This window comes from Triticum urartu, chromosome 7 (genome assembly GCF_003073215.2).
Source record: "Triticum urartu cultivar G1812 chromosome 7, Tu2.1, whole genome shotgun sequence".
In the NCBI taxonomy this organism is placed as follows: domain Eukaryota; kingdom Viridiplantae; phylum Streptophyta; class Magnoliopsida; order Poales; family Poaceae; genus Triticum; species Triticum urartu.
In genome coordinates, this window is record NC_053028.1 from 243,823,560 (window position 1) to 243,895,648 (window position 72,089).

Sequence of the window (72,089 nt, forward strand, 5' to 3'; positions counted from 1 at the left end):
AATTTTAAAAAGTTCGTGGAGCCGAAAAATGGCCCAGACTTTAATAATGTTCACGATTTTGAAAAAATGTTCATGATTTTAAAAAATGCTCGTGAATTTGGATATTGATTAACATTTTTGATCTGATGATTTTTTTTGAATTGATGAAAATTTATTTGAGCTTGATGAACAAATTCTCAATTCAAGAACATTTTCTGAAAAAATTGGAAGAAATTTCTTAAAATGGATGAACATTTTTAAAAATTTCGGTGAACACATTTTGAATACGTCGAACATTGTTTCAATAATATGAACATTTTTTGAATTAGGTGAACATTTTTTATTTTTCGAACTTGATGAACGAATTCTCAATTCAAGAACACTTTTTTGGAAATTGGATGAACTTTTTCAAAAACTGGATGAATTATTTTTGTATTTGATGAATGTTTTGAAAATTATGGTGAATCTTTTTTTAATATGATGAATACATTTTGAATTTCATGAACTATTATCAAATTAGATGAATATTTTTTGAATCCAGTGAACAAAAAATGTTCAAGATTTAAAAAAACCGAAAAAGTGTGAAAAGGAAAATCCTAGAAGAAAAAATAGAGACGAATAAGAAACTAAAAATCAAAAATGAAAAACAAAAGAAAACATTAAAAAGAAAGAAACTGGGGGACCTCGTGCCTCACATGGGCCAGCCTAGAAGGCGCGCAGGGGAGCTGGGGTTGCGCGCTACGGTGCTGGGGGGGGGGGGCTACGCGTCATATAGGACTAGCACATATGCCCGTGCGTTGAAAACCGGAAGAAAAAATATCGTGTTCCCCTAGCCGAATAAGTATCCATTTTTCCTATCATGAAAAAGAATTGTGCTTTCAGCCAAATAATTTTTGTAAAACTGCTAAGGAATGTATGGAATGTTTTGTTTGCAACTTTTCTATTTTATTTCAACTTCCACTATTTCATGTGCTATCCACTGACAAAGGTGTACTAATTATACACGGTTAATGTAAGACATATTAGTGTGAGAGATAGTAGGACATGTGATATTGGGTTAACTGTTATGACTGGTTCATTAACCAAAAACCGGAAACATGAATATTATATTTTCTAAACCCGAGACAATTTTCTCATGAGGAATCTTCTTGAAAAACCGGAAACATTAATATTATTAATTGTCGTATTGCATTCTGAGTTATCCCATGTGCATACATGATATACTTATACATGAGAAAAAAAGGCTTGTTATGAGACATGAACACCGGAAAAAATATGTATATAAAGGCACTTATATATGATGTGTGATCACGTGGTCCATATATACAACGAATGAGAGTGCATACTTGTGTATAAATAATTCTTGTCTAAAGAGTAGGGAGTGCCTTGCTAATACAATTTCTTTTGGATATACAAAAAAAAAAATTAGGAGCCGCTTGATGCAATACCAACACTTGTCATCATGCGTTAACATGTGCTTCTTGGTACCATACCACCGGCCATGGGAACAGGGGCGGGAGCTCCTGTGGGTGCATTGGTCGTCCGTGCACGGCCGAGCCGGTAACCGGTCCGGCTCTCTCCCATTATTGATCCATGCATACAATAAACCAATTTTTTTCACTCTATAAATTCCTTTCCTTTTTAAGGGCACAACAAATTTCAATCCTTTCCTTTCCTGATTAATTTCTTTCCTTCTAAAGGCAAGGTGAGTTTTATTCGCTCAAGCCCATCCTGATTAGTTCCTTTCTTTCTTTAGGCAAGAGAGTTCTGTTGCTTCCAGCTAACCGTGTATGCATCTCCCTTTCTATCCTCCAGCCAACAACAAGCGTGCTGCGTGCGTGCATCTTCTTCTTTATTGTGTCTTTCTTTTGTTGTTTCTTCAGACCACTCCTAGATGTATTTACATCAGCCCTTTGCCTTCCCACACAATATCTTTATTAGGTGGACTGGCTCGTCTTTGTGGGCTCAAAGCAAGCGGGCATGGTTCGAGTGTTGGGGAACGTATTAATTTCAAAAAAAAATTCTACGCACACGCAAGATCATGGTGATGCATAGCAACGAGAGGGGAGAGTGTTGTCTACGTACTCTCGTAGATCGAAAACGGAAGCGTTAGTACAACATGGTTGATGTAGTCGTACGTCTTCACGATCCGACAGATCAAGTACCGAACGTACGACACCTCCGAGTTTAGCACACGTTCAGCCCGATGACGTCCCTCGAATTCCGATCCAGCCGAGTGTTGAGGGAGAGTTTCGTCAGCACGACGGTGTGATGACGATGTTGATGTTCTACCGACGCAGGGCTTCGCCTAAGCACCGCTACAGTATTATCGAGGTGGACTATGGTGGAGGGGGGCACCACACACGGCTAAAAGATCAAACAGATCAATTGTTGTGTCTATGGGGTGCCCCCTGGTGCGGCCGGCCAGGGAGAGGGCGCGCCAGGAGGAGTCCTACTCCACCCCCCTTTCCTAGTTGGAATAGGATTCGGGAGAAGGAAAGAGAGAGGAGAAGAAGGAAAGAGGGGGCCGGCCCCCTTTGCCCTAAACCAATTCGGTTTGGGCCTTGGGAGGGGCGCACCCCACACTCCCCTTGCTTCCCTCTATCTCCACTAAGGCCCATATAGGCCCATTAAGCCCCGGAGGGGGGGGGGGTTCCGGTAACCTCCCGGTACTCCGGTAAAATCCCGATTTCACCCGGAACACTTCCGACATCCAAACATAGGCTTTTAATATATCAATCTTCATGTCTCGACCATTTCGAGACTCCTCGTCATGTCCTTGATCACATCCAGGACTCCGAACAACCTTCGGTACATCAAAACATACAAAGTCATAATATAACCGTCATCGTAACGTTAAGCGTGCGGACCCTACGGGTTTGAGAACTATGTAGACATGACCGAGACACGTCTCCGGTCAATAACCAATAGCGGAACCTGGATGCTCATATTGGCTCCCACATATTCTACGAATATCTTTATCGGTCAAACCGCACAACAACATACGTTGTTCCCTTTGTCATCGGTATGTTACTTGCCAGAGATTCGATCGTCGGTATCTCAATACCTAGTTCAATCTCGTTACCGGAAAGTCTCTTTACTCGTTCCGTAATACATCATCCCGCAACTAACTCATTAGTTGCAATGCTTGCAAGGCTTAAGTGATGTGCATTACCGAGAGGGCCCAGAGATACCTCTCTGACAATCGGAGTGACAAATCCTAATCTCGAAATACGCCAACCCAACAAGTACCTTTGGAGACACCTGTAGAGCACCTTTATAATCACTAGTTACGTTGTGACGTTTGGTAGCACACAAAGTGTTCCTCCGGTAAACGGGAGTTGCATAATCTCATAGTCATAGGAACATGTATAAGTCATGAAGAAAGCAATAGCAAAATACTAAACGATCCTGTGCTAAGCTAACGAAATGGGTCATGTCAATCACATCATTCTACTAATGATGTGACCCCGTTAATCAAATGACAACTCATGTCTATGGTTAGGAAACATAACCATCTTTGATCAACGAGCTAGTCAAGTAGAGGCATACTAGTGACAATCTGTTTGTCTATGTATTCACACATGTATTATGTTTCCGGTTAATACAATTCTAGCATAAATAATAAACATTTATCATGATATAAGGAAATAAATAATAACTTTATTATTGCCTCTAGGGCATATTTCCTTCAGTCTCCCACTTGCACTAGAGTCAATAATCTAGATCACATAGTAATGATTCTAACACCCATGGAGCCTTGGTGCTGATCATGTTTTGCTCGTGGAAGAGGCTTAGTCAACGGGTCTGCAACATTCAGATCTGTATGTATCTTGCAAATTTCTATGTCTCCTACCTGGACTAAATCCCGGATGGAATTGAAGCGTCTCTTGATGTGTTTGGTTCTCTTGTGAAATCTGGATTCCTTCGCCAAGGCAATTGTACCAGTATTGTCACAAAAGATTTTCATTGGACCCCATGCACTAGGTATGACACCTAGATCGGATATGAACTCCTTCATCCAGACTCCTTCATTTGCTGCTTCCGAAGCACCTATGTACTCCGCTTCACCTGTAGATCCCGCCACAATGCTTGTTTAGAACCGCACCAACTGACAGCTCCACTGTTTAATGTAAACACGTATCTGGTTTGCGATTTAGAATCGTCCGGATCAGTGTCAAAGCTTGCATCAACGTAACCGTTTACGATGAGCTCTTTGTCACCTCCATAAACGAGAAACATATCCTTAGTCCTTTTCAGGTATTTCAGGATGTTCTTGACCGCTGTCCAGTGATCCACTCCTGGATTACTTTGGTACCTCCCTGCTAGACTTATAGCAAGGCATACATCAGGTCTGGTACACAACATTGCATACATGATAGAGCCTGTGGCTGAAGCATAGGGAACATCTTTCATTTTCTCTCTATCTTCTGCAGTGGTCGGGCATTGAGTCTTACTCAACTTCACACCTTGTAACACAGGCAAGAACCATTTCTTTGCTTGATCCATTTTGAACTTCTTCAAAGCTTTGTCAAGGTATGTGCTTTGTGAAAGTCCAATTAAGCGTCTTGATCTATCTCTATAGATCTTGATGCCCAATATGTAAGCAGCTTCACCGAGGTCTTTCATTGAAAAACTCTTATTCAAGTATCCCTTTATGCTATCTAGAAATTATATATCATTTCCAATTAGCAATATGTCATCCACATATAATATCAGAAATGCTACAGAGCTCCCACTCACTTTCTTGTAAATACAAGCTTCTCCAAAAGTCTGTATAATACCAAATGCTTTGATCACACTATCAAAGCATTTATTCCAACTCCGAGAGGCTTGCACCAGTTCATAAATGGATCGCTGGAGCTTGCACACTTTGTTAGCTCCCTTTGGATCGACAAAACCTTCTGGTTGCATCATATACAACTCTTCTTCCAGAAATCCATTCAGGAATGCAGTTTTTACATCCATTTGCCAAATTTCATAATCATAAAATGCTGCAATTGCTAACATGATTCAGATAGACTTAAGCATTGCTACGGGTGATAAGGTCTCATCATAGTCAATCCCTTGAACTTGTCGAAAACCTTTTGCAACAAGTCGAGCTTTATAGACAGTAACATTACCGTCAGCATCAGCCTTCTTCTTGAAGATCCATTTATTCTCAGTTGCTTGCCGATCATCGGGCAAGTCAACCAAAGTCCATATTTTGTTCTCATACATGGATCCCATCTCAGATTTCATGGCTTCAAGCCATTTTGCGGAATCTGGGCTCACCATCGCTTCTTCATAGTTCGTAGGTTCATCATGATCTAGTAGCATGACTTCAAGAACAAGATTACCGTACCACTCTGGTGTGGGTCTTACTCTGGTTGATCTACGAGGTTCAGTAGTAACTTGATATGAAGTTCCATGATCATCATCATTATCTTCCTCACTAATTGGTGTAGGTGTCACAGAAACCGGTTTCTGTGATGAACTACTTTCCAATAGAGGAGCAGGCATAGTCACCTCATCAAGTTCCACTTTTCTCCCACTCACTTCTTTCGAGAGAAACTCATTCTCTAGAAAGGATCCATTCTTAGCAACGAATGTCTTGCCTTCGGATCTGTGATAGAAGGTATACCCAACAGTCTCCTTTGGGTATCCTATGAAGACACATTTCTCCGATTTGGGTTCGAGCTTATCAGGTTGAAGCTTTTTCACATAAGCATTGCAGCCCCAAACTTTCAGAAACGACAACATTGGTTTCTTGCCAAACCATAGTTCATAAGGCGTCGTCTCAATGGATTTCGATGGTGCCCTATTTAACGTGAATGCGGCCGTCTCTAAAGCATAACCCCAAAATGATAGCGGTAAATCTGTAAGAGACATCATAGATCGCACCATATCTAGTAAAGTACAATTACGACGTTCGGACACACCATTACGCTGTGGTGTTCTGGGTGGCGTGAGTTGCGAAACTATTCCGCATTGTTTCAAATGTAGACCAAACTCGTAACTCAAATATTCTCCTCCACGATCAGATCGTAGAAACTTTATTTTCTTGTTACGATGATTTTCAACTTCACTCTGAAATTCTTTGAACTTTTCAAATGTTTCAGACTTATGCTTCATTAAGTAGATATACCCATATCTGCTTAAATCATCTGTGAAGATGAGAAAATAACGATATCCGCCACGAGCCTCAACATTCATCGGACCACATACATCTGTATGTATGATTTCCAACAAATCTGTTGCTCTCTCCATAGTACCGGAGAACGGTGTTTTAGTCATCTTCCCCATGAGGCACGGTTCGCAAGTACCAAGTGATTCATAATCAAGTGGTTCCAAAAGTCCATCAGTATGGAGTTTCTTCATGTGCTTTATACCGATATGACCTAAACGGCAGTGCCACAAATAAGTTGCACTATCATTATCAACTCTGCATCTTTTGGCTTCAACATTATGAATATGTGTATCACTACTATCGAGATTCATCAAAAATAGACCACTCTTCAAGGGTGCATGACCATAAAAGATATTACTCATATAAATAGAACAACCATTATTCTCTGATTTAAATGAATAACCGTCTCGCATCAAACAAGATCCAGATATAATGTTCATGCTCGACGCTGGCACCAAATAACAATTATTTAGGTCTAATACTAATCCCGAAGGTAGATGTAGAGGTAGCATGCCGACTGCGATCACATCGACTTTGGAACCATTTCCCACGCGCATCGTCACCTCGTCCTTTGCCAGTGTTCGCTTAATCCGTAGTCCCTGTTTCGAGTTGCAAATATTAGCAACAGAACTAGTATCAAATACCCAGGTGCTACTGCGAGCTCTAGTAAGGTACACATCAATAACATGTATATCACATATACCTTTGTTCACCTTTCCATCCTTCTTATCCGCCAAATAATTGGGGCAGTTCCGCTTCCAGTGACCAGTCTGCTTGCAGTAAAAGCACTCAGTCTCAGGCTTAGGTCCAGACTTGGGTTTCTTCTCCTGAGCAGCAACTTGCTTGCTGTTCTTCTTGAAGTTCCCCTTCTTCTTCCCTTTACCCTTTTTCTTGAAACTGGTGGTCTTATTGACCATCAACACTTGATGCTCCTTCTTGATTTCTACCTCTGCAGCTTTTAGCATTGCGAAGAGCTCGGGAATTGTCTTATTCATCCCTTGCATATTATAGTTCATCACGAAGCTTTTGTAGCTTGGTGGCAGTGATTGAAGAACTCTGTTAATGACACTATCAATCGGAAGATTAACTCCCAGCTGAGTCAAGTGATTATGGTACCCAGACATTCTGAGTATATGCTCACTGACAGAACTATTCTCCCCCATCTTGCAGCTGTAGAACTTATTGGAGACTTCATATCTCTCAATCCGGGCATTTGCTTGAAATATTAACTTCACCTCCTGGAACATCTCATATGCTCCATGACGTTCAAAACGTCGTTGAAGTCCCGGTTCTAAGCCGTAAATCATGGCACACTGAACTATCGAGTAGTCATCAACTTTGCTCTGCCAGGCGTTCTTAACGTCTGCAGTTGCATCAGCAGCAGGCCTGGCACTCAGCGGTGCTTCCATGATGTAATTCTTCTGAGCAGCAATGAGGATAATCCTCAAGTTACGGACCCAGTCCGTGTAATTGCTACCATCATCTTTCAACTTTGCTTTCTCAAGGAACGCATTAAAATTCAATGGAACAACAGCACGGGCCATCTATCTACAATCAAACATAGACAAGCAATATACTATCAGGTACTAAGTTCATGATAAATTTAAGTTCAATTAATCATATTACTTAAGAACTCCCACTTAGAAAGACATCCCTCTAATCTTCTAAGTGATCACGTGATCCAAATCAACTAAACCATAACCGATCATCACGTGAAATGGAGTAGTTTTCAATGGTGAACATCACTATGTTGATCATATCTACTATATGATTCACGCTCGACCTTTCGGTCTCAGTGTTCCGAGGCCATATCTGCATATGCTAGGCTCGTCAAGTTTAACCTGAGTATTCTGCGTGTGCAAAACTGGCTTGCACCCGTTGTAGATGGACGTAGAGCTTATCACACCCGATCATCACGTGGTATCTGGGCACGACGAACTTTGGCAACGGTGCATACTCAGGGAGAACACTTTTATCTTGAAATTTAGTGAGAGATCATCTTATAATGCTACCGTCAATCAAACCAAGATAAGATGCATAAAAGATAAACATCACATGCAATCTATATAAGTGATATGATATGGCCATCATCATCTTGTGCTTGTGATCTCCATCTCTGAAGCACCGTCATGATCACCATCATCACCGGCGCGACACCTTGATCTCCATCGTAGCATCATTGTCGTCTCGCCAATCTTATGCTTCCACGACTATCGCTACCGCTTAGTGATAAAGTAAAGCATTACAGGGCGATTGCATTGCATACAATAAAGCGACAACCATATGGCTCCTGCCAGTTGCCCATAACTCGGTTACAAAACATGATCATCTCATACAATAAAATTTAGCATCATGTCTTGACCATATCACATCACAACATGCCCTGCAAAAACAAGTTAGACGTCTTCTACTTTGTTGTTGCAAGTTTTACGTGGCTGCTACGGGCTTAGCAAGAACCGTTCTTACCTACGCATCAAAACCACAACAATAGTTTGTCAAGTTGGTGCTGTTTTAACCTTCGCAAGGACCGGGCGTAGCCACACTCAGTTCAACTAAAGTTGGAGAAACTGACACCCACCAGCCACCTGTGTGCAAAGCACATCGGTAGAACCAGTCTCGCGTAAGCGTATGCGTAATGTCGGTCCGGGCCGCTTCATCCAACAATACCGCCGAACCAAAGTATGACATGCTGGTAAGCAGTATGACTTATATCGCCCACAAGTCACTTGTGTTCTACTCGTGCATATGACATCTACGCATAAAACCTGGCTCTGATACCACTATTGGGGAACGTAGTAATTTCAAAAAAATTCCTATGCACACGCAAGATCATGGTGATGCATAGCAACGAGAGGGGAGAGTGTTGTCTACGTACCCTTGTAGATCGAAAGCGGAAGCGTTAGCACAACGCGGTTGATGTAGTCGTACGTCTTCACGATCCGACCGATCAAGTACCAAACGTACGTCACCTCCAAGTTTAGCACACGTTCAGCCCGATGACGTCCCTCGAACTCTGATCCAGCTGAGTGTTGAGGAAGAGTTTCGTTAGCACGACGGCGTGGTGATGATGTTGATGTTCTACCGACGCAGGGCTTCGCCTAAGCACCGCTACAGTATTATCGAGGTGGACTATGGTGGAGGGGGGCACCGCACACGGCTAAAAGATCAAACAAATCAATTGTTGTGTCTATGGGGTGACCCCTGCCCCCGTATATAAAGGAGCAAGGGGGAGGTGCGGCCGGCCAGGGAGAGGGCGCGCCAGGAGGAGTCCTACTCCCACCGGGAGTAGGACTCCCCCTTTCCTAGTTGGAATAGGATTCAGGAGAAGGAAAGAGAGAGGAGAAGAAGGAAAGAGGGGGCCGGCCCCCTTTGCCGTAAACCAATTCGGTTTGGGCCTTGGGGGGCGCGCCCCACACTCCCCTTGCTTCCCTCTATTTCCACTAAGGCCCATATAGGCCCATTAAGCTCCCGGGGGGTTCCGGTAACCTCCCGGTACTCCGGTAAAATCCCGATTTCATCCGGAACACTTCCGACATCCAAACATAGGCTTCCAATATATCAATCTTCATGTATCGACCATTTCGAGACTCCTCGTCATGTCCTTGATCACATCCGGGACTCCGAACAACCTTCGGTACATCAAAACATACAAACTCATAATATAACCGTCATCGTAACGTTAGGCATGTGGACCCTACGGGTTCGAGAACTATGTAGACATGACTAAGACACATCTCCGGTCAATAACCAATAGCGGAACCTGGATGCTCATATTGGCTCCCACATGTTCTACGAAGATCTTTATCAGTCAAACCGCACAACAACATACGTTGTTCCCTTTGTCATCGGTATGTTACTTGCCCGAGATTCGATCGCCGGTATCTCAATACCTAGTTCAATATCGTTACCGGCAAGTCTCTTTACTCGTTTTGTAATACATTATCCCGCAACTAACTCATTAGTTGCAATGCTTGCAAGGCTTAAGTGATGTGCATTACCGAGAGGGCCCAGAGATACCTCTCCGACAATCGGAGTGACAAATCCTAATCTCGAAATACGCCAACCCAACAAGTACCTTTGGAGACACCTGTAGAGCACCTTTATAATCACTAGTTACGTTGTGACGTTTGGTAGCACACAAAGTGTTCCTCCGGTAAACGGGAGTTGCATAATCTCATAGTCATAGGAACATGTATAAGTCATGAAGAAAGCAATAGCAAAATACTAAACGATCCTGTGCTAAGCTAACGAAATGGGTCATGTCAATCACATCATTCTACTAATGATGTGACCCCATTAATCAAATGAAAACTCATGTCTATGGTTAGGAAACATAACCATCTTTGATCAACAAGCTAGTCAAGTAGAGGCATACTAGTGACAATCTGTTTGTCTATGTATTCACACATGTATTATGTTTCCGGTTAATACAATTCTAGCATGAATAATAAACATTTATTATGATATAAGGAAATAAATAATAACTTTATTATTGCCTCTAGGGCATATTTCCTTCATCGAGTCCCTTGTAACACAATTTTTTTTCTTTTTTACGTACGTCACAAAAGGAGATGACGGACGAAAAAAAAGATGACGGATGAAAGGCGTCTGATGGACCAAAAAAAGTGGAGAAACACTCCGTCCTTTATTATTAGGTAGAGATAGAGATTCGCCTTAGGCGCAGTCGCCGCTTCGCACGTGGGAGAGCGTTCCGCAAAGAAATGGTCTGTCCTATTTTAGCGGTAGACACACAGTTTTCTTGTTCGGTTTGGAACCTTCTAGAAGATTCAGGCCGAATTTTCCTAGTTCCTCATAGTTTTTTTGATTTCCCATTTTTTCAGGATTTCTTTGAAAAATTTCAAGTTTAGTTATTTTTCATAAAGTGTTCAGACATTTTAAAAGATGTTATTCTTTTCAAAATTATAAAAAAAATGTATTTTCGAAAATGTTCATTTTTTTCAAAATTTCAAAAAAATATTCGTGTTTTCAAAAAGTGTTTTGAATAGTAGGATAATGTCTGCTTTTAAAAAATTGTTCAGAATTTTAGAAAATGATTTTGTTTTCAATATTTTTCACACAAATTAAAATGTTCGAGAATTTTAGAAAATGTTGGCATTTTCTGAAAATTATTTAGTATTTCAGGCAAATGGCGTCAGAGTAAAGTTTTGCCCTTTTCAATCTTTTTTAGTGTGGGAAGGAAAAAGAAAGAAAAAATGGATTGGATTGAACCTCGAAGTGATGAAAAAAATGGGCAAACCCCATTTTTAAAATAGAATTAATATAAAGTGGTGCCCTAGCTAAATCAGGCCTCAACCTAAACCGTGAAAACATGTTTTTGGGAGAGCAATATAGGCGTTGTGCCGCTAGGCAAAGTGGTTGAGTGCGACACCCTAGCTTACGCTCCGACCCGAGTAGAATGGGACACGTGCAATCGTGTGTGAATCACGAAGGACCAACTTGCAAGGCTAAATACTCCCATGTGATCGAAAGCGAATAGTGCTATGAGAAAAAGGTGGAAAGTACCCCTAGTGGGTGGTGAAATAGAACGCGAAACCATGCTGAGCTCCCAAGCTGTGGAGGGGAATGTGATCTTTGACAACATGTGTGTTGAAGAATAGATTGATACCCTTGTTAGGATTGTTGGGGCATAAGAGGATTTTATTTGTGTTACAAAACATCCAACTATTGCAAGCACTTGTATCTCCACGGATTGATACTTTAGTTTCTCACTTAGGTAAGATGTCTACTGTTTGCTACAAACTCCCATACGAGGGAGCCCACCTATTGCACCTTTAGCAGAGGTCACCTTCATACCGAGGAGGAGAGGTGAAGCCAATAAGTCCTGTCGTGATTTTGTCACAGCAGATGTCCTCGTGAAAGGACTTAGTCGTGAGGCCAGTGCAGTTAGGTAGTAGCTTAAACAGGGTTGATCAAAATCGAGAGATAAGGGTTTACTCAGGTTTGTCCCCTCACGGTGGAGGTAATAGCCTACTTCCTTCTTGATCGATTATTGATTGGGATCTCGATTACAAGGGTGCAACTTGGCTATCCTAGTACTCGAGAGCTTGTAACTTAATCTTTTCTACCTCGGGGGCTCCCCTTTATACAGGTCGAGGCACTGAGGTCACAACAGAATCTGGGTCGAATTACAAACCGTGCCTTATTCTACTTGTCCTCCAAGTAGTCCTTCGTTACTAGGCCCTATTGAGCTGGCCCATCCGTTAAGCCGACTCTTATCTTTATTCTTTTGGGACTTCAATACCAACCCGTCTGGATGAAGTGACCCCATGAACCAACAACCTCTGAGCCGCGTTAATTCTCCTGTCAGGTTAAGATGTCAGGGAAATATCCCTAACAAGCCCCGAGTGTTTGAACGCGACCGATACTTCCCAAAATCTCAGCCATATGACACTCGAGAAGAGGTAAACCTATATCAAAACTACAACCTATTCTCTCTTTCTCCTCCAAACCACCCAAAACCTTTGAATGATCTCATTCTTTGCTCGTTTTCAGTTTGAATCCTCCTGCGTGAAGGATCTACCATCATTCCCCCACCCATAATTCTCTGTTCCACCCAAAGTGCTATGTCCATGGCTCACACTCATGTATTGAGTGAAGTTCAAAATGCTGAAGCACGTGAAAAAGTATGATACAATTGTTTGGTTTGACACCGGAGTGCTCATGATTTATACTTTATGCTAGGAAGACTACACATGCTAAGCTATATGATTTTGTAGGGATAGCGTTCTTTAGCATTGTTTATTTTGAAGGGCATGATTGTTTGTTAGTATTCCTGAGTATTGATGTCTTTATATCAGATTGATAGACTATCGCCTTGAATCACTTGTATCCTAATATTCATGCAATAACTAGACTACATTATCAAGATTATGTTAGGTAGCATTTCACATAAAAAAATCTTTTTATCATTTACCTACTCGTGGACGAGCAGGAATTAAGCCTGAGGATGCTGACCGTTATGGCCGGCTTGTAGAAAACTTTCCACACTTGTTATTCTTGGCATGTTTCTCACCATGATATCTGATGACCCACAAGTGTAGGGGATCTATCGTAGCCTTTTCGATAAGTAAGAGTGTCGAACCCAACGAGGAGCAGAAGGAAATGATAAGCAGTTTTCAGTAAGGTATTCTCTGCAAGCACTGAAATTATCGGTAACAGATAGTTTTGTGATAAGGTAATTTGTAACGAGTAGCAAGTAATAAAAGTAAATAAGGTTCAGCAAGATGGCCCAATCCTTTTTGTAGCAAAGGACAAGCCTGGACAAACTCTTATATGAAGAAAAGCGCTCCTGAGGACACATGGGAATTATCGTCAAGCTAGTTTTCATCACGTTCATATGATTCACGTTCGGTACTTTGATAATTTGATATGTGGGTGGACTAGTGCTTGGGTACTGTCCTTACTTGGACAAGCATCCCACTTATGATTAACCCCCTTTGCAAGCATCCGCAACTACAACAGAAGTATTAAGGTAAACATTACCATAGCATGAAACATATGGATCCAAATCAGCCCCTTACGAAGCAACGCATAAACTAGGGTTTAAGCTTCTGTCACTCTAGCAACCCATCACCTACTTATTACTTCCCAATGCCTCCCTCTAGGCCCAAACAATGGTGAAGTGTGATACGTCTCCAACGTATCTATAATTTTTGATTGCTCCATGCTATATTATCTACTGTTTTGGACATTATTAGGCTTTATTATCCACTTTTATATTACTTTTGGGACTAACCAATTAACCGGAGGCCCAGCCCAGAATTGCTGTTTTTTTGCTTATTTTAGGGTTTCAAAGAAAAGGAATATCAAATGGAGTCCAAATGGAATGAAACCTTCGGGAACGTGATTTTCTCACCGAACATGATCCAGGAGACTTGGACCCTATGTCAAGAAACAAAGGAGGAGGCCACGAGGTAGGGGGGCGCGCCTACCCCCCAGGTGCGCCCTCCACCCTCGTGGGCCCCCTGTTGCTCCACCGACGTACTCCTTCCTCCTATATATACCTACGTACCCCCAAACGATCAGATACGAAGCCAAAACCCTAATTCCACCACCGCAACTTTCTGTATCCATGAGATCCCTTCTTGGGGCCTGTTCCGAAGCTCCGCCGGAGGGGGTATCCATCACGGAGGGCTTCTACATCAACATCATAGCCTCTCCGATGAAGTGTGAGTAGTTTACCTCAGACCTACGGGTCCATAGTTATTAGCTAGATGGCTTCTTCTCTTTTTTGATCTCAATATAATGTTCTCCCCCTCTCTTGTGGAGATCTATTCGATGTAATCTTCTTTTTGCGGTGTGTTTGTTGAGACCGATGAATTGTGGGTTTATGATCAAGATTATCTATGAACAATATTTGAATCTTCTCTGAATTCTTTTATGTATGATTGGTTATCTTTGCAAGTCTCTTCAAATTATCAGTTTGGTTTGGCCTACTAGATTGATCTTTCTTGCAATGGGAGAAGTGCTTAGTTTTGGGTTCAATCTTGCGGTGTACTTTCCCAGTGACAGTAGGGGCAGCAAGGCACGTATTGTATTGTTGCCATCGAGGATAACAAGGTGGGGTCTTCATCATATTGCATGAGTTTATCCCTCTACATCATGTCATCTTGCTTAAGGCGTTACTCTATTTTCATGAACTTAATACTCTAGATGCATGCTGGATAGCGGTCGATGAGTGGAGTAATAGTAGTAGATGCAGGGAGGAGTCGGTCTACTTGTCTTGGACGTGATGCCTATATACATGATCATACCTAGATATTCTCATAACTATGCTCAATTCTGTCAATTGCTCAACAGTAATTCGTTCACCCACCGTAAAATACCTATGCTCTTGAGAGAAGCCACTAGTGAAACCTATGGCCCCCGGGTCTATCTTCATCATATTAATCTTCCAATACTTAGTTATTTCCTTTGCTTTTTTACTTTGCTTTTATTTTACTTTGCATATTTATCACAAAAATACCAAAAATATTATCTTATCATATCTATCAGATCTCACTCTCGTAAGTGACCGTGAAGGGATTGACAACCCCTTATCGCGTTGGTTGCGAGGAGTTATTTGTTTTGTGTAGGTACGAGGGACTCGCGCGTAGCCTCCTACTGGATTGATACCTTGGTTCTCAAAAACTAAGGGAAATACTTACGCTACTTTGCAGTTTGCTGCAACATCCTTTCCTCTTCGGGGAAATCCAACGCAGTGCTCAAGAGGTAGCAAGAAGAATTTCTGGCGCCGTTGCCGGGGAGTCTACGCAAAAGTCAATATACCAAGTACCCATCACAATCCTTATCTCCCGCATTACATTATTTGCCATTTGCCTCTCGTTTTCCTCTCCCCCACTTCACCCTTGCCGTTTTATTCGCCCTCTCTCTCTATCCTCCCTCTCTTTCTCTATTTGCCTCTTTTTGCCCGCTTGCTTTTTGTTTGCTTGTGTGTTGGATTGCTTGCTTGTCACGATGGCTCAAGATAACACTAAATTGTGTGGCTTTACCAATACCAACAACAATGATTTTATTAGCACTCCGATTGCTCCTCTTACCGATGCTGAATCTTGTGAAATTAATGCTGCCTTGCTGAATCTTATTATGAAAGATCCGTTTTGCGACCTTCCTAGTGAAGATGCCGCTACCCATATAAATAGATTCGTTGATTTGTGTGATATGCACAAGAAGAAAGATGTGGATAATAATATTGTTAAATTGAAGCTATTTCCTTTTTCGCTTAGAGATCGTGCTAAAGCTTGGTTTTCATCTTTGCCTAAAAATAGTATTGATTCTTGGAATAAGTGCAAAGAAGCTTTTATCTCTAAGTATTTTCCTCCCGCTAAGATCATCTCCCTTAGAAACGATATTATGAATTTTAAGAAACTTGATCATGAACATGTTGCACAAGCTTGGGAGAGGATGAAATTATTGATACGTAATTGCCCTACTCATGGTTTGAATTTGTGGATGATTATACAAATTTTTTATGCCGGATTGAATTTTGCTTCTAGAAATCTTTTAGATTCGGCCGCGGGAGGCACTTTTATGGAAATCACTTTAGGAGAAGCTACTAAACTCCTAGATAATATTATGGTTAATTATTCTCAATGGCATACTGAAAGATCTACTAATAAAAAGGTGCATGCGATAGAAGAAATTAATGTTTTGAGTGGAAAGATGGATGAACTTATGAAATTATTTGCTAGTAAAAGTGTTTCTTCTGATCCTAATGATATGCCCCAGTCTACTTTGATTGAGAATAATAATGAATCTATGGATGTGAATTTTGTTGGTAGGAACAATTTTGGTAACAACGCGTATAGAGGAAATTTTAATCCTAGGCCTTATCCTAATAATCCCTCTAATAATTATGGTAATTCCTACAACAATTCTTATGGAAATTATAATAAGATGCCCTCCGATTTTGAATCTAATATTAAAGAATTTATTACTTTGCAAAAGAATTTCAATGCTTTGATTGAAGAAAAATTGCTTAAGATTGATGAGTTGGCTAGGAACGTTGATAGAATTTCTCTTGATGTTGATTCTTTGAAACTTAGATCTATTCCACCTAAGCATGATATCAATGAGTCTCTCAAAGCCATGAGAATTTCCATTGATGAGTGCAAAGAAAGAACCGCTAGGATGCATGCTAAGAAAGATGCCTTTATAAGAGCGTGTTCTTCTAGTTCCTATGAAAATAAAGATGAAGATCTAAAATTTATTGATGCGTCCCCTATTAAATCTTTGTTTTGCAATATGAATCTTAATAATGACGGGACTGAATATGATCCACCTTTACCTATAAGGCGTTCCAAAAATTCGGAGTTTTTAGATCTTGATGCTAAAATTGATGAAAGTGGGATTGAAGAAATTAAAACCCTAGATGTCGCTAAACCCACTATTTTGGATTTCAAGGAACTTAATTATGAAAATTGCTCTTTGATTGATTGTATTTCCTGTTGGAAATATGCCCTAGAGGCAATAATAAAATGGTTATTATTATATTTCTTTGTTCATGATAATTGTCTATTGTTCATGCTATAATTGTGTTATCCGGAAATCGTAATACATGTGTGAATACATAGACCACAACACGTCCCTAGTGAGCCTCTAGTTGACTAGCTCGTTGATCAAAAGATAGTCATGGTTTCCTGACTATGGACATTGGATGTCATTGATAACGGGATCACATCATTAGGAGAATGATGTGTTGGATAAGACCCAATCCTAAGCATAGCTCAAAGATCGTGTAGTTCGTTTGCTATAGCTTTTCTGAATGTCAAGTATCATTTCCTTAGACCATGAGATTGTGCAACTCCCGGATACAGTAGGAGTGCTTTGGGTGTGCCAAACGTCACAACGTAACTGGGTGACTATAAAGGCACATTACAGGTATCTCCGAAAGTGTCTGTTGGGTTGGCATGAATCGAGACTGGGATTTGTCACTCCGTATGATGGAGAGGTATCTCTGGGCCCACTCGGTAATGCATCATCATAATGAGCTCAATGTGATCAAGTGGTTGATCACATGATCATGCATTATGGTATGAGTAAAGTGACTTGCCGGTAACGAGAATGAACAAGGTATTGGGATACCGACGATTGAGTCTCGGGCAAGTAACGTACCGATTGACAAAGGGAATTGTATACGGATTGATTGAATCCTCGACATCGTGGTTCATCCGATGAGATCATCGTGGAGCTTGTGGGAGCCAACATGGGTATCCAGATCCCGCTGTTGGTTATTGACCGGAGAGGCTTCTCGGTCATGTCTGCATGTCTCCCGAACCCGTAGGGTCTACACACTTAAGGTTCGGTGACGCTAGGGTTGTAGAGATATTAGCACACGGTAACCCGAAAGTTGTTCGGAGTCCCGGATGAGATCCCGGACGTCACGAGGAGTTCCAGAATGGTTCGGAGGTAAAGATTCATATGTAGGAAGTCCAGTTTCGGCCATCGGGAAGGTTTCGGGGGTCACCGGTATTATACCGGGACCACCGGAAGGGTCCCGGGGGTCCACGGGGTGGGGCCACCTATCCTGGAGGGCCCCATGGGATGAAATGGGAGGGGAACCAGCCCCTAGTGGGCTGGTGCGCCGCCCTTGGGCCTCCCCCTGCGCCTAGGGTTGGAAACCCTAGGGGTGGGGGGCGCCACCCTTGCCTTGGGGGGCAAGGCACCCCTTTGGCTGCTGCCCCCCTAGGAGATTGGATCTCCTAGGGCCGGTGCCCCCCCTAGGCACCCTATATATAGTGGGGGGGAGGGAGGGCTGCGCACCCAAGCCCCTGGCCTCTCCCTCTCCCTCCCGTGACACTCCTCCGTCTTCCTGCACTTGGCGAAGCCCTGCCGAGATCACCGTTGCTTCCACCACCACGCCGTCGTGCTGCTGGATCTTCATCAACCTCTCCTTCCCCCTTGTTGGATCAAGTTGGAGGAGACGTCTTCCCAACCGTACGTGTGTTGAACGCGGAGGTGCTGTCCGTTCGGCACTTGGTCATCGGTGATTTGAATCACGTCGAGTTCGACTCCATCAACCCCGTTCTCTTGAACGCTTCCGCGCGCGATCTACAAGGGTATGTAGATGCACTCCTCTCTCCCTCGTTGCTAGATGACTCCATAGATTGATCTTGGTGATGCGTAGAAAATTTTAAAATTCTGCTACGTTCCCCAACAGTGGCATCATGAGCTAGGTCTATGCGTAGTTACTATGCATGAGTAGAACACAAAGTATTTGTGGGCGTCGATATTGTCAATTATCTTGCCGTTACTAGTCTTATCTTGATTCGGCGGTATTGTGGGATGAAGCGGCCCGGACCAACCTTACACGTACGCTTACGTGAGACCGGTTCCACCAACTGACATGCACTAGTTGCATAAGGTGGCTCGCGGGTGTCTGTCTCTCCCACTTTAGTCGGATCGGATTCGATGAACAGGGTCCTTATGAAGGGTAAATAAAAATTGGCAATTCACGTTGTGGTTTTGGCATAGGTAAGAAACGTTCTTGCTAGAAACCTATAGCAGCCACGTAAAAACTTGCAACAACAATTAGAGGACGTCTAACTTGTTTTTGCAGCAAGTGTTTTGTGATGTGATATGGCCAGAGGATGTGATGAATGATATATGTGATGTATGAGATGATCATGTTCTTGTAATAGGAATCACGACTTGCATGTCGATGAGTATGACAACCGGCAGGAGCCATAGGAGTTGTCTTTATTTATTTATGACCTACGTGTCAACATAAACGTCATGTAACTACTTTACTTTATTGCTAAAGCGTTAGCCATAGTAGTAGAAGTAATAGATGACGAGACAACTTCAAGAAGACACGATGATGGAGATCATGGTGTCATGCCGGTGACAACGATGATCATGGAGCCCCGAAGATGGAGATCAAAAGGAGCAAATGATATTGGCCATATCATGTCACTGTTTGATTGCATGTGATGTTTATCATGTTTTACATCTTATTTGCTTAGAACGACGGTAGCTTAAATAATATGATCCCTCGTAATAATTTCAAGAAAGTGTTCCCCCTAACTGTGCACCGTTGCGAAGGCTCGTTGTTCCGAAGCACCATGTGATGATCGGGTGTGATAGATTCTAACGTTCGAATACAACGGGTGTAAGCCAGATTTACACACGCAATACACTTAGGTCGACTTGACGAGCCTAGCATGTACAGACATGGCCTCGGAACACAGAAGACCGAAAGGTCGAGCATGAGTCGTATAGAAGATACGATCAACATGAAGATGTTCACCGATGTTGACTAGTCCGTCTCACGTGATGATCGGACACGGCCTAGTTAACTTAGATCATGTTATACTTAGATGACTGGAGGGATGTCTATCTGAGTGGGAGTTCATTGAATAATTTGATTAGATGAACTTAATTATCATGAACTTAGTCTAAAATCTTTACAATATGTCTTGTAGATCAAATGGCCAACGTTGTCCTCAATTTCAACGCGTTCCTAGAGAAAACCAAGCTGAAAGACGATGGCAGCAACTATACGGACTGGGTCCGGAACCTGAGGATCATCCTCATAGCTGCCAAGAAAGATTATGTCCTAAAAGCACCGCTAGGTGATGCACCCGTCCCATAGAACCAAGACGTTATGAACGCTTGGCAGACACGTGCTGATGATTACTCCCTCGTTCAGTGCGGCATGCTTTACAGCTTAGAACCGGGGCTCCAAAAGCGTTTTGAGAGACACGGAGCATATGAGATGTTCGAAGAGCTGAAAATGGGTTTTCAAGCTCATGCCCGGGTCGAGAGATATGAAGTCTCCGACAAGTTCTTCAGCTGTAAGATGGAGGAAAATAGTTCTGTCAGTGAGCACATACTCAAAATGTCTGGGTTGCATAACCGCTTGACTCAGCTGGGAGTTAATCTCCCGGATGACGTGGTCATTGACATAATCCTTCAGTCGCTTCGACCGAGCTACAAGAGCTTTGTGATGAACTTCAATATGCAGGGGATGGAAAAGACCATTCCTGAGGTATATTCAATGCTGAAATCAGCAGAGGTAGAAGTCAAAAAGGAACATCAAGTGTTGATGGTGAATAAAACCACTAAGTTCAAGAAAGGCAAGGGTAAGAAGAACTTCAAGAAGGACGACAAGGGATTTGCCGCGCCCGGTAAGCAAGCTGCTGGGAAGAAGCCAAAGAATGGACCCAAGCCCGAGACTAAGTGTTTTTATTGCAAGGGAAGTGGTCACTGGAAGCGGAACTGCCCCAAATACTTAGCGGACAAGAAGGCCGGCAACACTAAAGGTATATGTGATATACATGTAATTGATGTGTATCTTACCAGTACTCGTAGTAGCTCCTGGGTATTTGATACCGGTGCGGTTGCTCACATTTGTAACTCAAAGCAGGAGCTGCGGAATAAGCGGAGACTGGCGAAGGACGAGGTGACGATGCGCGTCGGGAATGGTTCCATGGTCGATGTGATCGCCGTCGGCATGTTGCCTCTACATTTACCTATGGGATTAGTTTTAAACCTCAGTAATTGTTATTTAGTGCCAGCTTTGAGCATGAACATTGTATCAGGATCTCGTTTAATTCGAGATGGCTACTCATTTAAATCCGAGAATAATGGTTGTTCTATTTATATGAGAGATATGTTTTATGGTCATGCTCCGATGGTGAATGGTTTATTCTTAATGAATCTCGAGCGTAATGCTACACATATTCATAGTGTGAATACCAAAAGATGTAAGGTTGATAATGATAGTCCCACATACTTGTGGCACTGCCGCCTTGGTCACATAGGTGTCAAACGCATGAAGAAGCTCCATGCAGATGGACTTTTAGAGTCTCTTGATTATGAATCATTTGACACGTGCGAACCATGCCTCATGGGTAAGATGACCAAGACTCCGTTCTCAGGAACAATGGAGCGAGCAACCAACTTATTGGAAATCATACATACTGATGTGTGCGGTCCAATGAGTGTTGAGGCTCGCGGTGGCTATCGTTATGTTCTCACCCTCACTGAAGACTTGAGTAGATATGGGTATGTCTACTTAATGAAACACAAGTCTGAGACCTTTGAAAAGTTCAAGGAATTTCAGAGTGAGGTTGAGAATCAACGTGACAGGAAAATCAAGTTCTTGCGATCAGATCGTGGGGGAGAATACTTGAGTCACGAATTTGGCACACACTTAAGAAAATGTGGAATAGTTTCACAACTCACGCCGTCTGGAACATCTCAGCGTAATGGTGTGTCCGAACGTCGTAATCGCACTCTATTGGATATGGTGCGATCTATGATGTCTCTTACCGATTTACCGCTGTCATTTTGGGGCTATGCTTTAGAGACTGCCGCATTCACTTTAAATAGGGCTCCATCGAAATCCATTGAGACGACACCGTATGAATTATGGTTTGGGAAGAAACCTAAGCTGTCGTTTCTAAAAGTTTGGGGATGCGATGCTTATGTCAAGAAACTTCAACCTGAAAAGCTCGAACCCAAGTCGGAAAAATGAGTCTTCATAGGATACCCTAAAGAAACTATTGGGTATACCTTCTACCTAAGATCTGAAGGCAAGATCTTTGTTGCCAAGAATGGGTCCTTTCTAGAGAAAGAGTTTCTCTCGAAAGAAATAAGTGGGAGGAAAGTAGAACTTGATGAAGTATTGCCTCTTGAACCGGTAAGTGGCGCAGCTCAAGAAAATGTTCCTGAGGTGCCTGCACCGACTAGAGAGGAAGTTGATGATGATGATCATGAAACTTCAGATCAAGTTGCTACTGAACTTCGTAGGTCCACAAGGACACGTTCCGCACCAGAGTGGTACGGCAACCCTGTCTTGGAAATCATGTTGTTAGACAATGGTGAACCTTCGAACTATGAAGAAGCGATGGCGGGCCCGGATTTTGACAAATGGCTGGAAGCCATGAAATCCGAGATAGGATCCATGTATGAAAACGAAGTATGGACTTTGACTGACTTGCCCGATGATCGGTGAGCCATAGAAAATAAATGGATCTTTAAGAAGAAGACAGACGCGGATGGTAATGTGACCATCTATAAAGCTCGGCTTGTCGCTAAGGGTTATCGACAAGTTCAAGGGGTTGACTACGATGAGACTTTGTCACCCGTAGCGAAGCTAAAGTCCGTCCGAATCATGTTAGCAATTGCCGCATTCTATGATTATGAGATATGGCAAATGGACGTCAAAACGGCATTCCTTAATGGTTTCCTTAAGGAAGAATTGTATATGATGCAGCCGGAAGGTTTTGTCGATCCTAAGAATGCTGACAAGGTGTGCAAGCTCCAACACTCAATTTATGGGCTGGTGCAAGCATCTCGGAGTTGGAACATTCGTTTTGATGAGATGATCAAAGCGTTTGGGTTTATGCAGACTTATGGAGAAGCCTGCATTTACAAGAAAGTGAGTGGGAGCTCTGTAGCATTTCTCATATTGTATGTGGATGACATACTGTTGATGGGAAATGATATAGAATTCTTGGAAAGCATAAAGGCCTACTTGAACAAGTGTTTTTCAATGAAGGACCTTGGAGAAGCTGCTTATATATTAGGCATCAAGATCTATAGAGATAGATCGAGACGCCTCATTGGTCTTTCACAGAGTACGTACCTTGACAAGATATTGAAGAAGTTCAAAATGGATCAGTCAAAGAAGGGGTTCTTGCCTGTATTGCAAGGTACGAGATTGAGCACGGCTCAATGCCCGACCACGGCAGAAGATAGAGAAAAGATGAGTGTCGTCCCCTATGCCTCGGCCATAGGGTCTATCATGTATGCTATGCTGTGTACCAGACCTGATGTAAACCTTGCCGTAAGTTTGGTAGGAAGGTACCAAAGTAATCCCGGCATGGAACACTGGACAGCGGTCAAGAATATCCTGAAGTACCTGAAAAGGACTAAGGAAATGTTTCTTGTTTATGGAGGTGACGAAGAGCTCATCGTAAAGGGTTACGTCGATGGTAGCTTCGACACAGATCTGGATGACTCTAAGTCACAAACCAGTTACGTGTATATTTTGAATGGTGGGGCAGTAAGCTGGTGCAGTTGCAAGCAAAGCGTTGTGGCGGGATCTACATGTGAAGCGGAGTATATGGCAGCCTCGGAGGCATCACAAGAAGCAGTCTGGGTGAAGGATTTCATTACCGACCTAGGAGTCATACCCAATGCGTCGGGCCCGATGACTCTCTTCTGTGACAACACTGGAGCTATTGCCCTTGCCAAGGAGCCCAGGTTTCACAGGAAGACCAGGCAAATCAAGCGTCGCTTCAACTCCATTCGTGAAAGTGTTCAAAATGGAGACATAGAGATTTGTAAAGTACATACGGACCTGAATGTGGCAGATCCGTTGACTAAACCTCTCCCTAGAGCAAAACATGATCAACACCAGAACTGCATGGGTGTTCGATTCATCACAATGTGACTAGAATATTGACTCTAGTGCAAGTGGGAGACTGTTGGAAATATGCCCTAGAGGCAATAATAAAATGGTTATTATTATATTTCTTTGTTCATGATAATTGTCTATTGTTCATGCTATAATTGTGTTATCCGGAAATCGTAATACATGTGTGAATACATAGACCACAACGCGTCCCTAGTGAGCCTCTAGTTGACTAGCTCGTTGATCAAAAGATAGTCATGGTTTCCTGACTATGGACATTGGATGTCATTGATAACAGGATCACATCATTAGGAGAATGATGTGTTGGACAAGACCCAATCCTAAGCATAGCTCAAAGATCGTGTAGTTCGTTTGCTGTAGCTTTTCTAAATGTCAAGTATCATTTCCTTAGACCATGAGATTGTGCAACTCCCGGATACCGTAGGAGTGCTTTGGGTGTGCCAAACGTCACAACGTAACTGGGTGACTATAAAGGTACATTACAGGTATCTCTGAAAGTGTCTCTTGGGTTGGCATGAATCGAGACTAGGATTTGTCACTCCGTATGACAGAGAGGTATCTCTGGGCCCACTCGGTAATGCATCATCATAATGAGCTCAATGTGATCAAGTGGTTGATCACAGGATCATGCATTATGGTACGAGTAAAGTGACTTGCCGGTAACGAGACTGAACAAGGTATTGGGATACCGACGATCGAGTCTCGGGCAAGTAACGTACCGATTGACAAAGGGAATTGTATACGGATTGATTGAATCCTCGACATCGTGGTTCATCCAATGAGATCATCGTGGAGCTTGTGGGAGCCAACATGGGTATCCAGATCCCGCTGTTGGTTATTGACCGGAGAGGCTTCTCGGTCAAGTCTGCATGTCTCCCGAACTCGTAGGGTCTACACACTTAAGGTTCGGTGACACTAGGGTTGTAGAGATATTAGCACACGGTAACCCGAAAGCTGTTCGGAGTCCCGGATGAGATCCCGGATGTCACGAGGAGTTCCGGAATGGTCCGGAGGTAAATATTCATATGTAGGAAGTCCAGTTTCGGCCATCGGGAAGGTTTCGGGGGTCACCGGTATTGTACCGGGACCACCAGAAGGGTCCCGGGGGTCCACCGGGTGGGGCCACCTATCCCGAAGGGCCCCATGGGCTGAAGTGGGAGGGGAACCAGCCCCTAGTGGGCTGGTGCGCCCCCCTTGGGCCTCCCCCTGCGCCTAGGGTTGGAAACCCTAGGGGTGGGGGGCGCCACCCTTGCCTTGGGGGGCAAGGCACCCCTTTGGCCGCCGCCCCCTAGGAGATTGGATCTCCTAGGGCCGGCGCCCCCCTGGGCACCCTATATATAGTGGGGGGGGGGGGAGGGAGAGCTGCGCACCCAAGCCCCTGGCCTCTCCCTCTCCCTCCCATGACACTCCTCCGTCTCCCTGCGCTTGACGAAGCCCTGTCGAGATCACCGTTGCTTCCACCACCACGCCATCGTGCTGCTGGATCTTCATCAACCTCTCCTCCCCCCTTGCTGGATCAAGTTGGAGGAGACGTCTTCCCAACCGTACATGTGTTGAACGCGGAGGTGCTGTCCTTTCGGCACTTGGTCATCGGTGATTTGAATCACGTCGAGTACGACTCCATCAACCCCGTTCTCTTGAACGCTTCCGCGCGCGATCTACAAGGGTATGTAGATGCACTCCTCTCTCCCTCGTTGCTAGATGACTACATATATTGATCTTGGTTATGTGTAGAAAATTTTAAAATTCTGCTACGTTCCCCAACATTTCCTTGTTGCAATCCATGCTAAATTCTCCTCACGCTTATAGTCAAAATAAAGCGTTTACTAAACATATCGTTGATGCCTTGATGCAATCTTATGAAGAAAAAATTGAGTTGGAAGTTTCTATCCCTAGAAAACTTAATGATTAGTGGGAACAAACTATTAAAATTAAGATTAAAGATCATGAGTTCTATGCTTTATGTGATTTGGGTGCTAGTGTTTCCACGATTCCAAAGACTTTGTGTTATTTGTTAGGTTTCCGTGATTTTGATGATTGCTCTCTAAACTTGAACCTTGCGGATCCACTATTAAGAAACCTATGGGAAGAATTAATAATGTTATTATTGTTGCAAATAGGAATTATGTACCCGTAGATTTTATTATTCTTGACATAGATTGCAATCCTTCATGTCCTATTATTCTTGGTAGACCTTTCCTTAGAACGATTGGTGCAATTATTGATATGAAGGAAGGAAATATAAGATTCCAATTTCTGTTAAGGAAAGGCATGGAACACTTTCCTAGAAAGAAAATTAAATTACCTTATGAATCTATTATGAGAGCCACTTATGGATTGCCAACCAAAGATGGCAACACATAGATCTATCCTTGCTTTTTATGCCTAGCTAGGGGCGTTAAACGATAGCGCTTGTTGGGAGGCAACCCAATTTTATTTTCATGCCTTGCTTTTTTCTCATGTTTAGTAATAAATAATTTATCTAGCCTCTTTTTAGGTTGTGTTTTTGTGTTTAATTAGTGTTTTTGCCAAGTAGAACCGTTGGGAAGACTTGGGGAAACTCTTTTTAATCTTGCTGTAAAAAACAGAAACTTTAGCGCTCACGAGAACTGCTGCCATTTTTATTTGGAAAGTGCTATTTAGTTAATTATTTTTGAAGATGATTAATAGATAAATTACTCACGTCCAGATATTTTTTTAGAATTTTTTGGGTTCCAAATATTGCGCTAGCTACAGATTACTACATACTGTTCTGTTTTTGACAGATTCTGTTTTTCGTGTGTTGTTTGCTTATTTTGATGAATCTATGGCTAGTAAAATAGTTTATAAACCATAGAGAAGTTGGAATACAGTGGATTTAACACCAATATAAATAAAGAATGAGTTCATTACATTACCTTGAAGTGGTCTTTTGTTTTCTTTCGCTAATGGAGCTCACGAGATTTTCTACTTTAAGTTTTGTGTTGTGAAGTTTTCAAGTTTTGGGTAAAGATTTGATGGATTATGGAACAAGAAGTGGCAAGAGCCTAATATTGGGGATGTACATGGCACCCCCAAGATAATCTAAGGACACCTAAAATCCAAAGCTTGGGGATGCCCCGGAAGGCATCCCCTCTTTTCGTCTACTTCTATCGATAACTTTACTTGGAGCTATATTTTTATTCACCACATGATATGTGTTTTGCTTGGAGGGTCTTGTATGATTTGATTATTTGCTTTTTAGTTTACCACAATCATCCTTGCTGTACACACCTTTTGAGAGAGCCATATATGATTTGGAATTTGTTAGAATACTCTATGTGCTTCACTTATATCTTTTTGAGTAATACAGTTTTGCTCTAGTACTTCACTTATATCTTTTAGAGCACGGTGGTGGATATGTTTTATAGAAACTATTGATCTCTCATGATTCACTTAGATTATTTTGAGAGTCTTAAATAGCATGGTAATTTGCTTAAATAATCCTAATATGCTAGGTATTCAAGATTAGTAATTTTTTTTCTTATGAGTGTTTTGAGTACTAAGAGAAGTTTGATGCTTGATGATTGTTTTGAGATATGGAGGTAATAATATCAAAGTCGTGCTAGTTGAGTAGTTGTGAATTTGAGAAATGCTTGTGTTGAAGTTTGCAAGTCCCGTAGCATGCACGTATGGTAAACGTTATGTAACAAATTTGAAACATGAGGTGTTATTTGATTGTCCTCCTTATGAGTGGCGGTTGGGGACGAGCGATGGTCTTTTCCTACCAATCTATCCCCCTAGGAGCATGTGCGTAGTGCTTGGTTTTTGATGGCTTGTAGATTTTTGCAATAAGTATGTGAGTTCTTTATGACTAATGTTGAGTCCATGGATTATACACACTCTCACGCTTCCATCATTGCTAGCCTCTTCGGTACCGTGCATTCCCCTTTCTCACATTGAGAGTTGGTGCAGACTTCGCCGGTGCATCCAAACCCCGTGATATGATACTCTCTTTCACACATAAACCTCCTTATATCTTCCTCAAACACAGCCACCATACCTACCTATTATGGCATTTCCATGGCCATTCTGAGATATATTGCCATGCAACTTTCCACCATTCCGTTTATCATGACACATTCATCATTGTCATATTGCTTAGCATGATCATGTAGTTGACATAGTATTTGTGGCAAAGCTACCATTCATAATTCTTTCATACATGTCACTCTTGGTTCATTGCATATCCCGGTACACCGCCGGAGGCATTCATATAGAGTCATATCTTGTTCTAAGTATCGAGTTGTAATTCTTGAGTTGTAAATAAATAGAAGTGTGATGACCATCATTCATAGAGCATTGTCCTAAAAAAGAGAAAGTCCAAATAAAAATAATATAAAAGGGACAATGCTACTATCTTTTGCCACACTTGCGCTTCAAAGTAGCAGCATAATCTTCATGATAGAGAGTCTTTTGTTTTGTCACTTTCATATACTAGTGGGAAATTTTCATTATAGAACTTGGCTTGTATATTCCAACAATGGGCCTCCTCAAGTGCCCTAGGTCTTCGTGAGCAAGCAAGTTGGATGCACATCCACTTAGTTTCTTTTGTTGAGCTTTCATACATTTATAGCTCTAGTGCATCCGTTGCATGGCAATCCCTACTCCTTGCATTAACATCAATCGGTGGGCATCTCCATAGCCCATTGATTAGCCTCATTGATGTGAGACTTTCTCCTTTTTGTCTTCTCCACATAACCCCCATCATTTTCTATTCCACCCATGGTGCTATATCCATGGCTCGCGCTCATATATTGCGTGAAAGTTTATAGGTTTGAGATTACTAAAGTATGAAACAATTGCTTGGCTTGTCATCGGGGTTGTGCATGATGAGAGCATTCTTGTGTGATGAAAATGGAGCATGACTAAACTATATGATTTTGTAGGGACGAACCTTCTTTGGCCATGTTATTTTGAGAAGACATAATTGCTTAGTTAGTATGCTCGAAGTATTATTATTTTTATGTCAATATGAACTTTTATCTTGAATCTTTCGGATCTGAATATTCATACCACAATTAAGAAGAATTACATTAAAATTATGCCAAGTAGCACTCCGCATCAAAAATTCTGTTTTTATCATTTACCTACTCAAGGACGAGCAGGAATTAAGCTTGGGGATGCTTGATATGTCTCCAACGTATCTATAATTTTTGATTGCTCCATGCTATATTATCTACTGTTTTGGACATTATTGGGCTTTATTATCCACTTTTATATTATTTTTGTGACTAGCCTATTAACCGGAGGCCCATCCCAGAATTGTTGTTTTTTTGCCTATTTTAGGGTTTCGAAGAAAAGGAATATCAAACGGAGTCCAAACGGAATGAAACCTTCGGGAACGTGATTTTCTCACCGAACATGATCCAGGAGACTTGGACCCTACGTCAAGAAACAAAGGAGGAGGCCACAAGGTAGGGGGCACGCCTACCCCCCCAGGCGCGCCCTCCACCCTCGTGGCCCCCTGTTGCTCCACCGACGTACTCCTTCCTCCTATATATACCTACGTACCCCCAAATGATTAGATACGGAGCCAAGACCCTAATTCCACCGCCGCAACTTTCTGTATCCACGAGATCCCATCTTGGGGCCTGTTCCGGAGCTCCGCCGAAGGGGGTATCTATCACGGAGGGCTTCTACATCAACATCATAGCCTATCCGATGAAGTGTGAGTAGTTTACCTCAGACCTACGGGTCCATAGTTATTAGCTAGATGGCTTCTTCTCTTTTTTTATCTCAATAAAATGTTCTCCCCCTCTCTTGTGGAGATCTATTCGATGTAATCTTCTTTTTGCAGTGTGTTTGTTGAGATCGATGAATTGTGGGTTTATGATCAAGATTATCTATGAACAATATTTGAATCTTCTCTGAATTCTTTTATGTATGATTGGTTATCTTTGCAAGTCTCTTCGAATTATCAGTTTGGTTTGGCCTACTAGATTGATCTTTCTTGCAATGGGAGAAGTGCTTAGCTTTGGGTTCAATTCAATCTTGCGGTGTCCTTTCCCAGTGACAGTAGGGGCAGCAAGGCACGTATTGTATTGTTGCCATCGAGGATAACAAGATGGGGTCTTCATCATATTTCATGAGTTTATCCCTCTACATCATGATATCTTTCTTAAGGCGTTACTCTGTTTTCATGAACTTAATACTCTAGATGCATGCTAGATAGCGGTCGATGAGTGGAGTAATAGTAGTAGATGCAGGCAGGAGTCGGTCTACTTGTCTCGGACGTGATGCCTAACATGATCATACCTAGATATTCTCATAACTATGCTCAATTCTGTCAATGCTCAACAGTAATTCGTTCATCCCACCATTAAATACCTATGCTCTTGAGAGAAGCCACTAGTGAAACCTATGGCCCCCGGGTCTATATTCATCATATTAATCTTCCAATACTTAGTTATTTCCTTTGCTTTTTACTTTGCTTTTATTTTACTTTGCATCTTTATCACAAAAATACAAAAATATTATCTTATCATATCTATCAGATCTCACTCTTGTAAGTGACCGACCGTGAAGGGATTGACAACCCCTTATCACGTCGGTTGCGAGGAGTTATTTTCTTTGTGTAGGTACGAGGGACTTGCGCGTAGCCTCCTACTGGATTGATACCTTTGTTCTCAAAAACTGAGGGAAATACTTACGCTACTTTGCTGCATCATCCTTTCCTCTTCGAGGAAATCCAACGCAGTGCTCAAGAGGTAGCAAAGTGTCATGTAGTCGACGTTCACATGACACCACTAGGGGGATGACAACATACATCTCATCAAAATATCAAACGAATACCAAATTCACATGACTACTTATAGCAAGACTTCTCCCATGTCCTCAGGAACAAACGTAACTACTCAGAAAGCATATTCATGTTCATAATCAGAGGGGTATTAATATGCATAATTGATCTGAACATATGATCTTCCACCAAGTAAACCAACTAGCATCAACTACAAGGAGTAATCAACACTACTAGCAACCCACAGCTACCAATCTGAGGTTTGGATACAAGAGATGAACTGGGGTTTGAGATGAGATGGCGCTGGTGAAGATGTTGATGGAGATTGACCCCCTCCCGATGAGAGGATCGTTGGTGATGACGATGGTGATGATTTCCCCCTCCCGGAGGGAAGTTTCCCCGGCAGAACAGCTCTGCCGGAGCCCTAGATTGGTTCCGCCTCGTGGCGGCGGAGTTTCTTCCTGAAAGCTTGCTTATGATTTTTTCTCGATGAAAGACTTCATATAGCAGTAGATGGGCACCGGAGGCCTGCCAGGGGGCCCACGAGGCAGGGGGCGCGCCCCCACCCTCATGGCCAGGGTGTGGGCCCCCTCTGGTGTATTCTTTCGCCAGTATTTTTTATTAGTTCCAAAAATAACTTCCGTGAAGTTTCAGGACTTTTGGAGCTGTGCAGAATAGGTCTCTAATATTTGCTCCTTTTCCAGCCTAGAATTCCAGCTACCGGCATTCTCCCTCTTCATGTAAACCTTGTAAAATAAGAGAGAATAGGCATAAGTATTGTGACATAACGTGTAATGACAACCCATAATGCAATAAATATCGATATAAAAGCATGATGCAAAATGGACGTATCAACTCCCCCAAGCTTAGACCTCGCTTGTCCTCAAGCGAAAGCCGATATCGAAAAATATGTCCACATGTTTAGAGATAGAGGTGTCGATAAAATAAAATATGGACATGAGGGCATCATGATCATTCTTAGAACAACAACATATATATATTGTCATATGATCTCCCATGCTAAAGTAACAATTCATTCACATACTCAAGTATGAATCAGAAACTTCATTGAAAACTAACAAACTATAATTTCAGTCATTGAAGCAATTGCAATTTATTATAACATAGGAAAGAGTCAATATAAGAGCTTCTCAGCAAGTCCACATACTCAACCATCTTTTAGTCTTTCATAATTGCTAACACTCACGCGATATTTATGGTTATGAAGTTTTAATCGGACATAGAGAAAGACAGGGGCTTATAGTTTTGCCTCCCAACGTTTTACCTCAAGGGTAATGTCAACAATAATAGTTCATGAAAACCCACATCCAATTAGCCATATATATCAGGATCCTTCCAACACATTGTGCTTGCCAAAGGATAAAATGTATAAAGGAAAGGTGAAGATCACCATGACTCTTTGCATGAAGTAAAAGACAAGAATAAAAGATAGGCACTTCGCAGAGGGAAGCAGAGGTTGTCATGTGCTTTTATGGTTGGATGCACGAAATCTTAATGTAAAAGAACGTCACTTTATATCGCCACTTGTGATATGGACCTTTATTATGCAGTCCGTCGCTTTTATTTCTTCCACATCACAAGATCGTATAAAGCTTATTTTCTCCACACTAATAAGTCATACATATTTAGAGGGCAATTCTTATTGCTTGCAACGATGACAACATAATTGATGGATCTTACTCAATCCATAGGTAGATATGGTGGACTCTCATGGAAAAACTGGGTTTAGGGATATTTGGAAGCACAAGTAGTATCTCTACTTGGTGCAAAGAAATTGGCTAGCAAGAGAGGGAAAGACAAGCTCAACATATTGGATGATCCATGACAATATAATTTATCTCAGATGTAAGAAAAAAATAACCCATTACGTTGTCTTCCTTGTCCAACGTCAACTCTTTAGCATATCATACTTTAATGAGTGCTCACAATCATAAAAGATGTCCAAGATAGTATATTTATATGTGAAAACCTCTCTTTCTTTATTACTTCCTATTAATTACAACAATGACCAAAACTATGTTTGCCAACTCTCAACAACTTTTATTCATCATACTCTTTATATGTGAGCTCATTACTCTCCATAAGATCCATATGATCTCTTTATTTCTTTTTATTTCTTCTATTTTATTTTATTCCCTCAGCAAAATAATCAAGCCCTTGACTCAACACTAATCTTTATTATATATAGCTCATGGACTCAATTACATAGGAAGATCATAAAGCAAAACTCACAACTAGATCATACTAAAACTTTATTCTACTAGATCAAGATATTATCAAAAGGATCGAACTAAGAAAAACGGTAAAGATAAAAGTGATGGTGATACGATACCAGGCACTCCCCCAAGCTTGGCGTTGCCAAGGGGAGTGCCTATACCCGAGGCTCAGTTCTTCTTTGTTGGTGAGGAAGGTGTTGGTGATGATGGGTAGTCACACATTGAGCGTAAGAGATCCTCCAATTTGCGGATAATGCCCTTGAGTGCGATGATATGCTCCCTCAACAAAATATTTTCACTTGTGAGATACTTGTTTCGAATGCGAGCTAACTCAATCATCTTGAAAGCTTCAATCTCTGTTGGGGTAAAGAGGTTGTGGTGAGGTTGAAGGATGTCTTCTTCTGCTACTACCGGAACTTGATCCCCCATGGCCTTCTTGATCCCATCATCCTTGTTGATCTCTCCGAGTTCTTCTCTCTTCATCTGTATCTTCATTAGCCAAGCATCGTTGCCCTCATTGTTGTAGGAGGAGGGAGACGACATGATGCTTGGCCTTGACAACCCTGGCAGGAAACAACTCAAAACAAGAACAGGAGATTTTTGCGTGATACGGAGATCAAAACCTTCGGGAGATTATATAACGAATTTTTACTGACTAAAAGAAGTATCGTGCAAGAAAACAGAGTCCGGAGAGCGCACGAGGTGCCCACGAGGCAGGGGGCGCGCCCAGGGGGGTAGGGCGCACCCTCCACCCTCGTGGAAGCCTCGTGTCCTTTCTGGTCTGCTTCTTATTTTCCTATTTTCTTAAATATTCCAAAACGGAGAAAAAATGCCATTAGAACTGTTTTAGAGTCGGTTTACTTACCGTACCATGTACCTATTCCTTTTCGGAGTCTGAAACGTTTTGGAAAGTGTCCCTTATGTATTCCTCCGGAGTTATGGTTTCAATAAAATTAGTTTCAACATTTATGGGATTACCTGAGATATAATGTTTGATTCTTTGACCGTTCACCACCCTCGGATTTGTGCCTTCGAAGTTGTTCATTTTTATGGCACCGGAACGGTAGACCTCCTCGATAACGTAAGGACCTTCCCATTTAGAGAGAAGTTTGCCTGCAAAAAATCTTAAACGAGAGTTGTATAATAATACATAATCACCTACATTAAACTCACGTTTTTGTATCCTCTTGTCATGCCATCTTTTAACCTTTTCTTTAAACAGTTTGGCATTCTCATAAGCCTGGGTTCTCCATTCATCAAGCGAGCTAATGTCAAAAAGCCTCTTCTCACCGGCAAGTTTGAAGTCATAGTTGAGCTCTTTAATGGCCCAATATGCCTTATGTTCTAGTTCAAGAGGTAAGTGACATGCTTTACCATAAACCATTTTATATGGAGACATACCCATAGGATTTTTTATGCAGTTCTATAAGCCCATAATTCATCATCAAGTTTCTTGGACCAATTCTTTCTGGATCTATTAAAAATCTTTTGCAAAATTAATTTAAGCTCTCTGTTACTCAATTCTCTTGACCACTAGACTGCGGGTGATATGGAGATGCAATTCTATAATTAACATCATACTTAGCAATCATTTTACGAAAGGCACCATGAATAAAATGTGAACCACCATCAGTCATTAAATATCTAGGGACTCCAAACCTCGGAAAAATAACTTCTTTAAGCATCTTAATAGAGGTGTTATGATCAGCACTACTATTTGGAATAGCTTCTACCCACTTAGTAACGTAATCAACATCAACTAAAATATGTGTATACCCATTAGAGGAAGGAAACAGTCCCATATGATCGAAGCCCCAAACATCAAATGGTTCAATAACGAGTGAATAATTCATAGGCATTTCTTGACGTCTACTAATATTACCAATTCTTTGACATTCATCACAAGATAAGACAAACTTACGGGCATCCTTGAAGAGAGTAGGTCAATAAAAACCGGATTGCAATACCTTATGTGCACTTCTATCTCAAGCATGGTGTCCTCCATAAGCTTCGGAGTGACACTTGCGTAGGATCTGTTCCTGTTCATGCTCAGGTATACAACATCTAATAACACCATCTACTCCTTCTATATAAAGGTGTGGTTCATCCCATAAGTAATGTCTTAAATCATAGAAAAACTTTTTCTTTTGCTGGTATGTGAAACTAGGTGGTATAAATTTAGCAACAATGTAATTAGCATAATCAGCATACCATGGAGCAGTGCGAGAAGCATTTATGATAGCTAATTGTTCATCAGGAAAGCTATCATCAATAGGTAGTGGGTCATCAAGAACATTCTCTAACCTAGACAAGTTGTCTGCAACGGGATTCTCAGCTCCCTTTCTATCAATAATATGCAAATCAAATTCTTGTAGCAGGAGAACCCATCTAATAAGTCTAGGTTTAGCATATTTCTTTTCCATAAGATATTTAATAGCAGCATGACCAATGTGAATAGTTACTTTAGAATCAACAATATAAGGTCTGAACTTATCACAAGCAAATACAACTGCTAAGAATTCCTTTTCAGTAGTAGCATAATTTCTTCGGGCATTGTCTAGAGTTTTACTAGCATATTGAATAACGTTTAATTTTTTATCAACTCTTTGTCCTAGAACAACACCTACAACATAGTCACTAGCATCACACATGATTTCAAAGGGTAAATTCCAATCAGGTGGCTGAACAATAGGTGCAGAAATCAAGGCTTTCTTAAGTATTTCAAATGCTTCTACACAATCATCATCAAAGACAAAAGGAATATCTTTTTGTAATAGGTTAGTCAGAGGCTAGGAAATTTTTGAGAAGTCCTTAATGAACCTCCTATAAAAACCGGCATGACCAAGGAAACTTCTTATACCTTTGATGTCCTTGGGAAACGACATCTTTTCAATAGCATCAACTTTAGCTTTGTCAACTTCAATACCTCTTTCAGAAATTTTATGCCCCAAGACAATACCTTCATTCACCATAAAGTGGCACTTCTCCCAATTCAAGACAAGGTTAGTTTCTTCACATCTCTGCAAAACTCGATCAAGATTGCTCAAGAAATCATCAAAAGAGGATCCATAAACAGAGAAATCATCCATGAAGACTTCACAAATCTTTTCACAAAATTCAGAGAATATAGCCATCATGCATCTTTGAAAGGTAGCAGGTGCATTACATAAACCAAAAGGCATACGTCTATAAGCAAAGGTACCGAAAGGGCAAGTAAAAGTAGTCTTTTCTTGATCATCAACTGACACAGGTATTTGAGAGAAACCAGAGTAACCATCTAGAAAGAAAAAATGTGTATGTTTGTATAATCTTTCTAGCATTTGATCAATGAAAGGCAAAGGGTAATGATCTTTTTTATTAGCTTTATTTAATTTGCGGAAATCAATCACCATCCTATAACCTGTAATAATTCTTTGCGGAATCAATTCATCTTTATCATTAGGAACTATAGTAATACCTCCCTTCTTAGGGACACAATGGACATGGATTACCCACTAACTATCAGCAACGGGATAAATTATACCTGCTTCAAGGAGCTTTAATATTTCCTTTCTTACCACTTATTTCATCTTAGGATTTAGCTGTCGTTGGTGATCAATAACTGGTTTGGTGTCTTTCTCCAAATTTATTTTGTGTTGACATAGAGTGGGACTAATGCCCTTAAGATCATCAAGAGTATATCCAATAGCAGCACGGTGCTTCTTCAGAGTTTTCAATAATTTCTCTTCTTCATGCTCTGAAAGGTTAGCACTAATAATAACAGGATATATCTTCTTTTCATCAAGATAAGCATATTTAAGAGTATCAGGCAATGGTTTAAGCTCAAACACGGGACCACCCTTGGGTGGAGGAGGATCCCCTAGGATTTCAACAGGCAAGTTGTGTTTCAGAATAGGTCCCTGTTTAAAGAATACTTCATCTATTTCCCTTCTTTCATTCATATACGTATCATTTTCATGGTCTAGCAAATATTGTTCTAAAGGATCACTAGGAGGCACGGAAATAGAAGAAAGACCAATAATTTCATCTTTACTAGGCAATTCCTCATCACGGGGTTGTCTACTAAATTTAGCAAAATTAAACTCATGAGACATATCACCCAAACCAATAGTAACAACATCGTTTTCGCAGTCTATCCTAGCATTAACAGTGTTCAAGAAGGGTCTACCAAATATAATGGGACAAAAGCTATCTTGTGGGGAACCAAGAACAAGAAAATCAGCAGGATATTTAACCTTCCCACACAAGACTTCAACATCTCTAACAATCCCAACCGGTGAAATAGTATCTCTATTCGCAAGTTTAATGGTAACATCGATATCTTCTATCTCAGCATGTGCAATATCATGCATAATTTCTTCGTATAAGGAATGAGGTATTGCACTTGCACTAGCACCCATATCACATAAGCCATGATAACAATGATCTCTATTTTAACGGAAATAACATGCATGCCTACAACAGGTCTATGTTTATTTTTAGCATCAGGTCTAGCAATTCTAGCAGCTTCACTATAGAAGTAAATAACATGCCCATCAATATTACCGGCCAAGAGATATTTAACCATAGCAATTTTAGGTTCAACTTTAACTTGATCAGGGGGTTTGTGTGTCCTAATATTACTTTTGTTGACTACAGTTGAAGCTTCAGCATGATCCTTTATTCTAACAAGGAAAGGTGGCTTCTCGATATAAGCAGCAGGAACAACAGGATCATCCTCGTCCGCGCCGCCTCATGCCCCTTCTCCAAGCCGGGCCAACCCCCCCTCTTTATAAGCAGCCGCCGCCACCCCTCCTCCTCATCGCCACGCCACGCCGCAGCCCGCCGCCGCCGCCAGAGCTTGCACGCCTCCGCCTCGTGCCACCCTGCGCCTCTCCCCGCCTCCCTTCGCCGCCTCCTGCCGCACCCCGCCGCCCGCTGCCCTGCCTCGCCGGAACCGCCGAAGCCGCCGGAGCCGCGCCGAATCTTGCTGCCTTTTTTTCGAAAACCGGTAAAAACTGCAAAAACCCGCTCGGTTTTCTTTCGTTTCTTTTTTCGTTTAGGTTAGATCGGGTTTTCTATTTTAGCTCGTTAATTAACGAACGTTCATCGGTTAGTTTTTGTTAACGAACGAATTCGTTCGTTTAGTTCTATTAGCAAACGTTCGTTCGTTAGGTTTTTCTTTTTATTTTAATTTTTCGGCCAGGGACCTATCCGCAAAGACTTTTATCATAGATTAGTCCCTGATCTTCAAACCCTTGCTACTTTCTGCTCGTTTGTCCAAATCTAGTGAAACCAACGCCAAAATCTTCGTCTGGTTCCCCTCTTTACAAATAATCAACTGGAACATGATTTTGACAAAATTAAAATTTGGTTTCAAGCAGATTTGAATTCGAACTATTTTTATCGCAGTTTGAGTTTCGTATCTCCGATTCGATTGATTTTTTTTGCAAATCGAAGCTCTTCAGTTGAACTTTTAGTTTAGATCTTTTGTCTTGAGTTTTACCTTTGCATATTATGCTTGAGTTCTTATGTGTGCTATTGTTTGTTCATGATAGAGTTTCCGGTGTGCGAAGCGTGCTACTACGAATCACTAGGGTTTTCAGATCGTCAGCAAGGCAAGTAACATTTTGATCATATCCCTTTATTACCCAGTTTTATGCATTATTTTCAACCATCAAACATTAGATGAGTAGGTTTGATAACATGTGGGTATTGGGAAGTAGTTGATGAGGTAGCACCTAATGTCTTATATCAAACCCTGGGTACATTCTCTGTATGCTTATACTGCTATGCTATGCTCGTAGACGTGGTTTGGTTTGAGAGAATTCACGAAAGATGTGAGAGATTATTGTTAACTATGGTTTAACTTAAGGTGGCTACTTTAATACACATCTGGGTGGATTGGTTTGTGGGCACCTGGGGAATCCAGTGTTGTCCAAGGAGATCCCGGGGAATCCGTGTGATCATCCTACGGTTTGCCACCCAGGCTCAAAGGGATCATTATGTTATTGATGCTGAAAACTTCCATGTGCAGCCACAAGCCATTATGAGCTCTGGCATAGTTGAGTATGTTGTGTGACCTCTTACAGTGGTAGACTAGCAGATGTAGGGGATGTAGGTGGTACTGTCTACCCGTCGTAATGAGCTAACGCTTCTGAAAGACTGTGTTTCCGTCATCCATTTCTCAAACACCACGTAGTGCGAGAAATTCAACGGAGGAGATCGAGTCTTGTGGGGAAAAGTGTGCAAACCTCTCAGAGTGTACAAACTAATCATGATTAGCCGTGTCCCCGGTTATGGACATCTTGAGTATCTGGTGCTTGAATTATTATGTTGATATCATCACTTTACTTAATTAATTGGTTGGGTTATTGATTATTAATTTGGGATTGAGATGGGGTTACCACTCTCAATGTTTTCAACAAACTTTGTAGTTAAATAAAATACATTCCTTTGTTGTAGGGAAAAACTAGCTTTCTACAAATGATAACCATAGAGCCTCCACCAGCCATATATGCATGTAGTGATAGTTGTTTTCTGTTCATTGCTCTATAGTGTAATTTTGCCAGCATATTCCATGTGCTGACATACACAGGCTACAACGTATTATGTTGCAGAGTTTTCAGACGAAGAGTAAGGTGTGCTAGGTCATTGTCGTACACTCAACTATGCCATTGGAGTTGATGGACTCATTTACCTTCGAAGCTTCCGCTGTTATCTTATTTAGATGGCTTCAGCCATATTATTATAATAAGTTCTCTCTTGAGACATTCGATGTAATAAGTGTGTGATTAAACTCTGTTATAAATCCTCGAGTACTATGTGTGTCAGCATTACCGATCCAGGGATGACACTTATACACAGAGATTTTACCGTTTGAGGTCGGATCGCTACAAGATGGTCTCAGAGCACACGCTGACTGTAGGGCGCGACCACTAAGATAAGCCATAGGACACTCTCTTCTACTCATTTCTGACTCTTCTCCATTTCTACTCTATAGATGGCGGACCCAAGGAACAAGTTTGCTCAACCGGACGAAGACACACCTTTTGGATGACACTTGAAGGAAGCCACCAGGTACCTGAACATCGGAATATCAAGCTTCACCGGGACCTACACCACCACTCTACCTGAAGAAGAGCGTTGGATGATTCGAGTTCATGTTCCAGGAAGGACGTTCACGCCAGTTACTGAGCCCATAGAGTTTTCCTTTGATGCACCAACCTGGAATCTAGGAAAGAGCATGGCAGCCCACATCACCACGGGACGCATCAGCGAGGTATATCACAAGGATCTTAAGGACACCATCTACCAGATATGTGGACGCTGAGATGAGCAATGGGAGATGATTTGCACTAGGAGGGATAAACCCATTGCAGCCTACATCCAGGAGTTAAACCAACACATTCGTCGTTAGAAGAACCAGATGTGCGCCAGCATGATAGACATGAAGAAAGTGATTACCAGGAACATGGAGCTAGAAGAGGAACTAAAGTCTACATGCGATGGATATGAAGAAGAAATTGCAGTACTACTGGAGAAGAATGAAGACCTGAAGAAGAAGCTAGGAATACTCGTAGGAGATCCCGCGCCAGAGGAGGACAACCATCCCGAAGACTACATCATCATCGACGACACCGATTCCGACCCCGATAGCTATGATGATTAAGAAGACGAAGCTGGAGCTGATATCATAGAATCTTCCACCGATCAAAATTTGTAGTCGACCACCAAATTATTAGTAGTATATCCCCTATGTATATAGTAATAGTCTGAGTATTTTGTAAAGGTAGATTAGATCGTTTGTATGCCCTTGTTTGAATTGAGTGGTGTGAAATGAATGTGTTTGTCTCATGTGCATATGGGTAGTGATTTTCTCCTTAGACCTCACTCTATTCTATTCTCACCCCTCTAAACCTATCACATGCCTCCGAGACATGACCCCAGATTTGTCTTCCCACCGGAGCTCACTCAGTTGATCCAACAACATAATGCCTTGATGTAGCTACTAGTCCAGAACCAAGGCAACAACAAAAACAATAACAACAAAAACAATAACAACAACAACAACCCACCGCCGCCACCTCCAGTGGACAACTTAGCCCGTTTTCTGAGGTTGAATCCGCCGGTGTTTTCCAGTAGCACCGAGCCGATTGTTGCGGATGACTGGCTCCGCATGATTGGGAGGGAGCCGACCACCGCAGGTTGCACAGATGTTGAGAAGGTGCGCTTTGCCACACACCAATCGGATGGACCAGCCGCCTCATGGTGGGAGAATTACACAGTCACTTTTCCCATAACAAATGTCACTTGGGATCAGTTTCAGCAAGCTTTCCGCACATCACATGTCTCAACTAGAGCAATGAGTATGAATAAGAGTGAGTTTCGCAACTTACGCCAAGGGAATCGCACTGTGGCGCAATACGTGGATGAGTTCAGCAATTAGCCCGCTATGCCTCGGACGATGTGGCCGCAGATACCGCAAAGCAGGAGAAGTTTATGGAAGGGCTGAATGATGAGCTGAGTATGCAGTTGATGGTGGCAACATTTGCCAACTACCAGGAGTTGGTAGACAGGGCTCCTATGATGGAAGGCAAGTAGCAACAGATAGAGAGCCGTAAAGGAAGTATGGATAGGGGAAGTATAATTCAGGAGCTCAGCAGAAGCCTCACTTTACCCCTAACTCGGGAGGTTACACCGATAACCATGGAGGCCACACCCACAATGGAGGAAGCTCACATAACCATAGTGGCCCTAAGAATGGAAATGGGAATGGAGGAAGCAGCAGCCAGAACCGTTCCAACCCAGCAACACCCGCTAAGAAGGACCTAAGTCATGTCACCTGTTACAAGTGCGGGAAGACCGGACACTACGCCAATGATTGCTTTGAGTTGAAGAATGGCAATGGAAATGGAAACTCTGAGAAGAATCCCAATCCCTTCACCAGAGGTCAGGTGAACCACATCAGTGTGGAGAAAGTTGAAGATCAGCCTGACGCAATGATTGGTAAGTTTTTGATTAAGTCATTTACCGCTCTCATTCTTTTGACACTGGTGCATCGCATTCATACATATCAAGGGAATTTATGGACAAGTTTAAGTTGCCAACCTTAGCCCTTAGGTCACCCATGTTAGTAAGCTCGCCAGGAGCAGAGTATATGGCTAGCCGATGGTGTGATCGGTTACCATTAACCATTGGTAGACATGTTTTCCCCTTAGACCTAATAATTTTGGAGTCACAAGGATTGGATATAATACTAGGCATGGATTGTCTATCAAAGTACGGAGGAAACATCGACTGTGCTAGCAAGTCGATATTACTCACCACCCCTGAGGGAAAGAGGATCAAGTATGTATCTAAGCTCGCCAGGAGCAGAGTATATGGCCAGCCGATGGTGTGATCGGTTACCATTAACCATTGGTAGACATGTTTTCCCCTCAGACCTAATAATTTTGGAGTCACAAGGATTGGATATAATACTAGGCATGGATTGTCTATCGAAGTACGGAGGAAACATCGACTGTGCTAGCAAGTCGATATTACTCACCACCCCTGAGGGAAAGAGGATCAAGTATGTATCTAGGCATGCGCCAAGGAGGACCCAAGTGAATTCCCTCTTGGGAGTTTTTCAGGAAGAAGTGCCTGTTGTGAGAGATTATCCGGATGTATTTCCAGAGGAATTACCAGGCATGCCGCCAGATCGAGACATAGAGTTTTTAATAGAGCTATTGCCAGGCATCAGACCTATATCAAAGAGACCATATCGGATGCCCGCAAATGATCTAGAGGAAATCAAGAAGCAAATTAAGGAGTTATTGGAGAAAGGTTATATCCGACCAAGTTCATCACCGTGGGGATCCCTAGTGCTCTTAGTTGAGAAGAAGGATGGATCTTTGAGAATGGTTGTTGATTATCGGGCATTGAATGAAGTGACGATCAAGAACAAGTACCCACTGCCGATGATCAATGATTTGTTTGACCAGCTACAGGGAGCTAAAGTATTCTCCAAGATCGATCTTCGATCAGGATACCACCAGTTGAAGATCCGAGAATAGGATATACCTAAGACAACTTTTACCACAAGGTATGGGCTATATGAGTACATGGTCATGTCTTTTGGATTGACTAACACCCCTGCCTATTTTATGAGTATGATGAAAAAGGTGTTCATGGAATTTTGGATAAGTTTGTTGTGGTGTTCATTGATGATATATTGGTGCACTCGAAGAATGAAGAGGAGCGCAAGGAGCATTTGCGCTTAGTTCTCGAGAAGCTCATGGAACATCAGCTATACACCAAGTTTAGCAAATGTGAGTTTTGGTTGAAGGAAGTTGGATTTCTTGGACATGTTATATCGGGAGAAGGTATAGCAGTAGAACCTACCAAGGTTCAATCTGTCACTGAGTGGTTGGCACCCACCTCAGTAGGAGAGATCCACAGTTTTCTGGGACTCGCAGGATATTATAGGAGGTTCACCGAGAATTTTTCCAAAATTGCGAAACCCATGATGGAGTTGTTGAAGAAGGACACCAAATTCAAATGGACTGAGGAATGTGAGGCCAGTTTTCAGGAGTTGAAGAAACATTTGGTTACAGCCCCAGTGCTGATTCTTCCGGATATACGCAAGGATTTCCAAGTTTATTGCGACGCTTCTCGCCTAGGTATTGGAGGTGTACTTTTGCAGGATGGAAGAGTTGTTTCATATGCCTCATGTTAGCTTCGACCCCACAAGTTGAATTATGCCACACATTATTTGGAGTTAGCAGCCGTAGTGCATGCGCTCAAGACCTGGAGACATTTTCTTATTGGAAACCGTTGTGATATGTACATGGATCACAAGAGTTTGAAGTACATTTTCACACAAAAGGAGTTGAATCTCAGGCAGAGGAGATGGTTGGAGCTGATAAAGGATTATGATATGATGCTACATTATCATCCAGGAAATGCCAATGTCGTGCAGATGCTTTGAGTCGCAAGAGCTATGTCAATACCCTCGTAAGTGGAGGATTACCGCAGGAGTTAGTCGACGATCTCAAGGAACTTCGTTTGGAAATAGTTCCAAGAGGTTTTGTTGCAACAATGGAGGTTCAGTCCACATTATTGGGAAAGATTTGAGAAGCTCAGAAGGATGATAAAGAGATTGCTGAGATAAAGGAGAAGATGAGCAAAGGAAAAGCCAAGGGTTTTCGTGAGGATGAGCACGAAACTTTATGGTTTGAAGACCGTATATATGTGCCCAATAATGTGGAGATCAGGAAGTTAATACTTCAGGAAGCCCATGACTCGCCATACTCGATTCACCCCGGAAACACCGAGATGTATTTGGATTTGAAGGAACATTTCTGGTGGACAGGTATGAAGAAGGATATTGCCGAGTATGTAGTAGTATGTGATGTATGTCAGAGAGTGAAGGCAGAACATCAGAAGCCAACAGGGTTACAACGGCCTATGTCGATACCCGAATGGAAGTGGGATAAACTTGGCATGGATTTCATCACTGGATTACCCAGGACCCGATCAGGATATGACTCCATCTGGGTAGTAGTAGATCGCTTGACCAAAGTGGCTCACTTTATCCCCGTGAAAACCACTTATATGAGTGCGAAGTTGGCCAAGATATACATGACCAGGATCGTATGTCTGCATGGAGTTCTGAGGACCATCATATCAGATAGAGGAACACAGTTTACTTCAAAGTTTCGGAATCAGTTACACCAGACTTTGGGTACCAGGCTAGAGTTCAGTACAGTCTTTCATCCGCAGACAGATGGACAGACCGAGAGAGTCAATCAGATTCTGGAGGACATGTTGAGAGCTTGTGCAATAGATTATGGATCTAGTTGGGATGATAACTTGCCCTACGCAGAGTTCTCATACAACAACAACTACCATGCTAGTTTGAAGATGGCCCCTTTCAAAGCCTTGTATGGAAGAAGGTGCAGGACACCATTAATGTGGGATGAAGTCGGAGACCATCGATTGTTTGGACTAGATTAATTAAGGAGTCTGAAGAGAAGGTTAAGTGGATTCGTGATAGACTGAAAGTAGCTCAATCCAGGCAAAAGAGTTATGCCGATACTAAACGCAAGGAGGTAGTCTACGAAGTCGGAGACAGATCATATCTTCATGTGTCACCGCTTCGAGGAGTTAAAGGAAAATTAGCCTCGAGATTTGTAGGACCATACCGAGTTTTGGAACGTATGGGAGAAGTGGCCTACAAGCTTGAGTTACCAGAAGGATTGTTAGGAGTTCATGATGTGTTTCATGTTTCCTAGTTGAAGAAGTGCCATGCTGAAATGGCCGATATTCCTCTAAGAGATACAGTGCCCTTGGAAGCAATTCAATTGGAAAGTGACCTAACCTACGAGGAGAAACCCGTCAAGATTCTCGAGTTTGCCAGCCGATTTACACGCAACAAGGTTATCAAGTTTTGCTAAGTTCAGTGGAGCCACCATACCGAGGAAGAAGCCACCTGGGAGCGAGAAGAAGGCCTACGGAAAGACCACCCGCACCTATTTTCTAGCCAACCCGAATCTCGAGGATGAGATTCATCTTAAGGGGGTAGGTTTGTAACATCCCAATTTTCAATTTGGATGTTATACATAGGTCATCATATGCATATCATATTTTATTTGCATTTTGGTTATGATCCTAGAAATCTTAAGCAACTCAAGGACCCAAGGAGAGAGTTGGGGATGTCACAAACTTTAATATTTGAATTTTTTCTCAAATTTGAAAAGAGGATCAATTTGATTTTAATATTTTTCTCTCCAATTATTTCCAATAATAAAAATAAAAGAGAGAAGATAAAATGACTTCTTTAATAAGAGAGGAATATTGCTAAAGAAATTTTAAAGTCAAATTATTATTTTATTTGAATTAGAAAAAATATGCATTTTTAAAAATTGCATTTTAGGCCAGAAAAATGTTAATCTTGTCATAAATATTAGGTTTGGACGGCGAAAATTGTTTCTGGTATTTTTAGGTTTTTTAAATATATTTTATTAGCATTTTTCTTTCTGCGATTTGTTTTAAAAAACTTCTTTGCTCGACTGGGCCGAAGGCCTAGCCGAGCTGGCCCGCTACCGCCGCCGCCTTCCCGTGCCGGGACGAAGTCCCACTCCCGCATGCCTCGCCGGAGTCTGGACCGGACTCCGAGTCCGCCGCCGCCTCGTGCCCCTTCTCCAAGCCGGGCCGACCCCCCCTCTTTATAAGCTGCCGCCGCCACCCCTCCTCATCGCCCCGCCGCGCCGCAGCCCGCCCCGAGCCGCGCGGCCGCCCGCGCGCCGCCGCCTCATGCCGCTCCCCGCCTCCCTTCGCCGCCTCCCGCCGCCCACCGCCCTGCCTTGCGCCGCCTAGCCGGACCCGCCAAAGCCGCGCCAGATCTCTCCATCGGTTTTTTTGAAAACCGGTAAAAACCGCAAAATCCCGCTCGGTTTTCTTTCGTTTCTTTTTTCGGTTTAGGTTAGATCGGTTTTTATTTTTATTGTAGCTCGTTAATTAACGAAAGTTCATCGGTTAGTTTCTGTTAACGAATGAATTCGTTTGTTTAGTTCTGTTAGCGAACGTTCGTTCGTTAGGTTTTTCTTTTTATTTTAATTTTTCGGCCAGGGACCTATATGCAAATACTATTAGCATAGATTAGTCCTTGATCTTCAAACCCTCACTACTTTCTGTTCGTTTGTCCAAATCTAGTGAAACCAACGCCAAAATCTTCGTCTTACTGCCCTCTTTCCAGATAATCAACTTGAACATGATTTTGACAAAATTAAGATTTGGTTTCAAGCAGATTTGAATTCGAACTTCTTTTGATCGCAGTTTGAGTTTCGTAGCTCCGATTCGGTCGATTTTTTTGCAAATCGAAGCTCTTCAGTTGAACTTTCAGTTTAGATCTTTTCTCTTGAGTTTTACCTTTGCATATTATGCTTGAGTGCTTATGTGTGCTATTGTTTGTTAACAATAGAGTTTCCGGAGTGCGAAGCGTGCTACTACAAATCACTATGGTTTTCAGATCGTCAGCAAGGCAAGTAACACTTTGATCATATCCCTTTATTACCCAGTTTTTATGCATTAGTTTCAAGCCTCAAACATTGCATGAGTAGGTTTGATAACATGTGAGTATTGGGAAGTAGTTGATGAGGTAGCACCTAATGTCTTATATCAAACCCTGGGTACATTCTACGTATGCTTATACTGCTGTGCTATGCTCATATACGTGGTTTGGTTTGAGAGAATTCACGAAAGATGTGAGAGATTATTGTTAAATAAGGTTTAACTTAAGGTGGCTACTTTAATACACATCTGGGTGGATTGGTTTGCGGGCACCTGGGGAATCTAGTGTGGTCCAAGGAAATCCCGAGGAATCCGTGTGATCATCCTATGGTTTGCCACCCAGGCTCAAAGGGATTACTATGTTATTCATGCTAGAAAGTTCCGTGTGCAGCCACAAGCCATTATGGGCTCTGGCATAGTTGAGTATGTTGTGTGACCTCTTACAGTGGTAGACTAGCAGATGTAGGTGGTACTGTCTACCCGTCGTAATGAGCTAACGCTTCTGAAAGACTGTGTCTCGGTCATCCGTTTCTCAACACCATGTAGTGCGAGAAATTCAACGGAGGAGATCGAGTCTTGTGGGGAAAAGTGCGCAAACCTCTGCAGAGTGTACAAACTAATTATGATTTGCCGTGTCCCCGGTTATGGACATCTTCAGTATCTGGTTCTTGAATTATTATGTTGATCTCATCACTTTACTTAATTAATTGGTTGTGTTATTGATTATTAATTTGGGATTGAGATGGGGTTACCATTCTCAATGTTTTCAACAAACTTTGTAGTTAAATAAAATATATTCCTTTGTTGTAGGGAAAAACTAGCTTTCTGCAAATGATAACCATAGAGCCTCCACCAGCCATATATGCATGTAGTGATAGTTGTTTTCTGTTCATTGCTCTATAGTGTTATTTTGCCATCATATTACATGTGCTGACCTATACATGTTGCAACGTATTATGTTGCAGAGTTTTCAGACGAAGAGTAAGGTGCGCTAGGTTGTTGTCGTACACTCAGCTATGCCGTTGGAGTTGATGGACTTGTTGACCTCCGAAGCTTCCGCTGTTATCTTATTTAGATGGCCTTCAGCCATATTATTGTAATAAGTTCTCTTTTGAGACATTCGATGTAATAAGTGTGTGATTGAACTTTGTTATAAATCCTCGAGTACTATGTGTGTCAGCATTACCGATCCAGGGATGACACTTATACATAGAGATTTGACCGTCTGAGGTCGGATCGCTACAGGTACACCCAAAAAGAATTGAACAAGATTCACAAAGAGCTAACACTAGTGCACCTAGTCCTTCTAGAAAGAAAACAAAAAAGAAAAATGATAGGACTTCACATGTTCCTAGTGAACCTGAAATAGAGAACCCTCCTGACAATGATAATGAAGTTTCTATCTCTGATGCCGAAACTCAGTCTGGTAATGAACACTCACCTAGTGATAATGAAAAATATAATGCAGATGTTCATGAAGACTCTCAACCAAATAATAAAGAACCAGATGATGATGTTGAGATAGAACCACCTGTTGATCTTGATAACCCACAACCTTAGAATAAAAGGTATGATAAAAGAGACTTTGTTGCTAGAAAACACGGTAGAGAAAGAGAACCGTGGGTTAAAAAACCTATGCCTTTTCCACCTAAGTCAACTAAAAACAATGATGATGAAGAATTTGAACGTTTTGCTGAAATGCCGAGGCCAGTATTTTTGCGTACTCGCTTGACGGATATCTTGAAAATGCCTCCTTACGCAAAGTATATGAAGGATATCATCACAAATAAGAGAAAAATACCGGAAGCTGAAATCTCCACTATGCTTGCTAATTATACTTTTAAAGATGGAGTACCTAAAAACTTGGAGATCTGGGAATACCAACTATACCTTGCTCTATCAAAAAGAATTATGTGAAAACTGCTTTGTGTGATTTAGGAGCTGGTGTTAGTCTTATGCCTTTGTCTTTATATAAAAGACTTGATTTGAATAAACTCACACCTACTGAAATATCTTTGTAAATGGCTGATAAATCAACTGCCATACCTATCAGTATCTGTGAAGATGTGCCCGTTGTTGTTGCTAATGTTACTATTTTGACTGACTTTGTTATACTTGAGATGCCCGAGGACGACAACATGTCGATTATCCTTGGTAGACCCTTCTTGAATACTGCAAGGGCTGTTATTGATTGCAGTAAAAGCAATGTCACTTTTCATATCAATGGCAATGAGCATACAGTGCACTTTCCAAAGAAACAATTCCAAGTGAATGGTATTAATGTTATTGAAAAATCTCTGACAATCACTATTGTAAGTTTTCAAATACCCTTACCTACTGTCAAAAAGAAATATGAAATGCTTATTGTTGGGGACATTCATATCCCCATTGATGTAACTTAGTAATTTACGAAAGTTCTTCGGTTTCATGCTAATCGAAAGTGGTTGTTAATAAGACTTGATCAACCTTATTAATGGATCATTTTTGAGCGGTATGAAGTTGATGAATTTAGTAAGCACTACCTTCCGTCCCTACTTTTTATTCTCTATTTTTATTAGTTAAATAAAATAAAATGCCATGTTCTGTGTATTTTCTGAATTTCCCGTGCAATAAAAAATGACCCAAAAAATAGAAGTTCTCAGAATGCCCTAAAAATTTAATACGATTTTTTTTCCTGAATATTTAAGAATTTTTGGTGCTAATAACATCAGAGGGAGGTGCACCAGGTGGGCACAACCCACCTGGGCACGCCAGGACCCCCATGCGCACACTGGTGGGTTGTGGTCCCCTCGTGGGCCCCCTCACTTATCTCTTCATACCATATCATCACTTACCTGCAGAAAAAAATATCCATTGCTCTCTCTCCCGTGTTCTTGCTCTCAAACCTGCGGATTTGATCTCTTTGCTTGAAGCCCCGTTTTTGAAACTGTTTCGGGGGATTGTTGCTTGGTATGTGACTCCACCGTTTGTCCAATTAGTTTGTTTTAGTGGTTTATATTTTGAATAATTAGCTACTCTTGGTGCTGCTGTAGATGATCTTGCATGTTGAATTCTTAGTGTTCTAAGTAGTTTGAATGCTTGCTATGGCCCCTATGTATCCCTATGAGTAGCTTCTATCAATCTTATAAAGTTTTGTTGATAAATTTTTGTCACCCAATTTTTTTAGAAAATTGTACGCGAACATGGTGAACTTGTTTGGAAGGAGTTCTTCGAGGAGGCGATCCTCGGGGGCATCTTCTAGTGACAGCTCCGCTCGCCGGTCATATGTTGAACCAAGTGAAAGTTCTACTCGAGATGCCGCCACCAAAACATTCTTATGGCCTAGCGATGAGTATATGATGCGTGTGGGTATTAAAGAGGAATTTGAGCAATATGTTCACAATGCCGGTCTCGGTCCCTACCTTTCAGATAAGTGTGAACAACGCCACCTCCTCACTGAATATTTTGTCAAAGGATTTAAATTCTTTCCCCGTGAGTCTAGGGTGTCGTTTATGCTTTATGATAACCCATTTACCATATCACCAGAGATTTTTGCTTACCACTGCAAACTCCCATATTGGGGTTCGCTTGACGAACCACCAAGGGCTGAGTGTCAAACATTATTGTCTAGTCTTTGTTATGGTGAGACGAGGGGAGTGACACAAGGTAGAATAAAGAGCATTCATTTTCCCGCAATTCAGTACTTTGCATTATTTAACGAGAAATGCATAGTAGGCAAGCAAGACTGCAGTACACTTTGTGCACCAGACTTGAGCCTCATACACACCGCTCTCACCGGTGAAAGGAATTATAACCTTGGAGCAATTGTTGCACACAGACTTCAGCACAACGCTAACAGTAGCTATTTCTATGGTGGAATATATGCTACGCGTTTAGCACGAGGGCAGGGTGTTGCACCTTTGCCCTTTGATCCTATCCTACCCATGCATTATTTAGATTTTGCCACCGTAAAGGAACATAAGATTCTCAAGGGAAAGGTTGACAACTTCACTTATAATCTGTTATTTAACCAAACATCTGTTGTGCACACATATTTGACTGCGCCTGCTCTTTTTGATTATCACAGCAAAGGAAGATATTTTGTTCTTGAGAGTGAGGCCCGAGCTCACATCGCAGCAGTGGAGGCAGCACGGCAGGCTGATGCATTCGCATCGAGAGCCTCCGTGAGCTCCCACGCCAACTACTATCCGGACTACTGATCGATTACCAAGTTAGGCTAAAAGCCTAAGCTTGGGGGAGTACGTGTTTCTCACCGACATTACATTCATGTCCACTTATTCATCTTGTCGGTGTTCACACTTTTTCATTGTATCATCCATGCTTAAATTCTATTTTTCTTGCTTTCTTCTTGTGTGTTTGAAAAACTTTAGAGAAAGCAAAAAAAATAGTTATAGCTAGTTTACTTTCCATGCATGCTTAGTTGTAGTATTAAAAAGAAAACCCAACAAGATTTCCTTGTTCTTCTTTTGCTTGTTGGGAGCTTTCCCGTGTAAATAGTTTTCCTCGTTTTTGCTTTTCCCTTTTATTTGCTTGTTCAAGAAAACCAAAAGCTCCAAAAATATTTCAGTGTGTTTCTCTGAATTTATTTTCCTTTTATTTGAGTTGTGCCAAGGAGAAGACCATGATGAAAATGTTGAGTGACTCTCATATGAATAATTGTTGAACTAATAAAGAGCCCATTTTACCTTGTCTTCTCTTGTTGAATAAAATGTTTTGCAGATTCCAGCTTAGTCCATGGCACTCTTGCACTATTATTATTTTCACATCATTCGGTCATGCAAGTGAAAGGCAATAATGACGATATTTGATGAACTAGCCGTGGCAGAGAGAAACTTGTATGAACTCGACTTGTTCTGTTTGTGTAAATATGTTTAACCTAGTATCCATGATTCAGCCCATTATGCTTTAACATGTTTGCAATGACAACTAGAGATTATAGTTTCTCATGCCATGCATAATTAGCTGGGAGTGGATAATGATTTATCTTGGATATCAACATTGCGTTAAAATGATTGTGATGTAGTATGATGATATGGTATTCTCCTCTAAATGTTCGAGTGGCTTGACTTGGCACATGTTCATGCATGTAGTTGAATCAAAACCAACATAGCCTCTATGATATTTATGTTCATGGTGTTCATATCCTACTCATGCTAGTTTCCAATGTTACTTACGCATAATGCATGATCATGATCGTTGTTTCTCTCTAGCTAGCCGCTTCTCAATCTAATTGCTAGCCTTCGCCTATACTAAGTGGGGATTCTGCTTGTACATCAAAAACCTTGAACCCAAAGTTATTCCAGATGAGTCCACCATATCCACCTATATGTGGTATTACCCTGCCGTCCTAAGTAAATTTGCATGTGCCACCTCTAAAAACTTCTAAAAAATATCTGTTTTGTGTGCCTGGATCGTTCATGGAACATCAGGAGGTAGTTAGTATCTTCCATGCTAAGCAGGTTATTCTCAGGTCGAGTGTTTATTCACTCGCCATCGCACGAGAAAAGGGCGGTAATAGGGATGCCCACTCCCAAACTGCAAAATACAAAAAGAGTTAATTGCTCGAATAATCAAACAAAAACTTCCAATGGAGTCTGAACCTTTACTTTTTATTGCTTGGGAACCGCCACTAGCTTGTTTAGCATGGGAGATATTGATAACTGATAGTCGTGAAGTAAATGAGAAGGGTGCATGTCTCAAAATATCATTTATCTCCGTTTTAAAAAATTGGAGCTCTCGCACCTATGCAAATCACTGCTTCCCTCTACGAAGGGACTATCTATTTACTTTTATGTTGTGTCATCACCTTCTAAAACAAGCGCTAGAACCTAAGAGCACAGCTGTCATGTCTTGTGCATTGTGTGTAGCTAATGTTGGGTGCATCATGACTGGATCTTTTCTACCATGAATTACAATGTTTATTCGCTGCTTGGACTTTGGAGGTGCTCTACATTTATGTTTTGCGGTCTCAGAAAGGGCTAGCGAGATACCACTATTGTCATATTATATCATGGTTGTTTTGACCATGTGTTGCCGTTTGGGATGTCTTATTATTACTCGCTAGCTGATTATGCCATTGATATGAGTTAATATAATCTTTAAGAGTTATTGTCAGCATGGTTAGTTATAATGTTGGCTGAAAACCTGTGTGCTGTTTAAGCTTATTTATGCAAACAAGAGCAAAAGAGTTCATAAAAGTTTTTCTTTTTCCCTTTCAGTTTATCAACTGAATTGCTTGAGGACAAGCAAAGGTTTAAGCTTGGGGGAGTTGATACATCTCCAAGGTATCTACTTTTCCTAATGCTTTTCCTCTTGTCTTGGACTCTAATTTGCATGATTTGAATGAAACTAACCCCAGACTGAAGCTGTTTTCAGCAGAACTATCATGGTGTTGTTTTTGTGCAGAAATAAAAGTTCTCAGAATGCAACGAAACTTTGTGAGGATTTTTTATATCAATAATAAGAATTTCTGTAGCCAAGACACACCAGAGGGGGGCACCTGGGTGAGCACAACCCACCAGGGCGCGCTCCCTCTCCTGGCGCGCCCAGGTGGGTTGTGCCCGCCTGGTGGCCCCGTAGACCCTGAAACCGACGCTATAAAATCCTATTTTCGGAGAAAAAAATCAGGGAGAAAGAATTATCGCGATCCACGAGAGGGAGCCGCCGCTACCTCCTGTTCTTCTTCGGGAGGCCAGATTTGGAGTCCGTTTGGGGCTCCAGAGAGGGGGATCTTCGTTCTTCGTCATCACCAACCCTTCTCCATCGCCAATTCCATGATGCTCCCCACCGGGAGTGAGTAATTCCTTCGTAGGCTCGCTGGTCAGTGAGGAGTTGGATGAGATTCATCATGTAATCAAGTTAGTTTTGTTAGGCTTGATCCCTAGTATCCACTATGTTCTTAGATTGATGTTGCTATCACTTTGCCATGCTTAATGCTTGTCACTTTGGGTCTGGATGCCATGATTTCAGATCTGAACCGTTTATGTTATCACCATTATATCCATGTTCTAGATCCGATCTTGCAAGTTATAGTCACCTACTACGTGTTATGATCCGACAACCCCGGAGTGACAATAGCCAGGACCAACCCTGGTGATGACCGTAGTTTGAGGAGTTCATGTATTCACTATGTGTTAATGCTTTATCCCAGTTCTCTATTAAAAGGAGGCCTTAATATCCCTTAGTTTCCAATATGGAGCCCGCTGCCACGGGAGGGTAGGACAAAAGATGTCATGCAAGTTCTTTCCATAAGCACGCATGACTATTTACGTAATACATGCCTACATTATATCGATGAACTGGAGCTAGTGCCATTCGCCCTAGGTTATAACTGTCTCATGATGAATCTCATCCAACAAGTCACCGATCCAATGCCTACGAATTTATCCTATATTGTTCTTGCTAAGTTACTACTTCTATCATCACTGTTACACTTGCTACAAAACTATTATTATCACTGTTACCGTTACCGTTACTGCTGCTACTATTATCAAAACTATCATACTGCTTTGCCACTGATCACTTTGCTGCAGATAATTAATCTCCAGGTGTGGTTGAATTGACAACTTAGCTACTAATACCTTCAAATATTCTTTGGCTCCCCTTGTGTCGAATCTATAAATTTGGGTTGAATACTCTACCCTCGCAAACTATTGCGATCCCCTATACTTGTGGGTTATCAAAGATGCATAGCAACGAGAGGGGAGAGTGTGTCCACATACCCTCGTAGACCAAAACTGGAAGCATTAGGTTAACGCGGTTGATGTAGTCGAACGTCTTCACGATCCAACTGATCTAGTACCGAACGTACGACACCTCCGAGTTCAGCACATGTACAACTTGATGACGTCCCTTGAACTCTTGATCCAACAGAGGGTCGAGGGAGAGTTTCGTCAGCACGACGCCATGGTGATGGTGATGGGATCCGCACAGGGCTTCGCCTAAGCACTACGACGCTATGACCGGAGGAGTAAACTATGGAGGGGGGCACCGCACACGGCTAAGAGAACAACTGTTGTGCTTTTGGGGTGCTCCCTGGCCCCGTATATAAAGGAGGGGAGGAGGAGGCCGGCAACCAAGGGGAGCGCCAAGGGGGGGGTTCTACTAGGAGTCCACTCCTAGTAGGATTCGCCCCCTTTTTTTCCTTCTCGGGGAGGGGGAAAGAGGGAAGGAGAAGGAGAGGGGGAAAGGAAAGGGGGGCCGCGCCCCCTTCACCTTGTCCAATTCGGACAGCCCATGGGAGGGGGTGCCACACCTTGTGGGCTCCCCTCTCTCTTCCCTATGGCCCATGTTGGTCCGGTAACCCCTTGGTACTCCGATAAATATCCAAAATGTCCCAAAACCATTCCGATGTCCAAATACTATCGTCCAATATATCACTCTTTACCTCTCGACCATTTCGAGACTCCTCATCATGTGCGTGATCTCATCCGGGACTCCGAACAATCTTCGGTCACCAAAACACATAACTCATAATACAAATCGTCATCGAACGTTAATTGTGCGGACCCTACGGGTTCGAGAACTATGTACACATGACCGAGACACATCTCCGGTCAATTACCAATAGCGGTACCTGGATGCTCATATTGGTTCCTACATATTCTACGAAGATCTTTATCGCTCAAAACGCAATGACAACATACGTAATTCCCTTTGTCATCGGTATGTTACTTGCCCGAGATTCGATCATCGGTATCCTTATACCTAGTTCAATCTCGTGACCGGCAAGTCTATTTACTCGTTCCGTAATGCATCATCCTGCAACTAACTCATTAGTCACATTGCTTCAAGGCTTATCATGATGTGCATTACCGAGAGGGCCCAGAGATACCTCTTCGAAACTCGGAGTGACAAATCCTAATCTCGATCTATGCCAACCCAACAAACACCTTTGGAGACACTTGTAGAGCATCTTTATAATCACCCAGTTACGTTGTGACGTTTGATAGCACACAAGGTGTTCCTTCGGTATTCGGGAGTTGCATAATCTCACAGTCAAAGGAATATGTATAAGTCATGAAGAAAGCAATAGCAATAAAACTTAATGATCATTATGCTCAGCTAACGGATGGGTCTTGTCCATCACATCATTCTCCTAATGATGTGATACCGTTCATCAAATGACAACACATGTCAATGGTTAGGAAACTTAACCATCTTTGATTAACGAGCTAGTCAAGTAGAGGCATACTAGGGACACTTTGTTTTGTCTATGTATTCACACATGTATCAAGTTTCCGGTTAATACAATTCTAGCATGAATAATAAACATTTATCATGATATAAGGAAATATAAATAACAACTTTATTATTGCCTCTAGGGCATATTTCCTTCAGTCCCCACTTGCACTAGAGTCAATAATCTAGATTACTTTGTAATGATTCTAACACCCATGGAGTCTTGGTGCTGATCATGTTTTGCTCGTGGAAGAGGCTTAGACAACGGGTCTGCAACATTTAGATCCGTGTGTATTTTGCAAATCTCCATGTCTACCTCCTTGACTTGATCACGGATGGAGTTGAAGCGTCTCTTGATGTGTTTGGTTCTCTTGTGAAATCTGGATTCCTTCGCTAAGGCAATTGCTCCAGTATTGTAACAAAAGATTTTCATTGGACCCGATGCACTAGGTATTACACCTAGATCAGATATGAACTCCTGCATCCAGACTCCTTCATTTTCTGCTTCCAAAGTACCTATGTACTCTGCTTCACATGTAGATCCCGCCACGACGCTCTGCTTGGAACTGCACCAACTGACAGCTCCACCATTCAATATAAATACGTATCCGGTTTGCGAATTAGAGTTATCGGGATCAGTGTCAAAGCTAGCATCGACGTAACCATTTACGACAAGCTCTTTGTCACCTCCATAAATGAGAAACATATCCTTAGTCCTTTTGAGGTATTTCAGGATGTTCTTGACCGCTGTCCAGTGATCCACTCCTAGATTACTTTGGTACCTCCCTGCTAAACTTATAGCAAGGCACACATTAGGTCTGGTACACAACATTGCATACATGATTGAACCTATGGCTGAAGCATAGGGAATGCCTTTCATTTTCTCTCTATCTTCTGCAGTGGTCGGACATTGAGTCTGACTCAATTTTACACCTTGTAACACATGCAAGAACCCTTTCTTTGATAGATCCATTTTGAACTTCTTCAAAACTTTATTAATGTATGTGCTTTGTGAAAGTCTAATTAAGCGTCTTGATCTATCACTATAGATCTTGATGCCAAATATATAAGCAGCTTCACCGAGGTATTTCATTGAAAAATTCTTATTCAAGTATCCTTTTTATGCTATCCAGAAACTCAGTGTTATTTCCAATCAACAATTTTTCATCCACATATAATATTAGAAATGCTACAGAGTTCCCACTCACTTTCTTGTAAATACATGCTTCTCCAAAAGTCTGTATAAAACCAATGCTTTGATCACACTATCAAAGCGTATATTCCAACTCCGAGAGGCTTGCACTAGTCCATAAATGGATCGCTAGAGCTTGCACACTTTGTTAGCACCTTTAGGATTGACAAAACCTTCTAGTTGCATCATATACAACTCTTCTTTAAGAAATCCAATAAGGAATGAAATTTTGACGTCCATTTGCCAAATTTCATAATCATAAAATGCGGCAATTGCTAACATGATTCGGACAGACTTAAGCATCGCTACAGGTGAGAAGGTCTCATCATAGTCAACTCCTTGAACTTGCTGAAAACCTTTCACAACAAGTCAGGCTTTGTAGATAGTAACATTACCATCAGTGTCAGTCTTCTTCTTGAAGATCATTTATTCTCTATGGCTTGCCGATCATCAGGCAAGTCAACCAAAGTCCATACGTTGTTCTCATATACATGGATCCCATCTCAGATTTCATGGCCTCAAGCCATTTCGCGGAATCTGGACTCATCATCACTTCCTCATAGTTCGTAGGTTCGTCATGGTCTAGTAACATGACTTCCAGAACAGGATTACCGTACCACTCTGGTGCGGAACGTACTCTGGTTGACCTATGAGGTTCGATAGTAACTTGATCTGAAGTTTCATGATCATCATCATTAGCTTCCTCACTAATTGGTGTAGGCATCATTGGAACTGATTTTTGTGATGAACTACTTTCCAATTCGAGAGAAGGTACAAGTCTAACTCATCAAGTTCTACTTTCCTCCCACTCACTTCTTTCGACAGAAACTCCTTCTCTAGAAAGGATCCATTCTTAGCAACAAATATCTTGCCTTTGGATCTGTGATAAAAGGTGTACCCAACAGTTTCTTTTGGGTATCCTATGAAGACACATTTCTCTGATTTGGGTTCGAGCTTATCAGGCTGAAGCTTTTTTCACATAAGCATCACAACCCCAAACTTTAAGAAATGACAACTTAGGTTTCTTGCTAAACCATAGTTCATATGGTATCGTCTCAACGGATTTAGATGGTGCCCTATTTAACGTGAATGCAGCCGTCTCTAAAGAATAACCCCAAAATGATGGTGGTAAATCGGTAAGAGATATCATAGATCTCACCATATCTAATAAAGTACGGTTACGATGTTCGGACACACCATTACGCTGTGGTGTTCCAGGTGGCGTGAGTTGCGAACTATTCACATTGTTTCAAATGAAGACCAAACTCGTAACTCAAATATTCGGCTCCGCGATCAGATCGTAGAAACTTTATTTTCTTGTTACGATGATTTTCCACTTCACTCTGAAATTCTTTGAACTTTTCAAATGTTTTAGACTTATGTTTCATTAAGAAGATATACCCATATCTGCTCAAATCATCTGTGAAGGTCAGAAAATAATGATACCCGCCGTGAGCCTCAACACTCATTGGACCACATACATCAGTATGTATTATTTCCAATAAGTCAATAGCTCACTCCATTGTTCCGGAGAACGGAGTCTTAGTCATCTTGCCCATGAGGCATGGTTCGCAAGCATCAAGTGATTCCAAAAGCCCATCATCATGGAGTTTCTTCATGCGGTTTATACCAATATGACCTAAACAGCAATGCCACAAATAAGTTGCACTATCATTATTAACTTTGCATCTTTTAGGTTCAATATTATGAATATGTGTATCACTACGATCGAGATTCAATAAAAATAGACCACTCATCAGTGGTGCATGACCATAAAAGATAGTACTCATATAAATAGAACAACTATTATTCTCTGATTTAAATGAATAATCATCTCGCATCAAACAAGATCCAGATATAATGTTCATGCTCAACGCTGGCACCAAATAACAATTATTCAGGTCTAAAACTAATCCCGAAGGTAGATGTAGAGGTAGCGTGCCAATGGCGGTCACATCGACCTTGGAACCATTTCCGATGCGCATCATCACCTCATCCTTAGCCAATCTTCTTTTAATCCGTAGCCCCTGTTTCAAGTTGCAAATACGAGCAACAGAACTAGTATCAAATACCCAGGCGCTACTATGAGCATTAGTAAGGTACACATCAATATCATGTATATCAAATATACTTTCACTTTGCCATCCTTCTTATCCACCAAATACTTGGGGTAGTTCCGCTTCCAGTGACCAGTCCCTTTGCAGTAGAAGCACTCAGTTTCAGGCTTAGGTCCACACTTGGGCTTCTTCCCGGGTGAGGGAGTCCTAGATTAAGGGGTCCTCGGGTGTCCGTCCTGTCTGACATGGGCCTGACTATTGTGCCATGAAGAAACAACATAGAAGAATTCCTCCCGTGTTCGGATGGAACTCTCCTTTGCGTGGGAGGCAAGCTAGGCGTCCGGATGTATTATTTCCTTTCTCTGTAACCGACTTTGTATAACCCTAGGCCCCTCTGGTGTCTATATAAATCAGAGGGTTTAGTCAGTAGAGACAATCACAATCATACATGCTAGACTTCTAGGGTTTAGCCACAACAATCTCGTGGTAGATCAACTCTTGTAATCCTCATACTCATCAATATCAATCAAGCAGGACGTAGGGTATTACCTCCATCAAGAGGGCCCAAACCTTAGTAAAACATCATGTCCCCTGCCTCCTGTTACCATCGACCTTAGACGCATAGTTCGGGACACCCTACCCGAGATCCGCTGGTTTTGACACCGACATTGGTGCTTTCATTGAGAGTTCCACTATGACGTCGAAGTTAGGGTTGATGGCTTGCCTCGTTATCAAAGACAGTATCACTTCCGGAGGAGCTCTGGCCTCAGGCCAAACCCTTCGGCTGGGCGGCTTTACCATGGCCGCCCGTTCGGCCGTTAAGCCGACGATGACTTCTCGGGTCATTGAAAATCGCCTCCGTGTTGACTCCGAATACTCCAGACGGATGGATCCGGTGGAGTGGTCATCTTTAAACGAACTCCTGGATCGCATTGCCGCCATGGGGGTCACTACTGACTATGATCATATTGGGCTTAAACCCAATCAGAGAGAAATCAAATCTCCACCGATCACCCATCAGATAGCGGTCGTAGAAGAGCAAAACAATAATTCTTCCCCTATGCTGAAGACGAACTATGTTCGGATTTCTGAGCTCAAAGAGTTGGATACCTGTCCACGGAATGACACTCCAAGCCCTTCGAATCCAGAATCGGGCGTGGGGCCCGGAAAATCATTGTACATCCCGGAACCCGAACTAATAAGCTCGGAAGCTTCTCAAACTCCAGACTCCAAATCGGGTCAGGGTTCGTATTTAAAGCCACCCACCCAACACATGCAATATTCAACAAGAAATTCTGGTCATCCGGATATATGCGACCTCCCGTGCATACGACAACAGTCTCAGGAAACAGTCCATCACTTTTGGGCCAGGTTCCTCCTTGTCAAAGACAAGATTAAAGACAGCCGCAACAAGGACGCGATTTCAGTATTCCGCAATAATTACATGGATGAAGGAATCCTCAATGCCATCAACCACCATCGCGTATCACACTTCACAGACTTGGCAACTATAGTACAGAAGTACTGCATAATGGAAACGCCTAGAAAACTTAGACAGCTCGCTGGGAGCCACCAGTCTCCACCTAACCCCTCAAGGGAGCAAAACGGATGCACCCTCACGGGGCACCCGAACCCATTGTAAAGAAAACTAAACCCATTACGGGATGCGGAACCGTTCTGGAGGGATGGCTCGATAGGCCATGCAAAATACACACGACACTGGATACCGTACCAACCCACAACCTTAGAGCATGTTGGATACTCCGACAAGTGGCCAAGAGCAGCGAGGATATCCTCACCAAAAACACTGCGGGGCAACTCCCCCCAAAATACGACGACCTCGGCGTATTGACAGTCTTCGAGACTTCCGCTTCAAACAATCGATGCAAGAGGGTACTCCGTGACCTCGCCGAAGTCTGTCAAGTCGCAACAATTAATCCCTGGAACGACACGGCCATAACTTTCAACACCAGTGATGAACCAAAAATCCGGTCAGTCCGGGCACCAGCCGCCTTGGCCCTCAACCCAATTGTGGATGGCTTTCGGCTCACTAAAGTGCTCATGGATGGCGGCAGCGGACTAAACCTCATGTACGAGGACACACTGAATAAAATGGAAATAGACAGGAGCCACATCGAGCATAGTAATACGACCTTCCAAGGGATCATTCCCAGCCAGGAGGCACGATGCGTGGGGAAAATTACACTCGACGTGGTATTCGGCACACCGGAGAACTATCGGTCCGAAGAGATAACCTTCCAAGTGGCCCCTTTCAACAGTGGATATCACGCCTTGTTGGGGCGAGATGCATTCACACGCTTTCAAACTATACCTCATTATGGGTATATGAAGCTCAAGATGCCCGGGCCCAACGGTATTATCACTCTTGCTAGTGATCCAGACATAGCCCTCCGCACCGAAAACAAAACAACATCCCTGGTCCTCAAGGCACTGTTTGAGGCCGTCGCGGCCGAAGAGTTAACCGCACTATGCTCTATGGTGGATAGGGATGACGTAATCCTTGATAAGCGTCCCAAATCTACCTCCTTCAAACCAGCAGACGAAATAGTCAAATTTCAAGTCCACCCGACGGACCCCAAGAAGACAGCTTCCATCGGGGCGCAGCTAGACCCAACGGTTGATGCCGCACTACGAATGTTCCTGCACGAGAACTGGGACATATTCGCCCGGCACCCTTCTAATATGCCAGGAATCCCACGCAGGCTGGCCGAACACAACCTCAATATATTGAAGGGATATAAGCCGGTCAAGCAAACACTTTGGCGCTTTTCCAAACCTAAACGACAAGCCATGGGGGAGGTGTTGGGGATATTACTATCAGTTATGACCCACCCAGGAGGGGCCGGGTCAGCCCCAATGACGGGTTACACAAGAAGCCCAGTAAACATTTAAGATTATAGTTTATTAAGTCTTATAGAAGGCCCAAAGACCTGAAGGCGGTTTAAGGCCCGATATTGTGAACCGCCATATGTAAGGAAAGACTTGTAAAGAAAGGCATGTAAAGGAAGTCACCGAGCTGGACACGATTATGAGCCGGCCGGGACTCTGTAGGCCACCAGGCGTCAACCCATGTATATAAGGGGATGAGCCGGTGGCGGCTTAGGGCAAGAAACAAGAAGTCGAGAACCAAGCCGGCGAGTTGAGCCTCTTGGTGATCGAAACCCCAGCAATACCAATCCCAACTAGACGTAGGCTTTTACCTTCATCGTAAGGGGCCGAACTAGTATAAAACTCTCTCGTGTCCTTTGTCCCGATTAACCCCTTTAAGCTTCCTAGTGCGATGGCCCTACGACTAAGTCCTTGCTCTAGGACATCTGCCGTGACAATTCCACGACAGTTGGCGCCCACCGTGGGGCCAGCGCATGGTGGATTTGAGTTCTTGAAGGGTGTCGGTGTCAAAACCGGCGGATCTCGGGTAGGGGGTCCCGAACTGTGCGTCTAGGCGGATGGTAACATGAGACAAGGGACACGATGTTTTTACCCAGGTTCGGGCCCTCTCGATGGAGGTAAAACCCTACTCCTGCTTGATTAATATCGATGATATGGGTAGTACAAGAGTAGATCTACCACGAGATCAAGGAGGCTAAACCCTAGAAGCTAGCCTATGGTATGATTGTTGTTCCTACGGACTAAAACCCTCCGGTTTATATAGACACCGGAGAGGGCTAGGGTTACACAGAGTCGGTTACAATGGTAGGAGATCTACATATCCGTATCGCCAAGCTTGCCTTCCACGCCAAGGAAAGTCCCTTCCGGACACGGGACGAAGTCTTCAATCTTGTATCTTCATAGTCCAGGAGTCCGGCCGAAGGTATAGTCTGGCTATCCGGACACCCCCTAATCCAGGACTCCCTCAGTAGCCCCCGAACCAGGCTTCAATGACGACGAGTCCGGCACGCAGATTGTCTTCGGCATTGCAAGGCGGGTTCTCCTCCAAATTCCGTGTACTTGTCGAATAATGTCCGGTTTCTTGTAAATGTAGCGCTCCTTGGCTTCTACGCCCAATAATGGCCGTCTTCCACGTGTCAAATGAATACGAAAAGTCAGGGTGTTTTTACATTTACACCCCTAGCCGCGTGAGTGAGCCGCCTTTTTAAGGGGACGAGGATTTAGATCCAAACCACACCTTCTCCCCTCCGCGAGTATTCATCAGAGCGTATCCGACAGAGGTCCATTCTATCATGACCAGCCGCCGCAGCTCCTCCTCTCGCCCTTCCAGCCCTCAGCCTGGAGATTGGGAGAGATGCTCCATCCTGCACAGCGAGCTAGTGACGCTCCAGACCAAGGGATTTCTCCCCCGGCCTATATGGTCCTGGTTCGAGCCGGACTTGCCACCGATAATGGCGGAGAGCAAGCGGAGAGCGCCCCAATCCCTCCAAAGGAGAGCGTGTATGCCTTGTCCCTTACTTCATAAGAGGGCTCGGATTTCCAATTCATCCGTTTCTCCGGGGGCTCCTGGAGTTCTATGGCCTCCAGCTGCACAACCTCACGCCTGCCTCCATATTGCATATCGCGGGCTTCGTAGCCCTTTGCGAGCTGTTTTTGGGCTGTAAGGCTCATTTCACGCTGTGGAAAAGGCTATTCTGCCTTGTGCCCCGTTCTCAGAAGGGGTCAATATATAAAGTGGGTGGAGCCGAAGTGTGGCGCATCGCCGGGACCGGATATCTATCCGGAACCCCAAAGAAGGCGTCCGAGGACTGGCCTTCGGAATGGTTTTATATAGAGGATGTCCCGCTGCCGGATCCTGTCCGGATCGGCCTCCCTGAGTTCGACAGTGCTCCGCTAAAGTAGCGCCTAAGCTGGCGTCCATGGAGCCCTTAGAGGGAAAGTGACAAGGACGTTCTTTACCTGATGGGCCGGATAAGATTGTTAGCTCATTCCGGACTGGCCATGATCGGGGTCATGGCCGCATGCATCATGCGAGGGGTGCAGCCGCTTCAGTATAGAGGCCACCCCGTGTGGGACTTCAACGGGGAGGACGATGCCACCCGCCACGGCCGTAAGGCGCCGGATTCGGCTGCCACTCTAATAAAGATCTTGTCCGCTTTGTACAAGGGAGAAGAGGAGGAATTTCTCCGCGTCAACCCACAGGGTGGATTTTCTATTACAATCCCCCAAGTTGGGTAAGTGGACACTTTTACTCGCCCATCCGTTTTATATTCCCATCGTTAAATATTCAGTCTAACGACTTCAACGCAGGAACTGCGCCAGGCTGTTAAAGAAATAAACTTCCCTCCTCCACAACCCGAGGATCCGGGACGGTCCCTCGACCCGGCCTCTCAAGAGGATCCAGACTTATCTGTGGAGCTGATTGATGGGGTGTTTCATCAATTGAGCAAGGAAAACGCCTTGGTGGCCATTACGGCCGATTACCCAGGGCTACTCCCAGCCTCGCAGGTAACTGAGACCAAAGTCCCAGCACTTTGAAAAGGGATCTATCCTCGCATGTTTTCGATTGCCGTATGACAACCGTGTTTTGCAGGGGAGGTCCTTGAGATGGGAGGTTGAGCCTGCAGCGTCTAGCCAACGAGGGGCGGCAAGGCCCCGCGGGCTGAAAAGAAGTGCGGTCCGGACTGAGACGCCAGCGCAAAGGTATAGCGCGCCATCTTATTCCCAGGTGTTATTCCTTAAGGCATATTAACGCTCGCGCTCTCTTCAGGACGAAGAGACCTTGCCAGACTATATCCGGAGAGGGTGCCAGTCGCGCCTCCACTAGCCAGGCTCCAAAGCCTGGTCCGGAAGCGGAGGCGAACACAAGGCGTGCACCGGACGCTCCTCCGACAAAGGATGCGGACATGCTATCTGCCACCAATTCCGAGGTGGAGAGTGCCATGAACCACATGCGTCGCCGGACAGTTCTTTGCGACGCTTGTTTCTCCCAAGAGGCGTTGGATGCCTTCAATTCGGGAGATGCGTACCTCCGTGCCGCTCAAAATGGTCTAGCCAGAGCCACGGAGCAATATGTAAAAGACATACGGGTAAGAAAATTTTGGTAATTATATATATACCAGTAGCCCCTGAGACTTGAAATAGTTAGAATAACTGATTTAAGGATCATTTGTTATGAAGGTTCTTACAGAAAAGAATACCCTACTGTCCCAGGAGCTGGAAGAGTGCAAAGCCCAACTTGAGGCCGCACTAGCCGCGGCAGGGGAGCCCAAGGAGACCCCCTCTAGTAATATACGCTTCGAAAGATAAGTATTTTGCGAAGTGAGGCGTGGGTGCAAATCTGACAAATGAAATTGCAGATGGCGCCAGATTAAATCCGGAAGAGCAACAACTCCTACGCCAGCTGAAAGCTGGTGAGAGCATGCTGACAAAGGTGAGGCAGGAGAAGAACGATCTCCAAGATGCCAACACCAAGCTGGGTGTTGAACTGAAGGATGTTCGTGCCCAGCTGTTGGACTCCGTTAAGGAGAATCAGCAGCTTCGACGCGGCATATTTAGTAAGTGCTTAAATGAACTTTGAAAAAAGAGTTCGGCGAGGAAGTCGACTAACAGAGTAATGTCTGTAGGTATGCTAACAGGTTGTCCTGTAGAGGAAATGCCCGGTTCTACGGGTGACCTTCTTCCCGAGCTCTCACAACTGCACGAGTGAGTTCGGCAGGTGATGCAAGGCGTCGCCCAGGCCTTGTGGCCATCCGTCTCCATGCCCGAAGGCCTTGGAGAGCTTGTAGAGAAGCTGAAGGGAGCGCGGTGGCGCTTCCGATTGTGGAATATGTCGGCCTGCCATCAAGGCGCCAGGGAGGCCTGGGCCATGGTGAAGACGCGGTACACAAAGGCTGACCCAAACCACATGGCCGAGGTCGGACCCGTGGGGCCCGATGGGAAGGAGATCCCTGTGAGCTTAGTATACGGCCAAGTAGAATTGGCCGCAAAGTATTCCCAACAGGACTGTAAACTAGACAGCCTGTTAGATGGTATTGAAGAGGAATACAATCAGTCAGGTTGACTATGTAATTTTAATTGACATGTGTAATGCCTTCTAGCCGGATTGTAGATCGTTTGTCATGGCCGACCTTTTTGCTTCAACCTCGGGACCTGACGGTCCGGAGTGTGTCCGAATACCCTCGCGGTTATATAAGAACCGGGGTATGCATGGAGACCAGGCATAGGGGTCATTAGTGCTTGAATAGACAAGTGCCAAACTAGTTATGTTATATTACATGGTTAGTAAGAAACATCTTCCAGGGAGAATAGTTTCATTAGGGGTTCCTTTCCCTGGGAGGCATGCCCTAAAGTGCATGTCCATTCTGCGAAAAGAGACGCAGGAAAAACATCTGGGGGTGTATAGATAAATAAGTGAAAAAAAGGATCATCTTTAGTTCACCAACCGAATATTCCCTTAAGAATGCTAGCTTTGGGCTTCACCCAGTCTGAGGTACACATCTGGCTGACCCGGCAGTAACAATCGCAGAGGTGCTCCCTTTACCACCTAGCCGAACAATCGGGAACGTAGGGGTAAGCACAGGAGCCAGGCAACCCAGCTTGGCCAAAACTTAAGTCATATCGATGCATATAATGGTGAATAAAAGGTACATGCGGAAGTGTGACACATGTGTTGGGCATGAAGCCCGTATAAATAAGCTTCTGTTTAAAGAAGCCCCCAGGTTTAATGACCGCGGATAGCGCGTCACTTTATGAGCCTTTAAAGGCTATAAGAGAGAGGGAGGGGAGAAGGAGAGAAATGTAAGACAGAAAGTATATAAAAAATGGACAGAGGAAGGAGACGAACACAGAGTCCGGCTCTAGGCATAGAATCTTCGGAGACGGGCTGCGTTCCATGGGTTCGGCTCGAGTCGGTTATCCGATGCATCTCGCAGGCGGTATGCTCCACCAGTCAGGACTTGGTCAATTATGAAGGGACCTTCCCACTTGGGCTTGAGTTTGTCCTTTTTCTTGTCCGGCAGGCGTAGAACTAATTCGCCAACGTTGTAATTATTGGCCCGTACTTCTCTGCTTTGGTATCTTCGAGCCTGCTGTTGATAGAATGCGGAACTAGCTTTTGCCACGTCACGCTCTTCCTCCAAGGCGTCCAAACTGTCCTGCCGATCGAGCTCGGCTTCTCTTTCTTCGTACATGCGCACTCGAGGTGAGTCATGAATTATGTCGCAGGGCAAAACTGCCTCTGTGCCGTACACCATGAGGAATGGTGTGTATCTGGTGGTGGGATTCACTGTGGTCCGCAGCCCCTAGAGTACGGAGTCGAGCTCCTCTACCCAGTGCGTATTATATTCCTTAAGGGACCACACTAATCCGGGTTTGATGCCGCTCATGATAAGACCATTTGCACGTTCGACCTGGCCGTTAGTTTGTGGGTGATAGACGAAAGCATAATCGAGCTTGATGCCCATGTTTTTGCACCAGAGTTTTACCTCATTGGCCGTAAAGTTCGTGCCGTTATTAGTGATGATGCTGTGGGGACGCCGTAATGGTGTACAACCCCGGATATAAAGTCTATCACCGGTCTGGATTCGGCCGTCTTAACAGGCTTGGCTTCTATCCATTTGGTGAACTTATCCACCATGACCAGTAAGTATTTTTTCTCGTGGGTTCCGCCTTTAAGGGGTCCAACCATGTCAAGCCCCCAGACCGCGAAGGGCCAAGTGATGGGGATAGTTTGGAGGGCGGTGGGTGGCATATGGCTTTGGTTTGCAAAAAGCTGGCAACCGACGCATCGTTGGACTAAGTCCTGGGCGTCTGCCCGGGCCGTCGGCCAATAAAAGCCTGTATGGAAGGCCTTGCTTACAAGGGACCGAGCTGCAGCGTGATGACCGCCGAGTCCGGCATGAATTTCAGCCAGGAGGTTCTGCCCTTCCTCTTCGGAGATGCACCTTTGAAGGACTCCGGTAGTGCTTTTCTTATAAAGCTCTCCCTCATGGACTTTATAGGCTTTAGATCACCGTGCTATGCAGCGTGCCTCATTTTGGTCCTCGGGGAGTTCCTGCCTAGTAAGGTAGGCGAGGAATGGTTCTGTCCATGGGGCGATGACGACCATTATTACATGGGCTGAAGGTGTTATTTCATTGGCAGAGCCTCCAATTATGTCAGAGTGTTCGCTGTCGGGTAGTGCGGTTGGGTCCGGGCTGTTATTGCCGGGTTCCCCTTCCCATACTACGGATGGCTTGAACAACCTTTCCAAGAAGATGTTGGGGGGACTACATCGCGTTTTGCGTCGATGCGTGCCAGGACATCTGCCGCCTGATTATTTTCCTGGGCTATATGGTGAAATTCGAGCCCTTCGAACCGAGCTGACATTTTTAGGACGGCGTTGCGATAAGCTGCCATTTTTGGATCCTTGGCATCAAAGTCTCCATTTATTTGGGATATTGCGAGGTTCGAGTCCCCGCACACCTCTAGGCGTTGAATGACCATGGATACTGCCATCCGGAGACCATGTAAAAGGGCTTCTTATTCGGCTGCATTGTTGGAGTCAGTGTACATTATCTGGAGTACGTATTGAACTGTGTCTCCCGTGGGGGACGTCAAAACGACGCCAGCCCCTAGACCGGCCAACATTTTCGAGCCGTCGAAGTGCATGACCCAGTTTGAATATGTGCCGTACTCTTTAGGGAGTTCGGCCTCCGTCCATTCTGCGACGAAGTCGGCCAAAACTTGCGACTTGATAGCTCACCGTGGCTTGTAAGTTATGTCGAATGGGAGGAGCTCAATGTCCCATTTTGCAATCTGGCCTGTCGCGTCGCGGTTGTTTATAATATCGTTAAGTGGCACTTCCGAGGCTACTGTTATTGAACACTCTTGAAAGTAGTGTCGCAGCTTCCGGGATGCCATAAATACCGCGTACGCAATCTTTTGATAATGCAGGTACCATGACTTGCACGGAGTAAGGACAGTGGACACATAGTAGACCAGCTTTTGAAGGGGGAATTTGTGTCCGTCTGTTTCTCGTTCGACGACGAGCACTGCACTTATGACCTAATGCGTTGCTGCAATGTATAATAGCATTGGTTCGCCAATGTTTGGCGCGGCCAGGACTGGGTTTGTTGCCAAGATGGCTTTTATTTTGTTGAGTTCGGCCGTGGCTGCATCCGTCCACTCGAAGTGTTCGATGCGCCGAAGGAGGCGGTAAAGGGGTAGGGCCTTTTCTCCCAAGCAGGAGATAAAGCGGCTTAGAGCCGCCACGCATCCAGTTAATTTTTGTATTTGTTTGAGGTCCTTCGGGATATACAATTGTGACAGAGCTCGGATCTTGGCTGGATTTGCTTCAATTCCTCTACCGGATACAATGAAGCCCAAGAGATTTTTGGCTGGAACGCCGAAAACGCATTTTTCGGGTTGAGCTTGATGTCGTATGTTCGGAGGTTATCGAATGTTAGCCTCAAGTCGTCTACTAGATATTCGATATGTCTTGTTTTAACGACCACATCATCTACGTATGCCTCCACTATTTTGCCGATCTGGTTTGCCAGACATGTCTGAATCATGCGCTGATATGTTGCGCCGGTGTTTTTGAGCCCGAAGGGCATTGTGTTGAAGCAGAATGGGCCGTATGGTGTGATGAATGCCGTTGCGGCTTGGTCTGAATCTGCCATCTTTATTTGATGGTAGCCGGAGTATGCGTCGAGGAAACACAACGAATCGTGTCCTGCGGTAGCGTCGATAATTTGATCGATGCGGGGGAGGGGGAAGGGATCCTTTGGGCAAGCCTTGTTAAGGTCTTTAAAATCAACGCACAGGCGCCAGGATTTGTCCTTCTTTGGTACCATCACCAGGTTTGCTAGCCAGTCCGGGTGTTTTATATCTTTGATGAATCTGGCCTCCAATAGCTTGGCTAGTTCCTCTCCCATGGCCTGTCTCTTAGGTTCGGAAAAATGTTGAAGAGCCTATTTGAGTGGCTTGAATCCTTTTAGGATATTTAAGCTGTGTTCGACCAGCCTGCGTGGGATTCCTGGCATGTCTGAAGGGTGCCAGGAAAAAATGTTCCAGTTCTCTCGTAGGAACTCTCGCAGTGCGGCATCTACATCAGGGTTTAACTGTGCCCCGATTGAAGCTGTTTTATTGGGGTCCGTTGGATGGACCTGGAATTTGACTATTTCGTCCGCCGGTTTAAAGGAGGTGCACTTTGATCTTTTGTCGAGTATCACATCGTCCCTATTCACCATGGAGCGCAGCGCAGTCAGTTCCTCAGCCGCTAGGGCTTCGGATAGCGCCTCGAGGGCTAGTGCGGCTGTCTTGTTTTCGGCGCGGAGTGCTATGTCCGGATCACTAGCGAGAGTGATGATTCCGTTAGGCCCGGGCATCTTGAGCTTCATGTACCCGTAATGGGGTATTGCTTGGAAGATTGTAAACGCTTCCCACCGTAGCAGAGCATGATATCCGCTACTGAACGGGGCCACTTGGAACGTGACCTCTTCGGACCTGTAATTATCCGGCGTGCTGAACACCACATCTAGTGTGATTTTTCCTATACAGCACGCTTCCCGACTGGGGATTATTCCTCTAAAGGTTGTGCTGCTTCGCTCAATGCAGTTCCAGTCTATTTCCATTTTTTGAAGGGTTTCCTCATAAATGAGGTTCAATCTGCTGCCGCCATCCATGAGTACCTTGGTAAGACGAAAGCCGTCCACTATTGGACTAAGGACCAATGCGGCTGGTGCTCGGGCTGTTCGGAATTTAGGTTCATCACTGGCGTTAAAAGTAATAGCCGTGTCACTCCATGGGTTTATTGTTGCTACTTGGTAGACTTCGGCAAGGCTGCGGAGTGTTCTTTTTCGCATATTATTTGATGCGAAAGTCTCGAAGACTGTTAATACCGTAATGGTGTCTCTGGGGTGGCTTTCTGCGGCTTCTGGAATTAGAAGATCTTCGCCAATTTTTGCCACCTGCCGGAGTATCCAACATGCTCTAAGGCTGTGAGTTGGTGTGGCGCCCTCTGCACTGTGAATTTTACAGGGTCCATTAAGCCATCCTTCCAGTATGGTTCCGTGCCCTGTAGAGGGCTTTTGCTTTTTGGTATTGAACCCGGGTGTCTGGTGATGATGCACCCTTTTATTTCGGATGTCCCAAAATTTTATTTCAGTTTTCCAGGCGCTTTCCATCGCACAGTACTTTCGTACTATGGACGCCAAGTCAGCGAAGCGTGTAATATCACGGTGACTTATGGCGTTGAGGATTCCCTTGTCCATGCAATTATTGCAGAAGAATGAATTTTTTTGACTATGTACTGCAAGGCAACAGCCTCACAGTCTTTTATTAAACCACAAAGCCAAAGTGTACGAAGTTACAATGTTAAGAGAGAGGAGGAGAGAGTAATACTTACAAAAGAAATGATTAGGGTAAGGAAGCTATCCAAGAGATTAGACTATTCCTATATTTACATTTGATTCTATGAGCCAAAAGAGAAATGTCATGTAAAAATTCCTCCTCCATGCCCTGAAAGAAGGAGATTCATTCCTGAAGATCTTCCCATTTCTTTGTGTCCAAATATTCCAAGTGGCAGTGAACACTATCTCAGAGAAAAAAGGATGTCCAAAATCTCTCCTAGCATCAGAAGCCATGTCATAAGTGGTCTGGTTTGGTTGAGGATTCCATGAA